Here is a 72,089-nt window from a genome sequence, read left to right as displayed (position 1 = left end):
TGATTATGAGGGTCTTTCTTATGTTTCTTATGTTCCATTTGTCATAATCGATCTGATAAATCTTCATTCAATCAATGTTGATGTAGAAAATGGAACTGCATGGGTTGAAGCCGGTGCCATTATCGGTGAAGTATACTATAGGATTGCCGAGAAAAGTAGAAACTTTGGCTTTCCGGCGGGAGTTTGCCCGACAGTGGGTGTTGGTGGACACTTCAGTGGGGGAGGGTACGGCACCATGTTGCGCAAATATGGCCTTGCTGCAGATAATATTGTTGACGCCCAAATGATTGATGTTAAGGGCAGAATCCTTGACAGAGAATCCATGGGAGAAGATCTATTTTGGGCCATTCGAGGAAGTGGAGGGGCCAGCTTTGGAGTCATTGTTGCGTGGAAAATCAAGCTGGTTCATGTTCCATCAACTGTGACTGTATTCACAGTTAATAGGAACTTGGAACAAAATGCAACCAAGCTTGTTCATCGGTGGCAATATGTTGCAGACAAGCTTGATGAAGACCTATTCATTCGTGTCATCTTAAGTGCTGCCAATTCTAGCCAAGAAGGGAGGAGAACAATACAAGCTTCATTTAATTCCTTGTATCTGGGAGGGATAGATAATCTCCTTTCATTGATGCAAGAGAGCTTCCCTGAATTGGGTTTGGTAAGAGAAGATTGCACTGAAAAGAGCTGGATTGAATCTACCCTCTACTTCGCCGGGTTTCCAAGTGGGGAATCCTTGGATGTATTGCTAAGCAGGACTCCTCTAACAAGACCAACTTTTTTCAAAGCAAAATCTGACTATGTGATGGAACCTATTCCAGAAGTTGGTTTGAAAGGGATTTGGGAGAGATTTTACCAAAAAGAGGCCGAGGAAGCATAATTGATCCTGAGTCCGTATGGGGGAATAATGAGTGAAATCTCAGAATTTGCAATTCCTTTCCCACATAGAGCTGGTAACATCTACAAAATCCAACACTTGGTGTATTGGGAAGAAGAAGGAATTGCGGCATCTGAGAGACATATAAGTTGGATCAGAAGGCTTTACAGTTACATGGCTGCCTATGTTTCAAAATCTCCAAGAGCTGCATACATAAATTATAGGGACCTTGACATAGGAGCAAATAGTAAGGAAGGCCACACAAGCTATAGACGGGCAAGTATATGGGGTACTAAATATTTCAAGAGCAACTTTAACAGGTTCGTTCGTGTGAAGACCATGGTCGATCCCAATGATTTCTTCAGGAATGAACAAAGCATCCTGGCTCTTTCATCCTGGTGAGAGGTGATTTTAATTACAGAAGATATTGCACTGAACAATAAATCCTCTCTCTATCATGTTTTACCTATTATTCCAATTAATAAGCACATATCATAAAGGCCATATATATCGATATTTTATGTGCATTGTAAAATAAAAGGGTTTCCACAAATTGAGGCATATAGTCTGCTGATGATGCATATATATATATATATATATATATAGAAAGAAAAATATATATTGTATTTTGTGACATGTTTATGTCCATTAATAATATATATATAGTTTTCATTTACGTCAATTATATATTTTGATATGTTTGTTTGGTAGTTATGAATTAATGATACTCAATTACATCACCAACCAGCTCTTAGCCTCGTTTGGATACGGAAACCTCTCATCTCATCTCCTCTCATCCTTATAATTTTTTTAAATTTCTACATAAATATAATAAACAATTCAATTTTTTTAAATTCTAAAATAATAATAATATTAAAAAATAACATTATAATAATATTTTATTTGACTTGTATAAAATCATCTTATCTCATCTCATTTTATATCATTATCAACGAGACCTTAGCCTCGATTATATATAATACTCAGAACTACAGAGAAAGTCTCTAACAATTGCCAATCACAGGAAGCGCGCCGCTAAAAAATGCTTTCTTTTTCAACAAAAATTTGACATATGGGCAGCAGAAGGTGGAAAAAATCCACGATCATTGTCCAATATATTTCTATGGATAAATTAATTGCGATTAAAATAAATGATTAGGTAGCTTATAATTTGATATATACAAAAATAATTTTAGATAAAAATACGAGCTCTATATATCTATATATACTTGAGGGTATTTTACTATCTAGAATACTAAATTAAAGCATTGTCAATTAAAATATATTAATTAAGCAGCTGCTTCTTCTTAAAGAAAATGCCATACGAGAACTACTTTAAAAATAATAAAGTCTTTAAGTAGAATTAAAACGAGCATTTATAACGGATTATTTGCGACGAGAATGATTATTTGCAATGAAAACAAATTAACTCATTTTAGCAAGAAATAATCATTTTCGCAGGAAATAACAGACCATAAATAAGCAGTTTTCTAGATTCTCAACACCTGCCACCCCGAAACCTCTAGTCATTGTTACGCCATCGCATGTCTCCCAAATTCAAGCAGCCATTAATTGTTCCCAAAAGAATGGCCTGCAAATCAGAGTTAGAAGCGGTGGTCATGATTATGATGGCCTTTCTTATGTATCTGATATTCCATTTCTCATAATCGATATATATGATAAATCTTCGATCAATCAGTTTTGATGCAGAAGATGGCACGGCTTGGGTTGAATCCGGCGCCATTATTGGTGAAGTTTATTATAGGATTGCCGAGAAAAGTATAAATTTTGGCTTTCCGGCGGGACTTTGCCCGACTGTGGGTGTTGGTGGACACTTCAGTGGGGGAGGATATGGCACCTTGATGCGCAAATATGGCCTTGCTACAGATAATATTATTGACGCACAAATGATTGACGTCAAGGGTAGAATCCTTGATAGAAAACCCTTGGGGGATGATTTGTTTTCGGCCATTAATTCGAGGAGGTGGAGGGTCCAGTTTTGGAATCATTGTTGCAAGGAAAATCAAGCTGGTTCATGTTCCATCAACTGTGACTGTATTCACAGTTAATAGGAACTTGGAACAAAATGCAGCCAAGCTTGTTTATCGGTGGGAACATGTTGCAAACAAAGTTCATGAAGATCTATTCATTCACGTTGTGTTAACTGGTGCCAACTCTGTTGGGGAAATCAATACAGCGGAATGAATAAAAACGAAAATAAAAGAGCATACCGACGTATTCAGTGACACCAAGAATTTAAATGGTTTGACAACTACCTACATCCACAGAAAAAAGCTTCACTAATAAATAGTAGAACACAAGAAAATATTACAGAAGTAGAGGATCATACTCCACTCAACTCAACTCTCTTCTTTTCTCTTAGAGCTGTCCTAACTCTCTCTTTCCTCTTCTTCCTTGGTGTGTCTGAGGCTCTTAGTGGGAGCCTCAATTTATAGGCAAATATTAGTATGAATGCATTTAATTTGCATTCAATTGGTAAGAGAGAGTTACCTGCTGAGCGCGGAGCAGCCATTGTGGACTGCTCAGGCTTGGGCATGGACTTCAACAATTCTCCCCCTCCAAGCCCATCTACCTAGATGCTATCCATTCCAATTATGTCTCTGGATAACTCAAACTTCTCACTTGTAACCACCTTCGTTAGCATGTCTGCTGGATTCTCTTTCGTATGGATCTTCACAAGCTTCAATAGCTGTTGTTCCATCGCTTCACATATCCAATGATAGCGGATATCAATATGCTTGGTGCGGGAATGGTACATTGAATTCTTGCTCAAGTCTAGAGCACTTTGACTATCACAATGTATCTTGTAGTTTTCTTAACTAACCCCTAGTTCTTGGAGAAAATGCTTCATCCATAAAATCTGTGATACCCCTCCTATATTTTGGTGTATTTTAATTGAATGGTTATTTTAACTAATTTAAATATTGGTTCTCTTGTTTAAAATTTATCGAATTTTTCGTTGGTTTATTTTTATGATTTTTAAGTTGTGAAATTTATTTTGATATGTTTTCTTAATATTAATTATTGTTATGCATTTAAATTGCTCTTTATTTTAAATTAGTTTATTGTTGGATTTAATTATTTTATTTTTATTTAGTCAATAGGTTTAAATTATTTTATTTAATTCGCCGTTTTGAAATTCTTTTCGTTGGATCATTTTGTGACTCAAGATGTAAGGATTTGACCTCATTTAATTTCCTAACTTTTTCTTTTTTTCTTTTTCCCTCTTTTTCTTTTTCCTTCTTCTCTTTCTTTTTCGTCTTCTTTTCCCTCTGCTTCTCCCTCCCGCGCATGACGTCTTCCTTCCCCTTCCCCGTTCATTTTTTTCTTCCCTCCCAACGCACCTCTGAGCACCGTCGTGGCTGTCACTGCCCCTCCCAACCTCTTCCCCACTGGCCGGCAACCACCCCCCTCTGTATTCAGCCCCTCTCGCGCCGCCAATCTTCTCCACGCACGGCTTCAAGCAGCACGACCTTTGTGCTCTAGCGCCGCCATCGCGCTACCATATTTTCACCACAACACTGGTGGCCTCCTAGCCACCTACCCCACCCAAGTTCAGCCCCGATCTGCCACCTTTGAGGCTCCTCTAACTCATTTTCTGATTTGAGCTTTGTGGACTCCAACCGCCACCCACGTCACCATCCACGGCCAACCACCACTTCCATTAGCCTCACCAACACCCCTAAGCCTTTCCCTAGCCATCCCAAGTCTTCGCTTGTCCTCGTTCAAAAGTTGGGCTTTTGAGACCCATGACCATAGTCTAAAATACACTGTTTCATTGTTGCGCTGCCACTTCTAGCATATTTGTGATCCTTCGAAAAGTATATTATAGCACTGTAAGTATTTTTTCAAAAAATTTGAGATTTAAATGCATTTTTGCACTAACTCATATTTACTATGAACTGGTTGGTTGTGCCGAATTGAGTCCAAGGAGTAAGGGGGTTGGTTGGATTGGAGGATGGAGTTGTTGTGTGATTAGATTATGCTCGATTTTGTTAGCTATTGGATATTTGTGTTGTGTCATAATGCATGTTCATGTCTATAAATGAAAACTAGGTTTACGCATAATTGCACACATCTTGTATACTTGAAATACTGGGTTTTCAAGGGAGAAATGATTTTGGGTATGTTTGAAATGATTGGATTGATCGGTTTGAGAGAAAGGAAAAGAGATTATAGGGATGGTGGTATAGTCCGGCCTGTGATTCCCGCCTACGGTGCATGCAGTAGGGATGGTGGTAAGCAGGGATGGTGGTATAGTCCCGTGGTGATATAATCCCGCCTGTGATTCTCGCCTACGGTGCATGCGGTAGGGATGGTAGTAAACTAGGATGGTGGTAGAGTCCCGCCTGTAATTCCCGCCTATAGTGCTCTGATAGGTACCTCTTGTGTGAAAAAGAACTGTAAGGATGGTGGTAAGCAGGGATGGTGGTATAATCCCGCCTGTGATTCCCGCCTACGGTGCACGCAGTAGGGATGTTGGTATAGTCCCACCTACAGTGCATGCAGTAGGGATGGTGGTAAGCAGGGATGGTGGTAGAGTTCCACCTGTGATTCCCACCTACAGTGCCCGATAAATGATTATGTTGGGTCATTTTCTGGGAAAATGACAAATATTATTCATGGCTTGTTTTTGGTCAAACGGGATTTTTGGCTTGTGTTGAAAAATAATCATTTTTGTGAAAAATGAGGTTTTTGGGTTACATTTGCGTTGCATCAGGTACACATGTTTGTTGGCTGCATTAATGCACTTTTATCTCTTGGGTTGCTTGGTTGATTACTTGTTGAGATTCATAATGTCACGATATTCGATGCCCTGCGGTACCATTTTACGGTATCAAAGATTTTGATACAGATGAGGACGAAGAGCCTGAGGATTCGGCTCTGCAGGAAAAGTGATTTGGGATCACTTACTCCTATATTGGGATTTGTCTCCCACTTTTTGGCTATGTATTTAGTTTGTATTATATTTATATTAGATAACTGTATAACGTTTTAAAGACAATTTATTTTGGATATCTGTATTTAAATATCTAGTATTTAGTTGGCTAACTCATAATGCTGCGACTTTTGTTGTGCACTTCTTGCATGTTGCACACACTTGAGCACTTATCGTTGGGATGCGTGATCCGTGTTGTCATCATCCCGACATCACGATTCCTGTGTTTCTGTACGCGGGGGTCGGGGGTGTAACACCCCGTATTTTAGTGTATTTTTACTGAAGGAATTATTTTTATGTAATTAAAATAATTTCTCTTATTTTAAATTGGTTGGATTTTTGTGAGTTTATTTCTATGATTTTTATTTGGTGAAAATTAATTTTTATGTGCTTTCTTAATATTTATTTATTGTTGTGCATTTAAATTGCTTTTAATATTTAAATTAATTACCGTGGGATTTAATTATTTCAATTTGACTTTACCATTACGTTTAAATTATTTTATTTAACTTGTGGTTTTAAAATCGTTTCCGTTGGATCATTTTTGTGACCCAAGTTATGAGGATTGGACCTCATTTCTTTTTCCCTCTTTTTCTTTCCTCTCCTTTTTCTTTTCCTCTTTTTTTTCTTTTTTTTCTTTTCTCCTTATTCCTTCCTCTCCCGCGCGATTCCTCTCTCTCCTCCCCTCTCCTCCGCCCGTTTCCCTTGTCTACTCCCAGCGCCGCCGTCCGCCGGCGGTGGTCGTCACCGCCCAGCCCATTAGACTCCCCAGCCGCCGGCCGTCCTACCCCACCAGTATCACCGCCGTTCGTGCCGCCGTTAGCCTCCACGAAGCCCACGAAACCCACGACGCCGCGGCACGTTTTCCTCCATTGCGCCGCCGTCGCGCCACCTCCGGCCACCATCTTCCTACCACTTCATCCCCGGCCTCTTGGCAACCCATTGGACCCAACCCCAGCTCCGATCCGTCACCGGTGAAGCCCCACCAAGTCCATCTCCGATTTGCACTTTTCGGGCCTAAAACCGCCCCTTGCGCCGCCACCCACGGCAAACCACCACCACCACTAGCTTCACCGACCTCCCTAGGCCCTACCCTATCAATCTTGGGTCTTCGTTTGTCCTCGTTGGAAAGTTGGTAATTGTGACCCACGGCCACAGTGTATTTTACACTGTGGTGTTGCTCAAACGTCGCTTTTTTCAACTTCGCAATTCTCGGAAAATTATTATATTGCACTGTAAGTATTTCTCCAAAGAACTTTCGTAATTTAAATGTATTTTTGCACTAACCCATTTCACTGTGTTTTTGGCATGCCGGACTGAGTCCGAGGAGTTCGTGGGTCGGATGGATTTGTGATTGGAGTTGTTTGGTTGGTTTTGATTGGATTGGTATTTGTTGGTTTGGATGTTGTGTTGGTACATGTGCATTTCATCATTTCATGCATGATCATGTTTGTAAAAGAAAACTGGGTTTTCGTGTATTGCATTCATGTTCATGTGCTTTGAAAAGCTATGATTTTATGTGATGATATTTTTGGTGCGTGTGTATCACGACCCCAAGCCGAGATGGGGCATTAACTCGGTGGAGCTCCTCTGGTTACTCGGGAGCGGAATATACTGAGTAACGTCCCCTGGGTTGTCGCCGGGCGACAATGGGATCGGACGAGATGGTCTCGTGCCGACTCCGTGGTCCTTCTGCTGGCGGGGACTAGAGGATGTCTGGCCACGTACGCGCTGGGCGCGGAACTGGGCATCGCTCGTTGCGTAGTGTGAGTGCTTGGTCACGTACGCGCTGGGCGCGGAACTGAGCACCGCTGCGAAGCCAGGACGTGCGGATGGTCCATAGGGGAGACCATGGTGCATATGGAAATAATGCATGGTGCATTTGGGATTAATGCACTATTTTCTGGGAAAATAGTGCGAGTTGATTTTTGGGTAAATCATTTTCTGGGAAAATGATTTATGGATAATTTGGACCAAAATGGGATTTTGGTGTGTGTTGGAAATTTATCATTTTCGGGAAAATGATGTTTTGTGGAAAATGCATGTTTTCATGTGCATACATGTTAGTTGCATTTAATACATTTTGTATTATATTGTTGTTTGGGTTATACTTACCTGCGAGACCATTTTGTGGTGTCGCAGATTTTGATGCTGAGGAGGAGGAGGGCGAGCCGGAGGAGACGGCTCCGCCTGAGGAGTGATCTAGGATCACTCGTTTGTACATTTAGAACTAATGTAAAATATTTTCAGGGATGACTGTATAACTGCTATTTAAATCTTTACTGATGTTTGATTGTAATTAAATTCTGGTACTTAGTTGACTATCCGCTGCGTTATTTTATTTGAACACTGTTGCATTTACACACACTGGCACTTCGTTGGGATGTGTGACCGTGTTGTCACCATCCTGGCGTCTCGATCCCTGTGTATTTTTATAAGGGGGATTGGGGGCGCCACAGGTGGTATCAGAGCAGTTCGGCTCTGGCTAAAACCACATGTCCCTTAGGATAGTACCAGAAAATTATTTTTATTATTTTAAAATAATAAAATTTTTGTTTAAGTGGTGCAAGTTAAGTTATTTATTTTATATTATGAGTTTATTACTATTTTATTTTATGTTAATTGATGTTAATTGACGTTATTTGATTTTATTGTTTTAATTAGTGTTTACCTTTGGTTGAGTATGGTTTTATCGGCTTTATTTATTTTATTGTATAATAATTCTGTTGTTTATTTATTTTAATGTATAATAATTTTGGTGTTTATTTATTTTATTGTATAATAATTTTGTTATTTATTTATTTATTTGTATGTCATTTTAATTTAATTGTTTTATTTTATGGCGGATTATTTTATTGTTATATTTATTTTATGGTGAACTACTTAATTGGTTTTATGCATTTTGTCGTACGTTATTTTATTTATGGAATTTTATTTTATTTTGTTTTGTTCGAAATTGAAAGGTGGGTTAAGGGTTATGTTATGACAGGAAGATGGTACGACTGAGAAGGCCATTGTTAGGCTTAAACATTGGTATAGTAGGCCTGAACTCTTGGTGATTGGTTGTTTTAATATCAAGGCTCGAATATCAGGATCTGGGAGAACTCTTTGGATTAGGTATTCAAGTTGTTGCTAAGGAGGGGAATAGTTTTTAATTGCTTAGGATAATTGAGGATTTAGGTTCCGTAGAATTTAGGTAATGAGTCTTTGAGGTAGGGGGTTGTAAGTTCAACGAATGTCAATGTTAGATTTATGAGATGTTCATCTAAGGTTTGTGGCCCCATAGTTTTTTTTTTTTTAGAAAATAAGTTAATGGGATTTAAGCTGGTAGGTTCAACAAGCAATTAAGAGATTACTTAGACTAGAAGTTTTTGATCTTGCCGACCTCGATAAGCAATTTGATAACATTTGGGGTTTTTAGAATTTACAAGTTTTATAAGGCGAATGTTTTAGATTTGAGTTCATCGATCTTGAGGATTTCAGGAAATGATTTATATTTGGGTTAAGGTTTTAGAATTGCAGAGTTGAATGGCTGAATTAAAATAGGATGGATCTGAGTTGAGTTATTGATATGAAAAATTTTTTTTTTTTGGGGAAAATTTCTTTGGAAATGGAGGATGTTGATCTAGTTCAGTTAATAATTGTTTTTAGCTTGAGGTTACAGTGTCAGGTTGAGGATTTAATCCATATCAATTTTAAGGATAATAGATGGTGACGATTAAAGAAATGATTCTTATTGATTTCGAGGATATAGGTTTAGTGATGGAAATGGTAATGATGACCACCTGCACGTTTGGAGGATTATTGGTTTTGGCTAAGGGTGCGTAAGATTGATGTATAGTAGTGGTGAGTGGTTATGGATTTCGGAGAGTATAGGTCCTAGTCTCATTTGGTTTGAAAGAAGTGGTTTTGGTTGGTGTGGAAGAGGAGTCAACCCAATAGTAGTAATTCAAGAGACTTTGGCTTGGAGTTTTTGGGGAGTTGATCGAAGTGTGCAATTGAAGTGGGTTACTCACTGAATCATGGTTGGGAATAGTTGTTGTGATTATCTTCAGGAATTAATTGTGACTCGAGGTTACCTAGGAATTTAAATTTTAAGGTTATACTTTCTTTTGGAGTTTGAGCATCTAGTTGGTTGAATGAAGGACATTGTTATTTAACTTGAAGTGAGATTGATGGGATGTCACGTATGGTATATGAAAAGATATTTGAAGCTTAGGCATCAACAGTGGATAATATGATCAAGTATGTGGGGGTAATAAAGCATTAGGATCCTTGGGTGCTTTGCAATGGCTTTGGGTAGATTGAAGATTTGATCAGTATGGTTTGCCCTGAGGTTTAATAGTGATGTGCTATTGAAGGAACTAGTTGTGTTAATACTAGCTTATTGGAGTAGAAATAGGTGGGCGAGTTACCAAGGAAGTTTTGTTAATGTTTTGGTGAAGTCAATGGTGGTTCGCTGTGAGTTTAGTCACCGTTAGATTAGAGGATGTTTAGAATGTAGTTGGTGAGCTTTCGGGTTTAGGTTGTTAGGTAGAAGTCTCTAGGCACTCTTTTTGATTCGCTAGGTTGGAATTGAGTCTTTTAAAGTATGTTTCTTATCTTAGAAGAGATGAGTGTATTTTGGGTTGAGGTTGGTTATTTTCAATTTGGGATGCTGAGGTTGTTTGATATTGGGTTTCTGTCTTTGATCATGGTTGTATTTTTTTTGAATTTGATTTTGATCAAGGCAGCAGAAGTTAATTGAGGAATTTGAGTTATAACTCGTGGTTTTGGGAGAGAGAGTGTTTTTCTACCAAATTGTGATAAGGGTTTTGGTTAGTAGGGTGGAGCCACCTTGTACTCGATGGTGTTAGTTTCATGAGAACGTAATGTTTTATGCATGTGGCGAATCAGAGTGCGCAGCAGAAGCGTGGTATTTTTGTTGTAGTCAGGAATTCAAGTTGTGCTGATTTGAAGAATTAACGGTGACTTGAATTTTGAGAAGATATTTGTAATTGGAGATTAATCATTTGGTTGTGCAATTTGTTATTGATGGTTAACATTGGAAGTGGCTATTAGGTTTCCAATAGTAGAATTCAATAAAGGTTTAGAAGTTGGAGCATAGGAGTTGATTGCAGTTGGCACATATTATTGTAAGGGCTTTTGATCATTGGAATTTATTGGATGTTGTATTAAGGTTCTCGAGGAAATGAGATTTTTGGATAGCAGTCACTCTAGGAATACTGGTCGTGATGTGTCATTGGGGGACTAAAATGAGTATGATGGATAGTGCCATGCTCATTGAGGAATGTGCCACGTGCCGTCTAGTTAAGGTTGAGCATCAAGGTAGACTTCAACCTCTCCCTATTCCAGAGTGGAAGTGGGATGATATTTCTATGGATTTTGTGGTAGGGTTGCCGAGGACTCCTAGTGGGAAGAACTCAATTTGGGCGATTGTTGATGTCCAAGATGTGTTGGCCATTTTCTGATCGTAGAGAAGGTTGCGCTTGTTGCTTATAGAGTGGCCTTGCCAGACTATTTTGGCGGTATGTTCTTAGTCTGCTCTTAGTTGAATCTTATTCCTGTCTTAGTCTTAATGTGGACCTTGCCAATTTCGTGGACGAAATTTTTTTTAAGGGGGGGAGGATGTAACACCCCGTATTTTAGTGTATTTTTACTGAAGGAATTATTTTTATGTAATTAAAATAATTTCTCTTATTTTAAATTGGTTGGATTTTTGTGAGTTTATTTCTATGATTTTTATTTGGTGAAAATTAATTTTTATGTGCTTTCTTAATATTTATTTATTGTTGTGCATTTAAATTACTTTTAATATTTAAATTAATTACCGTGGGATTTAATTATTTCAATTTGACTTTACCATTACGTTTAAATTATTTTATTTAACTTGTGGTTTTAAAATCGTTTCCGTTGGATCATTTTTGTGACCCAAGTTATGAGGATTGGACCTCATTTCTTTTTCCCTCTTTTTCTTTCCTCTCCTTTTTCTTTTCCTCTTTTTTTTCTTTTTTTTCTTTTCTCCTTATTCCTTCCTCTCCCGCGCGATTCCTCTCTCTCCTCCCCTCTCCTCCGCCCGTTTCCCTTGTCTACTCCCAGCGCCGCCGTCCGCCGGCGGTGGTCGTCACCGCCCAGCCCATTAGACTCCCCAGCCGCCGGCCGTCCTACCCCACCAGTATCACCGCCGTTCGTGCCGCCGTTAGCCTCCACGAAGCCCACGAAACCCACGACGCCGCGGCACGTTTTCCTCCATTGCGCCGCCGTCGCGCCACCTCCGGCCACCATCTTCCTACCACTTCATCCCCGGCCTCTTGGCAACCCATTGGACCCAACCCCAGCTCCGATCCGTCACCGGTGAAGCCCCACCAAGTCCATCTCCGATTTGCACTTTTCGGGCCTAAAACCGCCCCTTGCGCCGCCACCCACGGCAAACCACCACCACCACTAGCTTCACCGACCTCCCTAGGCCCTACCCTATCAATCTTGGGTCTTCGTTTGTCCTCGTTGGAAAGTTGGTAATTGTGACCCACGGCCACAGTGTATTTTACACTGTGGTGTTGCTCAAACGTCGCTTTTTTCAACTTCGCAATTCTCGGAAAATTATTATATTGCACTGTAAGTATTTCTCCAAAGAACTTTCGTAATTTAAATGTATTTTTGCACTAACCCATTTCACTGTGTTTTTGGCATGCCGGACTGAGTCCGAGGAGTTCGTGGGTCGGATGGATTTGTGATTGGAGTTGTTTGGTTGGTTTTGATTGGATTGGTATTTGTTGGTTTGGATGTTGTGTTGGTACATGTGCATTTCATCATTTCATGCATGATCATGTTTGTAAAAGAAAACTGGGTTTTCGTGTATTGCATTCATGTTCATGTGCTTTGAAAAGCTATGATTTTATGTGATGATATTTTTGGTGCGTGTGTATCACGACCCCAAGCCGAGATGGGGCATTAACTCGGTGGAGCTCCTCTGGTTACTCGGGAGCGGAATATACTGAGTAACGTCCCCTGGGTTGTCGCCGGGCGACAATGGGATCGGACGAGATGGTCTCGTGCCGACTCCGTGGTCCTTCTGCTGGCGGGGACTAGAGGATGTCTGGCCACGTACGCGCTGGGCGCGGAACTGGGCATCGCTCGTTGCGTAGTGTGAGTGCTTGGCCACGTACGCGCTGGGCGCGGAACTGAGCACCGCTGCGAAGCCAGGACGTGCGGATGGTCCATAGGGGAGACCATGGTGCATATGGAAATAATGCATGGTGCATTTGGGATTAATGCACTATTTTCTGGGAAAATAGTGCGAGTTGATTTTTGGGTAAATCATTTTCTGGGAAAATGATTTACGGATAATTTGGACCAAAATGGGATTTTGGTGTGTGTTGGAAATTTATCATTTTCGGGAAAATGATGTTTTGTGGAAAATGCATGTTTTCATGTGCATGCATGTTAGTTGCATTTAATACATTTTGTATTATATTGTTGTTTGGGTTATACTTACCTGCGAGACCATTTTGTGGTGTCGCAGATTTTGATGCTGAGGAGGAGGAGGGCGAGCCGGAGGAGACGGCTCCACCTGAGGAGTGATCTAGGATCACTCGTTTGTACATTTAGAACTAATGTAAAATATTTTCAGGGATGACTGTATAACTGCTATTTAAATCTTTACTGATGTTTGATTGTAATTAAATTCTGGTACTTAGTTGACTATCCGCTGCGTTATTTTATTTGAACACTGTTGCATTTACACACACTGGCACTTCGTTGGGATGTGTGACCGTGTTGTCACCATCCTGGCGTCTCGATCCCTGTGTATTTTTATAAGGGGGATTGGGGGCGCCACAGGGGGCGCCACATGTGGTATCAAAGCGGTTCGGCTCTGCGTAAAATCATATGTCCTGTAGGTGCAGTACCAAAAAATTTTAAAATATTGATTTGAAGTGATTTTGTTTGAAGTATTTTATTTTAATTGTTTTATTTGTTTTATTGTACGCTACTTTATTTGTTTTATTTATTTTATTGTACATTCATTTTAATTTATTTGTTTTAATTTATTGTATGTTAATTTATTTTGTTGGTTTTATTCTACTTTATTTATGTTATTTTGTTGTATTTTAATTTATTTTACTATAATTATATTTTAAGTTGTTTTAAGTTGAAAGTGGGGTTAAGGGTTACGCTATGACAGGAAGATGGTACGACCAAGAAGGTCGACTTGGGAACCTGCAGGTGAATTGCCGAGAGGCGATGGGAATTACGCCATGGCAAGGGCGTTAAATTGGATGACAGAGTTCCTTCAACAAAATTTTCGTCCACCGCAAGGAGAGCAGAATAAGGTGGTGCAAGCGGGGTGCACTTATGAACGCTTCTTGGCGCATAGAACCCCTGCCTTCACCAGCGAAGTGGATCCACTTCAGGCCGGGAGGTGGATTGAAGATCTCGAAAGGACATTCGAAGTCTGTGGTTGCATGGAGGCCTAGAAGGTATTGTATGGGAGTTACCAGCTGCAAGGTGAAACAACTAATTGGTGGTAGGGGTGCTACCCGCCCCCTACGAGGTGGGGGCACCCCTTCTCCGCATCCCACCCCACATGGGGCGGGGGGTGGGATTTTCACCCCCGTCCCCTGCCCTCGGGATACAGGGGCAGGGTACCCCACCCAAGTGGGCGGGGTGCGGGGCAGATTCCCAATCCGCCCCACCTCTTCTCACTTAAAAAAAATATTACATTTATTTGATTTAAAAATTATTTATAAGTGCAAAAGTAATTAAAAATATATTTTTAGATCCAAATTATAAATTTAAATTTTATAAATATGACTATAATTTAAAAACTATGTAATTTTTAAATTTGTTACTGCATATTTTATGTAAATTGTAGTGTATTAACTTTTAAACTATGTAATTTTTAAATTTATCAATGCATATTTTGTGAACAAGTCTAACAAATTGTAAAATATAAATATATATTTATATTTATATATATGTTATAATATATATATATATATATATAAATGTAAGCGAGGCGAGGTTGGGCCCTCCCCGCCACCCGCTCCCACTAGGGGTCCTAGATGCGGGGTGGGGGGCCCCGCCCCCGCATGGGCAGAGCGGGGTTGCCCGCCCCGCCATGTGGGGTGGAGCGGAAGCAGGGCAGGGCCCCGCTGCCCACCCCTAATTGGTGTAAGACTAAGCTGGAACTCCTAGAGATGGAGTTTGGATCTTTTGCGGCTGTGTCTTAGTAGAGCTTCAAGAAAGAGTTCGACGACATTTTCTTTCCTGTTTTTATGAGATGGCAGAAGGCACAGGAATTCAATAACTTGGTCCAAAGGGATATGATTGTTGAGCAGTATACCCGAAAATTTATAGAGCTCGGGAAATTTGCGACTCATCTGATAGCCACCGAAGAGTTGTGGGCCGAACATTTCCAGGAAGGGTTGCGCTCTCAGATCTGCAGACAGGTTGTGTGCCTGCAAATCTAGAACTTTCAGAGGTTGGTCGAGGTGGCCTATATTGCTAAGCGCGAGCGAGGTGTTGTGGTAGGCTCCCCTTCGAGTAAGAAGCGGCTGAATGTTGATGGTGAAGGGAGGAGTTCTGGGTTGCCACAAAAGTTTGTGAAGAGGATTGGGGCCCGATCGTAGGCAGCCTCTGGTGTACGTAGGGGGGCCGAGCTCCAGTTTGAGGCAAATGTAATAGGGCCCACGAGGGCAAGTGCCATCAGGGTAGGAACCAGTGCTTTGAGTGCAGTCAGAGGGGGCACTTTGCTCGTCAGTGCCCTAATCGGATCCAAGGGAATTAGGGCGATCATTGCGGTGGTAGAACTAATCAGAGGCTAGTAGTTCTGGCTCGGGTGTACGCGTTGACTCCTGGTAGTGCTAGTGACGAGGTTCTAGAGACTCAGGACGCTGGAGTTATGATAGGTATGGGTCTAATCTGATCTTTTGTAATGGATGCCTTGTGTGATTTATTCTCGGGTTTCGGAAAAGTTATGCAAGCTGTACCCATACCCGTTGGGTGTTGAAGGTCGTGTGATTTTCTTAAGTGTGTTCTGGTTGTATCTTGTAACTGCCTTAGCGTTGATATTTGACCTTGTAAATTTCGAGGAAGAAATTTTATTTAAGGGGGGAGGATGTGATGCCCCGTATTTTAATGTATTTTAATTGAAGGGTTATTTTCACTAATTTAAATATTGGTTCTCTTGTTTTAAGTTTATCGGATTTTTCGTTGGTTTATTTTTATGATTTTTAAGTTGTAAAATTTATTTTGATATGCTTTCTTAATATTAATTATTGTTATGCATTTAAATTACTCTTTATTTTAAATTAGGTTATTGTTGGGTTTAATTATTTTATTTTTATTTAGTCACTACATTTAAATTATTTTATTTAACTTGCCGTTTTGAAATTTTTTTCCTTGGATCATTTTGTGACCCAAGATGTAAGAATTGAACCTTATTTCTTTTTCTCACTTTTTTTTTCCTTTTTTTTTTCTTTTTTTTTCCCTCTTTTTTTTTTCCTTCTTCTCTTTTTCTTTCTTTTCCTTCTTCTTTTCCCCCTGCTTCTCCCTCCCGCGCACGACGTCTTCCTTCCCCTTCCCCGTTCATTTTTTCTTCCCTCCCAGCGCATCGCCAAGAACCGTCGTGGCCGTCACCACCCCTCCCAACCTCTTCCTCACTGGCCGGCGACCACCCCCACTATGTTTTCAGCCCTTCCCGCGCCGCCAATCTCCTCCACGCATGGCTTCAAGCCGCACGGCCTTTGTGCTCTAACTCCGCCATTGCGCCACTATTGGCCACCATATTTTCACCACAACACCGGTGGCCTCCTAGCTACCTAACCCACCCAAGCTCAGCCCCGATCTGCCACCTTTGAGGGTCCTCTAACTCATTTTCTAATTTGAGCTTTGTGGACTCCAACGGCTGCCCACGCTGCCACCCATGGCCAACCACCACCACCATTAGCTTCACCAACACCCTTAAACCCTTCTCTAGCCATCACAAGTTTTCGTTTGTTCCCGTTCAATAGTTGAGTTTTTGAGACCCACGACCATAGTCCAAAATACAATGTTTCATTGTTACGCTGCCACTTCTAGCATCTCTGTGAACTTTTGAAAAGTATATTATACCAATGTAAGTATTTTCCCAAAGAACTTTTGAGATTTAAATACATTTTTACACTAACTCATATTTACTATGAACTGGTTGGTTGTGTCGAACTGAGTCCAAGGAGTAAGGGGATCAATTGGATTAGAGGATAGAGTTTTTGTGTGATTGGATTATGTTGGGTTTTGTTAGCTATTAGATATTTGTGTTGTGTCATATACAATGCATTTACACGTATGTTCATGTCTGTAAATGAAAATTGGATTTTTGCATAATTGTATACATGCTAATATGTATACTTGAAATATTGGATTTTCATGTGAGAAATGATTTTGGATATGTTTGAAATGATTGGATTGATCGGTTTGAGAGAAAGGAAAAGAGACTGTAGGGATGTTGGTATAGTCCCGCCTGTGATTCCTACCTATGGTGCATGCGGTAGGGATGGTGGTAGAGTCCTGCCTATGATTCCCACCTACAATGCTCTGATAGGTACCTCTTGTGTGAAAATGAATTGTAGGGATAGTGGTATAGTCCCGCCTGTGATTCTCGCCTATAGTGCATGCGGTAGTAATGGTGGTAAACATAGATGGTGGTATAGTCTTGCCAGTGATTCTCACTTGCGGTGCATGCAGTAGGGATGGTGATAAGCAGAGATGGTGGTAGAGTCCCACCTGTGACTCCCGCCTATAGTATTCGATAAATGATTATGTTGGGTCATTTTCTGGAAAAATGGCAGATATTATTCATTGCGTATTTTTGGTCAAATGAGATTTTTGGCGTGCGTTGAAAAATAATCATTTTGGGAGAAAATGAGGTTTTTGGGTTACATTTGTGTTTCATCAGGTACACATGTTTGTTGGCTGCATTAAATGCATTTTTATCTCTTGGGTTGCTTGGTTGATTACTTGCTGAGATTCATAATCTCACGGTATTTGATGCCCTGAGGTATCGTTTTATGGTATAGTAGATTTTGATGTAGATGAGGACGAAGAGCCTGAGAATTCGGCTCTGCCAGAGAAGTGATTTGGGATCACTTGCTCGTGTATTGGGATTTGTCTCCCACTTTTTGGCTATGTATTTGGTTTGTATTATATTTATATTAGATAACTGTATAACTTTTTAAAGGCAATTTGTTTTGGATATCTGTATTTAAATATCTGGTACTTAGTTGGCTAACTCTTAATTAACCGCTGGGACTTTTGTTGTGCACTTCTTACATGTTGCACATACTTGAGCACTTATAGTCGGGATGCGTGACACGTGTTGTCATCATCTCGGCGTCACGATTCTCGTGTTTCTGTACGAAGGGGTCGGAGGCACCACAACATCTATTTTCTAGTCTCTGCTACGGAAATGTATTCTGCCTCTGCTGTAGATAAAGTAACACACTTTTGTAATTTGGACTGCCAAGAGATAGCTCCTCCTGCAAAGGTGAAGAGAAATCTCAAAGTAGATTTCCAGCTATCCAGATCTCCTGCCATATCTGAATCAGTATAGTCTTCCAAAACTGATTTAGCTCCCTTAAAATACAAGCACATCTTTAATGTACCTTTTAGATACATGAGAATCCACTTGATTGCTTCCCAATGATAATTTCCTGGATTTGAAAGGAATTTGCTCACCATGCCTACAACATGTGCAATATCTGGTCTAGTACAAACCATTACATACATCAGGCTTCCTACTGCTGAAAAGTAAGGGACTGCTTCCATCTCTTCAATCTCTTTCTTTGAATAAGGACATGAGCTCTTGCTCAATTTGAAGTGGTTAGCAAGTGGAGTATTGACTGGCTTAGCATCTCCCATGTTGAAACGTCTTATAACCCGTTCAACATATTTTTGTTGTGATAGCCATAACATTTTGGCTTTCCTATCACGAACAATTTTCATGCCTACAATTTGCTGTACTAGGCCTAAGTCCTTCATGTCAAAGGACTTGGATAGTTCCTTCTTTAGTTTGAAACGTAAAGAAGGAGCATGACAAACTTTTAATCTTGGAATCTTCGAACATAGATACACTGATCTGCAACAAGTCTTTTGTAAGCATGACTCATCATGAATGAGTCGAACTTCTTATACCATTGCCTCGGCGGTTGCTTAAGGCCATATAGACTCTTTTTTAGCTTGCAGACGAAGTGATCTTTCCCTAAAAATTCAAACCCGTCTGGTTGCTCCATATAGATTTCCTCCTCCAGATCTCAATGGAGAAAGGCTGTTTTCACATCCATCTATTCGAGTTTCAAATTCAAGCTAGCTACCAATCCGGATTGACATCATCTTCATCACCAAAGAAAATATCTCGTCAAAGTCGATTCCATTCTTCTGTTGGAATTCTTTGACAACCAATCAGGCCTTGTGTTTTATCAGCTTTCCTAGGCCATCTTTCTTCAACATGAACACCCATTTGTTTTTTAGGGCTTTCTTTCATTTAGGATTTTCACCAACTCATATGTCTGATTTTTCTGCAAAGAACTCATCTCTTCTTGCATTGCCTGCACCCATAAGTTTTATCAGCATGAGTTTGAACTTCCTGGAAGCTCTCTGGCTCCCCCTCATCAGTAAGTAGAATATAGTTTGATTCTGGATATCTCTTCGACGAAATCAGTAGGCGGCCTCTTGTCGATCTTCTTGGTTGAGCTTCATCAACCAAAAGAGGTTCATCACCATCTAACCCTTGTGGTGGTATACCAGCTTCTGGTGGAGAGGGTTCTTGCTCCCCCTGCTCCACACTCTGAGCTTATTCTTCTGCTTCTGAATCTAGATCCTGCACATCCTCATTATCTATGGCAAACTGTAATGGTGCAGGATTTGGAGTATAGGAACTAAGTTCTCTTGATGTTGAGGAAGCTTCAGTTCCTATGTGCTGGTTTTCATAGAACACAACGTCCTTACCTCTGACAATTCTCTTTGTCATTGGATCCCATAACTTGTATTTGAATTCTTCATCTCCATACCTTAACAAAGATACATGGAGTTGACTTGACATCGAGCTTCTGTCTCACCTTCTTGGATACGTGTGCAAAGGCTTTGCACCCAAACACTCTCAAGTGAGAGTAAGAGACATCTTTTCAAGACCAAACCTTCTCAGGAACTTCAAATAACAATGGTGCAGAAGGTGATTTGTTGATCAGGTACCAGGTAGCATGAATAGCTTCACCCCAGAATGGCTTTGGTAATTTGGTCACATTGAGCATGCATCTTGTTCTTTCCATGATGGTTCGATTCATTCTTTTGGCTACACCATTGTGTTGAGGGGTATATGAGACCCTCTTCTCATGTCGAATATCGTGATTAGCGCAATATGCAACGAACCTTTTGGAAATATATTCTCCTCCATTGTCCGTTCTCAGGCACTTCAACTTCTTTCCCGTAACTCTTTCCACTTGGGTATGGAAACTCTTGAAGTACTCGAAGACTTGATCTTTTGATTTCAAAACATATATCCAAACCTTTCATGAAGCATCATCAGTGAATGTCATGAAATATATGTTACCTCCCAATGAATCTTCTTCCATGGGACCACATACATCAAAGTGTACCAGACTTAACAATTTTGATCCTCTCTTTATAGAGAAATTAAACGAGACTTTGCGCTGTTTGCCAAACAAACAGTACTCACAAGGGTTTAAAGCTATTCCTTTGGAAACTTTGATGAGTGCCTTCTCCATAAGCATATCCAACCCCTTTTTCACCCATGTGTCCGGGTTTCTTGTGCCATAGATTCTATGATGTCACGTCTTCCACTGCATTGAGGCTATCATAACCAATTTTCACATGGGTCTCGTACAACGTACAATAAATACGTCCTCAGGCAACAACCATGGCACCTTGTGATAGTTTCCAAGTGCCTTTAATGAAATAGTTGTCATAGCCCTGTCAATCAAGGATTGTTCTAGAAATCAGGTTAAGCAAAAGGTCAGGAATGTGTCGAACATCCTTCAACATTATGGTGCAACCAATGTTGGTTTTTATCTACACTTTGCCAACTCCCACGATTTTTGAGGAACTAGCGTTCCCCATCCTTACCGTACCAAAGTTTCATGCTTTGTACGAGTGAAAAATTCACTATGGGAAGTGGCGTGGTATGATGCTGCTATGTCTACCACCCACTCAACAACGTGGCTTGCAACATGTAGACACGTCTCGTCACTGGTGGAGAGTATTGTCACATCTTCTGAAAGAGTGACAAGAGTTTCACCATCTTCTTTCTTCATCTTACTGCTTTGACCTTGCTCCCTTAAAAACTTGCGACAGTTTTTCCTCATGTGGTCTTTTTTGTCAAATGGTAACACTTCATGTTGCCCGTCTGCTAGTTCCTGCTACTGTTGAACTTTCCACATAGTTGAAACTTCTCTCTGTTTCTGCCTCCACTTCTCCCTCTATCATTACCTTGAGATCATTCTCTACTTTCAGTGACAAGGACATGAGATTGATTCATGCTCATCTCCTTTTGTCTAGTCTCTTCATTGAACAAGGTATCCTTAACCATCGTCATGGTAAGTTTACCATCTAGAGTAGAGTTACTTAGGGAGACCACGAACGTCTTCCAACTGTCTGGTAATGAATTGAGAAGTTGTAGGGCTTGTTCTTCATCTCCAAGATTCAACTTGACGAACTCGAGCTAGTTAACTAGGTTTTGAAACTCCCTAGTGTCCTCGGCAATAGAGGTGTCATTCTTCAACTTCAAGTGAACAAGTCATCTCATCAAGAGGGCCTTGTCTTGAGCAGTCTTAGCTTGATACATATCCTCCAACTTTTTTCAGAGGTTATATGCATCTGTCTCTTGGGCCATGTGGTGAAGGACACTATGGTCGATCCATTGCTTGATTTGACCGATAGTCTTCTTGTGCATCTTATTCCACACTTGATCCCATATATTCATTTGGCTTTTTCTCTTCATTTTCAAGGGGTCGGACAGATCTTTATAGTTCAAGAGATCCTCTATCCAAGGTCTCCAAAGATTGTAGTTTGAGGCAATCAGCTTTATCATGGCCCCTGATATTGAATCTTCTATGGATTTAGACTGATTCTAAATATAAAATGCAAGAATAGGATCTTTGAGGTAGAATATTGCAAAACAAACAGTGCTGTTGTGTCTGGAATGCTTGATTTTGTTGGAAACGAGTCTTGTTTTGTCAAAATCGGACTCAAATAGCACAAGTATGAGCAAAAAAACATGGACTTTGTCACGCGTGCAGTGTGTGGCGATTGAAAAATGCGTAGGCGCATGGAAGTCACGCACCTTTTAGTGGTCAGTAGTGCGTGAAGCGCATGGACGTCACGCGCAAATACTTCTCTATAGCGTGTGGCGCCTGGTGCACTTGTTGGGAAAAACAACACAACAGAATGAATAAAAGTGGAAATAAAAAAGCACACCCACGCAGTCAGTGACACCAAAAATTTAACGTGGTTTGACAATTGCCTACATTCACAGAAAAGAGTTTCACTAATAAATAGTGGGACACAAAAAAATACTAAAGAGGAAGAAGATCACACTCCACTCAACTCAACTGTCTTCTTTTCTCTCATAGCTTTCCTCGCTCTCTTTCTTTTATCCTCTTCCTTGGTGTGTCTGAGGCTCTCGCTGGGAGTCTCAATTTATAGACAAATATTAGTATGAATGCATTTAATTTGCATTCAATTGGTAATTGCAAATGCAGTTACCTGCTAAGCGCTGAGCAGCCATTATGGACTGCTCAGGCATGGGCATGGACTTCAACAAATTCTAGCCAATAAATCTGAACCCCTAAACTAATTTAGGCTTTCGGATTGAAACTCTATTGGGTTGTTTGGAAATAATTTTCATCTCATCCTATCTCATCTTCTTCCCAAATATCATTAAAAGACAAACACTTTCAAACTAATTATTATAACTTTTTCAAATTAATCATTACACATTTACCAAACTTCCAAACAAAACACAAAAAATATAATTCAACTTTTTCAAATCTCAAAATAAAAATAATATTTAAATAATTTTTTAACTTTATAATATTTTTTAACTTTTTCTATCTCATTTTTCAAAACTTAATAAATACTTAACTCAAACTATATCACTATTATTTACAAATCATCTTAATATTATATATAAAATTTTCATCTCATCTCTCTTCTCATGCATTTTTTGAGAGGCAGGAAAAAGAGACAGATGCAGAGCAGAGAATGATTAAACCTAAAATGAAATAACGCCGTATAAACTCTTTAAAAAGACGTCGTTTCATTACAAAACTTATTTCTTTTTAATATATATATATATATTTATATATATGGGCCAGGTGATCTAGGAAAGAATTGCGGACCACGAAAGGATTAGGCATGCATACGTGTCAGATGCTTCTACAATGGGCAGGACTTTTTCCATTTATATGAAAATGAAAATTTCAGAACCTCTGGCCTATGAAAAGTCCTTATAGAGATTAATGATCAGTGCATTTTGCAAAATTCAAATCCTCATTACGGTCGTGATGATCACGCAGGTCGATCATGGCAATTATATTTATGGCCTTGTTTTGAGAAAATAAAATAATATACGCACAATATTTTTTACAATATTTTTATTAAACATTTTATAAAAATAATATTATTTTGTAAAAATATTTTTATGTTATAATATTCTTGTATAATATTATAATATGTTGTGTAATATGGCCTGAACTGGTGAACCTGAACTGGTTTTGCTGTTGGTTTTGTTTTGTTGGCAAGTTTTGAGAAACGTTTGTCAAAGACAGGGCGGCTCTCCTTTTAGTCAAGTTAGGCAATTGGCTAAGGTCCTATTAGAAGATATATATATATATATATATATATATATATATATATATATATATATATAAAGTAGATTTTTTTTTAATTTAATTTTCCAATTTTTATAAAAAGTTTTTGTATAATTTTTTGAACAGGTAAGGGCTTTTTTTTTTTTTTCAAATGTGTAAATTATTTATAGAACTTTATTTACAATAATGATTATAATTGTATCTAAGAGTCTAAAATATTTGTAAAACTAGATTTAATAAAATTTTCTCTAAACAAAAATTTCCTAATAAAAACTAAAATCAGTTATTAATTGAAAATGTGGTATAAAATCTTAATCAATAATTTACTTTACAAAATGATAACAAATATTTTTAAATAAAAATATAATATGAAAATAAAAATAAATAAAAATATAATATAATATAAGGCCTCACTCAGAATTGTAGCCTTAGACTTGAATGTGTTGAGCCGGCCCTGGTCAAAGTTCTATGTAATTGTCAAATCGCCATGTAATTTGGACTTTAATTACCACGTTCACGAAATTTCTCTTTTTCTATGTACGAAATTTCTTGCCGGAATTCGTGATTTTTCCCTGGCCAATCAGCTGGATGCATGATGGAATGGTTTACTGCAGAGTTAAAAAATATGTTAAGTTATATGCAACAGCTGTTATAAGCACCATTGTACGTACAGTTTTCACATTAATTTCCAAGTATTCAACAAATTACGTATATATCTCCTCATAACACTATAAATAAGGAAGCTCGCATCCTGTTTTTAGCACAGAAACACAAACAAAAATGAAGCCCGCTAGCTCTTCAGTGCTTATTCCATTTGTTATTACACTTCTTTTCTCATTTTTATGGGCAACTTCGGCTCACACTCATGAAGACTTCCTTCAATGCCTGACCCTTCATGCTGGAAACTCCACCTCCTCAATTTCTCAAGTCATTTACACCCCCGCCAATTCCTCATATTCATCTGTATTGGCATTCTCCATACAAAATCCTAGATTCTCAACACCTGCCACTCCGAAACCTCTAGTCATTATTACGCCATTGCATGTCTCCCAAATTCAAGCAACCATTAAGTGTTCCAAAAAACATGGCATGCAAATAAGAGTTAGAAGCGGTGGTCATGATTTTGAGGGCCTTTCTTATGTTTCTTATGTTCCATTTGTCATAATCGATCTGATAAATCTTCATTCAATCAATGTTGATGTAGAAAATGGCACTGCATGGGTCGAAGCCGGTGCCACTATCGGTGAAGTATACTATAGGATTGCCGAGAAAAGTAGAAACTTTGGCTTTCCGGCGGGAATGTGCCCGACTGTGGGTGTTGGTGGACACTTCAGTGGGGGAGGGTACGGCACCTTACTGCGTAAATATGGCCTTGCTGCAGATAATATTGTTGACGCCCAAATGATCGATGTTAAGGGCAAAATCCTTGACAGAGAATCCATGGGAGAAGATCTATTTTGGGCCATTCGAGGAGGTGGAGGGGCCAGCTTTGGAGTCATTGTTGCATGGAAAATCAAGCTGGTTCATGTTCCATCAACTGTGACTGTATTCACAGTTAATAGGAACTTGGAACAAAATGCAACCCAGCTTGTTCATCGGTGGCAATATGTTGCACACAAGCTTGATGAAGACCTATTCATTCTCGTCACCTCAAGTGTTGCCAATTCTAGCCAAGAAGGGAGGAGAACAATACAAGCTTCATTTAGGTCCTTGTATCTGGGAGGGATAGATAATCTCCTTTCATTGATGCAAGAGAGCTTCCCTGAACTGGGTTTGGTAAGAGAAGATTGCACTGAAATGAGTTGGATTGAATCTACCCTCTACATCGCCGGGTTTCCAAGTGGGGAATCCTTGGATGTACTGCTAAGTAGGACTCCTCTAACAAGACCAACTTTTTTCAAAGCAAAATCTGACTACGTGATGGAACCTATTCCAGAAGTTGGCTTGGAAGGAATTTGGGAGAGATTTTACCAAAAAGAGGCCGAGGAAGCAATTTTGATGATGATTCCGTATGGGGGAAGAATGAGTCAAATCTCGGAATCTGCAATTCCTTTCCCACATAGAGTTGGTAACATCTACAAAATCCTAGACGTGGTGTATTGGGAAGAAGAAGGAATTGCGGCATCCGAGAGGCATATAAGTTGGATCAGAAGGCTTTACAGTTACATGGCTGCCTACGTTTCAAAATCTCCAAGAGCTGCATACATCAATTATAGGGACCTTGACATAGGAACAAATAGTAAGGAAGGCAACACAAGCTATAGACGGGCAAGTATATGGGGTACTAAATATTTCAAGAGGAACTTTAACAGGTTGGTTCATGTGAAGACCATGGTCGATCCCACTAATTTCTTTAGGAATGAACAAAGCATCCCAGCTCTTTCATCCTAGTGAGAGGCGATTTTAATTACAGAAGATATTGTACTCAACAATAAATCCTCTCTCTTTCTTGTTTTACCTATTATTCCATGTAATAAGCACATATCATAAAGGCCATATATATCGATATTTTATGTGCATTGTAAAATAAAAGTGTTTCCACAAATTGAGGCATATAGTCTGCTGATGATGCATATATATATATATTTTTAAATAATAATAATATTAAAAAATAATATTTTATTCAACTAATCTAAAATCATCTTATCTCATTTTATTTTATATCATTATCAATGAGGCCTTAGCTCAATTATATATAATATTTACAACTACAGAGAAAGTCTCTGATAATTGCTAGTCACAGGAAGCCCGCCGCTAAAAAATGCTTTCCTTTTCAACAAAAAATTTACATATGGGCAGCAGAAGGTGGAAAAATAAATGATTAGGTGGCTTATTTGATATATACAAAAATAATTTTAGATAAAAATATAACGAGCTCTATATATCTATAATTGAGGGTATTTTACTATCTAGAATTCTAAAAGCATTGTCAATTAAAATATATTAATTAAGCAGCTTTTCTTAAAGAAAAGATCGTATGCATGAGAACTACTTTAAAATTAATAAACTCCTTGAGTAGAATAAAAAAGAGCATTTATAACATATTATTTACACAAAAATGATTATTTGGGATGAAAATAAATTCATTTTAACAGAAAATAGTCAGTTTTGTAAAAAATAACAGATCATAAATAAGCAGTTTTCTAGTAATAATTATTATATATTGATATTATATTCACACGCATATATATAAATATATATATATATATGTATATATATAATGTATGTATGTATGAATGTGGAAAGAGTCCAAAATTTACACCAAAGAAATTTGGTGAAGAAGAGTGACAATTAGTTGCATGGTCAAAGTTCAATATTGTCAAGTTGCCATGCAATTTGGACCTTGACTAGTTGCTGTTCCGGCCTATTTAATTTCTTGTGGCGATTCATCTCTCCAATCTGGATGTTGGAATGGTCTGCAAATTAACCATAGAAAATACAAGATGCAGATGCAAAAGATAATACCGCGGTAACGTTCGCGTACATCCAAGTCTTAAAACAAGCAGTGGATCCTCCTCATAACACAATAAATAATGAAGCTCGCATCCAATTTCTAGCGCAGAAACACAGACAAGAATGAAGTTTCTTAGGACATCAGCGCTTGCATATGTTTTTACTTTTTTCTCATTTCTATGGGCAACTTCGGCTTACACTAATGAAGACTTCCTTCAATGCCTGACCCTTCATGCTGGAAACTCCACCTCCTCAATTTCTCAAGTCATTTACACCCCCGCCAATTCCTCATATTCATCTGTATTGGAATTCTCCATACAAAATCCTAGATTCTCAACACCTGCCACCCCGAAACCTCTAGTCATTGTTACACTATCGCATGTCTCCCATATTCAAGCAGCCATTAATTGTTCCCAAAAGCATGGCCTGCAAATCAGAGTTAGAAGCGGTGGTCATGATTATGAGGGCCTTTCTTATGTATCTGATGTTCCATTTCTCATAATCAATATGATAAATCTTTGATCAATCAATGTTGATGCAGAAAATGGCTCGGTTTGGGTTGAATCCGACGCCATTATTGGTGAAGTTTATTATAGGATTGCCGAGAAAAGTATAAATTTTGGCTTTCTGGCGGGACTTTGCCTGACTGTGGGTGTTGGCTGACACTTCAGTGGGGGAGGGTATGGCACCTTGATGCGCAAATACGGCCTTGCTGCAGATAATATTATTGACGCACAAATGATTGATGTCAAGGGTAGAATCCTTGACAAAAAATCCATGGGGGAAGATTTGTTTTGGGCCATTCGAGGAGGTGGAGGGTCCAGTTTTGGAATCATTGTTGCATGGAAAATCAAGCTGGTTCATGTTCCATCAACTATGACTGTATTCATAGTTAATAGGAACTTGGAACAAAATGCGACCAAGCTTGTTTATCGGTGGCAACATGTTGCATGCAAAGTTCATGAAGATCTATTCATTCGCATTGTGTTAACTGGTGCCAATTCTAGCCAAGAAGGGAGGAGGACAATACAAGCTTCATTTAGTTCCTTGTATCTCGGAGGGATAGATAATCTCCTTTCATTGATGCAAGAGAGCTTCCCTGAACTGGGTTTGGTAAGAGAAGATTGCACTGAAATGAGCTGGATTGAATCAGTCCTATACTTTGGAGGATTTCCAAGTGGCGAATCCCTTGATGTTCTGCTAAACAGGACTCCTCCAGTAAGACCCTTTTTCAAAGCAAAATCTGACTATGTATGTGATGGAACCTATTCCCGAAGTTGGCTTGGAAGGGATTTGGGAGAGATTTTATGAGAAAGAGGCAGAAACATCATTATTGATCTTCACTCCCTATGGGCAGAAAATGAGTGAAATTTCGGAGTCTGCAATTCCTTTCCCCCATAGAGCTGGTAATATCTACAAAATCCAATACTCGGTGTATTCGGAAGATGAAGGAATTGCTACATCTGAGCGGCATATAAGTTGGATAAGGAGGCTGTACAGTTACATGGCTGCCTATGTTTTGATATCTCCCAGAGCTGCATATATGAATTGTAGGGGCCTTGACATAGGAAAAAATAATAACAAGGGCAAGACAAGCTACAGACGGGCAAGTATATGGGGTGCTAAATATTTCAAGAGGAACTCTAACAGGTTGGTTCATGTGAAGACTATGATCGATCCTACTAATTTCTTCAGGAATGAACAAAGCATTCCGGCTCTTTCGTCTTGGCGATTAGTGGTGATATTTAGAGATCTATATGATCTCTAAATTAAAGATTGCATGTACTCGGCGATAACGCCTTGTTCTCTACCTATTTTCACCTATTGATCTTCCATTTAATATCCACAGCTAACGGCTATATATGGATATACACATACGCACGCACACACTAGATTGTAAATTTTTCTGGTTATTTTTCATAGATATATATATATATATATATATATATTTATATATTAAGAAAAAAGCTAGTTTGCCCACTAAATGTTACCGCTCAACTTGACCGCTCGGGAAAAAAAAATTTATTTTTTTATTTTTTACGTAATGATTAAAGAAGTGATTTTAAGTATATAGGTGTATTTTTTTTATTTTTTAACATTAAATTTAACCGTCTGAACGTTAAAACATTACATTCGAATGGTTTCATTATTAGGGACAAAATATTTCATCCCTAATTATACCGTTCGAACACGTTCAAACGGTTTTATTCTTCCGTCGTTTTTTTGAGACGAAATCTGAAATTCGTCCCAAAATCTCACTTTTTGGGATGATTTTTATTTCGTTCGAAAAGAAAATCGTCCCAAAAAGTCATTCATGAGCTAGCCATCTATAGGTGATCCACTTTGGGCGACATTCCTTTTGACCACTGTGACACGAAGAGGCCCCATTTAACCCTATCTCCTAACGCAGCATGCCATTGAGTGAAGCGCTTCACTCACATATTCTAGCTGATGGCAGCACAGTCATATTCTTGCGAGAATTAATGTTACAAGAATGCTTTACACTACACACATCCACCTAACCAGTAGGTGATTTATCATTTTTAATTTTTTATCTAAAGACACACATATTTAATTAACATTAAAATAGAATGATAAAAAATTACAAATCATATATTGATTAAGTGGAGGTGTACTGTGGTGTAAGATTTCCATGTAAAATTTCTCTATTCCTATAAGTTAATTATGTCCACATTAATTAATTTCTGATATCTCTTGCCTGTAAGTATTTATTGCTACTCATTTAATTAGACATGATCTATCTTGCATCACCTTTAGTGCCTCTAATGTTACATGTCTTAAGGCCCTTGCGCCTTTGGGTGATTGGAAAACATGCAGTACTACTATTCGATCTGTGGTTGTAGTTGTTATTGTGGGTCATACATAGTTTTGATTTAAATGGATTGGGTCAAAATGAGTTGGCTCAATAAGATATAATTAATAAATGAATCAATTGAGGGTCAATCCACAAAACTCACAATTAGTATATATAACTTGAATACTAAAGAAGGATTACCCTTTACTTCTACTTTCAACAAAATGAAGGATTACCCTTTACTTCTACTTTCAAATTCTATATATTTTTGGATTTATGCCGTTGTTGTTGTTGGGATGTAATATTGATCTTGTTATTTGACAATATAATAACTAAAAAGTATCAACCCTTTTTTTAGTTAATATTTAAACTTATTTTTGGAGATATTAGTTTTTTTTTATTATTAGTTTGAATATTGATTATAAAATACTTTATTATGAATGTAGTTGGAATTGTGAATGATTTGTATAAATATCCTTGTATTCTATAGGAAATTATATTAATTTGGTAAAAATAAATATATAGGTCTGCTAAACTCATTTGCAAGAAACAGGTTAAATTGGATGGAATGCATGTGTGGTATTCAAGTGAAAAAACAAGAGTTAATTATCATGGGCTATGCAGGTCATGTTATATTACTCATTATTTATATATGTCATGTTAGGGTTTAATCCATTTAATTAAACGGGTTCAATTTGATGATCCAACCCAATAAGGATTCATTACGGTTTTTTGGTACGTGGAGTTTTTATGAGGCTTGGGCCATGGAGCACAGGCTTGGGCGAATAGGCTCAAGCTGAAAATTCGCTCGACATTCACGCTACAAGTCACTCGAGCGAAACTCATGCAGAGAATTTGCTCGACACTCGCTCGAGTGAACATTAGAAGAGAGTTTGGACGAAACTCGCTCGACACTTTGCTCAAGCGAATAACACAATGATTGTAATTTTGCCCCGAGTAATACTAGTTACAAATGTAGAGTGCGTAAATGCCGCACAATCCTTTTAAAAAAGAGTAGGGTCCACTATTAAAAAATGAGTTTTTTTGTCAATGTGAGTCCCATATTTATTTACTTTTTCCAAAGAGATTGAACAATTTTTGCGCACTCTACGACTATAAATATCATTTCTCTTTTTTCCCACAATGTACTTTGACATTTCTCAAGAAAATAAAATCATATGCAACTTTGTGAACATAGGTACATTGGTGAACTACGTAGATTTTTATGTCGCGTGATTGATTTATGTTTTTACTTTATTCTTTTCCAGAATACTCACAATCAAAGTAACAATAAAAGACGACTAACTATGCATTCATAGATTATAACAATAATATTGACAGCAAATATTATATGAAGCCTCTTCCCAAGAAATGGGCAAATTAAGATCAATTATATTATATAAAATAAAAGTCATAAAAGGGCCGCGCGCATGTGACCCTCGATCTCTATAAGATCATTTGGGAGAAAATTACATAGTTAGAACACTCACATGCATGTGCCATCATGTGAATATTCTATATATGCCATGATGTGATCGAATGTGCGCATCCAATCGATCGGCATTCAACCTAACTTGGTTTTAATGTGTTTAAACTCTCAAGATTAAAACTGGCTATACTATAAGTACTGTTCAATATTAATATTCAATCTCCGTATAAATCATTCACTACAACACAATTTGTCTTTTGTGACAGAGGAAATCGTCACCAGAAATTGCCAAAATGTCACTAAAAATATTTGGTGACGGTTTGAAACCGTCACCACGACTATCACCTAATGTGCGTCACAGAAAACAATTGGCAATGATTTACTGTTGAATCGTCACTAAAAATATTTTTAGTGATGGGTTGAAGGTGTTCCGTTTGGTTGAACGTTCGAACGTTACTTTTTTTGTGACGGTTGAGAACTGTCACAGAAAGTAACATTCGGGCGTTAAATTGAACGTTCGAACGGCAACCCGACCGATTGGCATTCAAATGAGAGAATTTGACGTTCGTTGATTATAGTTCAAACGTATCATATTTACGTTCGAACGTTTATGCGTCTGAACGTTCATTATAATAAACGTTCGAAATTCAGTTTGAACGTTAACAAACAAATGTTCAAACGTAACAGGTTTAACGTTCGGACGTTATTTTGAATGTAAACGAAGGAGCGTTCGAATGCAAGTGCTACATTCGGGGTTTTGTTCGAACGTTAATCGTTTAATTGTTCGAACGTAGAGGCCTACGTTTGAATGTTATTGTCCAATTTTATGTATTCACGTTTGAATGTTGGTTTAAATGTGAACCAACGTTCGAACATTTTTAATTTACATTCGAACGTATAGAGTAGAAATACTAATTTCATAAAATTTAAAAACATACCAATTGTATCATATTACATACCATCAATTAACAAGTAACAATGTCTTATAAATTTTAAAATTAGATATTAAAACTAGCCGCTAGTATTGATAAAATTTATTTTGTCTTTTTCCCTCGCCCATCGCGATTCTATTGCAACGACATAACAAGCTCCATTTGCACTATTATCTCTCGTTGCACTTGCTCTTGGATTTTACTGCGTATTCTTTCCTCCTGGTCTCTCTGTTGGTCCTGCAAACGCATCTCTAAATGAGATTGTCGTTCTAAGAGAGACTCTAACTCCTGCTGTCTCGACCTCATATACTCATTCTCATGTTGTGCAACTTCTAAATCTTTGGTAAGACTATTAATTTGTGAAGTCGATGAGATTGAGGAGGATGAACATCTATGCTTAATAGATCGTCCCAAACCTCTTGCCATACTAGACTGCGGCCTGAGCACTTACGTGAATATGTTTATATCACTAGGGGAGGATTCCCCAGAAGCTGACTGCATCTCCATCATTTTTCCCTACAATTTTAAAGGTAATGATCGTTAATAAGTAACGTATTAAAAGAAATAGAAATAAAAAATAAATTATTCACATGTTACATCAATTATTTAACAAAATTAACACTGCTTACATAATTATCTGGAGTGACAGAATCCATCCACTCACTATGTTCATTAGTGTGAGCAGTAGCATAGACATGAATGAGAGAAAAGTTTCCAAGATCATCACGTTTCTAAAAAGCGACATAGACAATTTTAAAAAGATAATGTTAGTACTTAAATAAAAGAATATCAGTAAAATAAATTAATTCTATAATTTTTTAATTACCATTTTTTCAGCAAGATGGTGGAATGATCTTGAACCGGCACGATGGTGGACAGTCAGAACGGATCTATTATGTGCATTTGTAGAACTCAAGTGCTACAAAATATATTAAGAATGTTAATTGTAATATATATGCATATAATATATAGAACGAATATGAATGTAAATAATTAAAAGATATAAATGTAAAATACCTGATAATCTGGAGATGTGAAAAGATCACAACACTTTCTCCAATCATCTAACTTCATCTGTTGGAAAGGAGACTGCACAACCTCTTCCAACGTCTCAAACTTCTTGAAGTGCTCATGACATCGTCCCTTGTGACATCGGATTAGTGTAGCCATCAACTCATTCACGGTTCTCAAAGCCTCGCTACGGCCAAAGTCGAGGTCGAATTCATCCTAACAAGTGAATCAGGTCAAAAATATGGCATACTAATCTAGGTTTAAAAAATATACTATCAAAGTAAACTCACCAGCACACGACTTCGAATGTGCTCCTTAATCTCATTCGGAACATCTCGCCATGAGTGCACATAAAATGTAGCAAAAGCTCGTACTACTGTGCCAATATAAGAGGAAAGCGTTGTTGCACTATCATCCACTCCTCCAGTGGAATTATCAGGAATGGTGATCTTGAATTTTTCGTACCTTCTACTTTTCTCAAGAGAGATGCCACGTGTATAGCCATGACCGCGACGAGTAGATGCATCAACTACATGATAATAGATAGTATAATTATAGTTATATATTTATTGAGACAAAAATATTAACTATATAATTAATTATCAACGACAATATTTTCTTACTGTTAGGTGTTGACTGACTGTTATTCTCTTGCGTGTTAACTTGATCTTCAGGAGCGGATTCTTCGAGTGGGGAGTCCTCAATGGGTTCAGAACTTGGACTTAGCAGAGGCATATTTCTTCGTTGTCATTTTGGCGGCATTTTTGAAAATAATTAATAATATCAAAGAAAATTAATTAGAAAAAATTATGAAAATTCTAGACATTTTATAGTCACCTATATGAATAAAATATTTAGTATTTTTATTTTTCATCTTCAGATTTATTTTCCATGCTTGTTTCAGAATGTCCCTCAATAACATCTTCATCATCATCATGCACCTCTTCTTCATCCTCCTTATCCACCTCCTAGCCGGATTCTGATTCGTCTTCATCTTGTAACACTTATTCTTCTTCTTCTTCCTCCTCACTTACTTGAATTGAATGATCATTTAATACGGACGGGTCGAGATGGACGGGTGGGACATCACTCTACACAAGGGGAGCAACTCGAGTGCACCAAGGTCAACAAACAAGTTAATACCCTCTCCATCTTCCTGGTATGCCTCCACAATCGGAGTTTCATATTCATCTTCACTATTCTCATACTCTGCACTCGTTCTTGCTTCATATATATTTTGAAGGACAAATTTTTGTACGACTGGTCAAGTTATCTCTCCACTATCTTCATCAACACTTTTCATTAGATCAATCAAGTAATAGACTTACGTAGCTTGACAAGCCAATATGAATGGATCATCTTCGTACTATTTAGATGTAGTATTGACACTCGTAAAGTGATTATCCCTATATATCGAAAGCCGACCACTACCTAGATCCCACCAATCACATTTAAAAACATATATAACAAACCCACTCAAATATTTCAATCTGATAATATCATGTATGATATCATAATAGTCAATATCATCTGTTCCATGACTCCTTTCGACCAACACACCAGAGTTTTGAGTCTTTCTATTATGTTCACGGTCCAGAGTATGGAATCTATAACCTCGAACTGTGCATGCAGTGTATCGAAGTGCTCTATTTGAGGGACCACGAGCCAGTGCATATAACTTGTACTCATATTCCCATAAGGGTTGAATCCATCGGTTGTAAGTCTCAGGCGTATGTTCCGAGATTCTATCCCAAACTCTGGATATTGATTATCGAAAGATTGCCATGCAAGTAAATCAGCTGGGTGCCTCATATATGCGTCGTCCTTAACTCTTTTCTCCTCGTGCCACCTCATATCGCGAGCTGTTTTCTTACACATATATAGTCTTTGCAACCTAGGTAGAAAGGAAAAATACCGCAATACCTTGATCGGCACGTTTTTCTTATCCTTCCACCTCGACTCTTCGCATATAGGACATGCTTGTTTCTCCTCGTTCTCCTTCCAGAACAAAATACAATCATTCTTGCATGAATGTATGGACTTGTACTCAAATCCTAATCATTTTCTCAACTGTTTCGCTTCATAAAAGTTCATGGGCAGTGCAGACCCTTTGGGAAACACCTCGTTAAATAAGTCCAATACCATGTTTATTGCTTTCGTCGACATCCCGCACAATGACTTAATGTGAAGCAACCGAATAATAAACGACATTTTGGAATGTTTTGTACTGCCTGGATAAAGCTCGCGCTTTGCATCTTCCCACATTGAAGTGAAATTATCACAATCAGTCCCTTCGCCACTTGAGGCATTGCCGTCAATCTCATCCATAAACATCCCCGCTCCAATGTCACCCAACATCTCCTCCATCTCATCCTGCTCATAATCATCATTCATGTGCAGCAAATAATTGTTATGATCGACCAATACATCTGCTGACTGTTCATACAGTTCACCATGCAGTACTCATCGGGTATACCCCAGATCCATACCATTCACAAATATATGACTTTCTACTTCATCCAACCCTATCGCACATAAATTTTTACACCCTCGACATGAACACTTAATGTAACCACGACTATCAGCAGAGGCCCGTGCAAAATCAATGAAGGTTCTTACTCCACGCCCATAGGATACGTAATCCTTTCCAAGTCTATCGCCTAGACGCATCTAATATTTATCCATTTCTAAAAGCATCTATCTATTAATAACATGTACATAGAAAATTCATATGCATGTCATGCTCCAATATGAAGTTGCTGTTTTGATAAGGTAGTTGGTCCTATCCCATTTGAGATTATATTATCCATATTGTACAAATCTCGTCACTCTACTACTTTCTACATTAGTAGAAATTTCGGCAACACCTCACCATAGTTCTCCAAGTATACATGTTCAAATAGAGGGATTGTGACCCTACGAATAGTATACATGAAGAACAGTAGAGGAAGACACCGAAACTTCATATTAAACGTGGAAATTAGGAGTAACAAACTGTCCACATTGGACAATTCAGGAATTAGTGGATACATAAATGTACACTAATTCTCAAACAGGTCTAAGGTTATTTATGCAATGTCACACGCATCTATCAAAAAATACTACAAACAATATCTTCATGTTCTGTGTCTAGATTGTCAAACAAATAGTATTGCATGTTATATCGTTAAACTAGAGAGAGATGGAAGAATATATTCACAAGATTCGTATCATGAGTAGATACGAGGGAGAATGATCTAGAAGAAATGTCTATATTTTAGTCTAATTGCTTAACTGTCATAGATTCTCCAGTCCTAACAATTGTTATTATAATTGTTATATATAATTTTAAAGGTTATTATATAATTTTAATTATTATCATTCATAAATTATCATTTTAATTGTTATACTTAATTGTTATGAGTTATTTATTTATATAGACAATAAGTATATAATTTTTATATAAGCATTTATTTGATCCTTATTTACTTACTCTCTAGTTTATTTTAAATAAATATATTTATTTATTCCAACTCTACTTATTTGGTAGGTTCAAGACTCTTTTATTGAAGAGTATTTGACTTTCTTTCTTTATATATATATATTTAATAATATAATGGTTAGGAACTTCACAATGGTAAGGATATTTAATGGATGGTTTATTAATAATAGTTATTATATGTATATTATACTTTATATATTGTTAAGTTATATACTTTTTTTAATTGTTATTTTTTTAAAAAAATTAAGTTTTATACTCATCTTATTCCTAAAGTATCATTAATTTTAATTGTTATACTTAATAACTATAATTAATAATTACTAATTATTATTATTATTATTCCTAAAGTTGTATCATTTTAATTTTTATACTTAACTGAGTGAGTTATTTATATTTAATAAGTAATTATTAAATATAGTTATTGTATGAATATATTATAATTTATATATAGTTAAGTTATAGTAATTTGTTTATTTTTTAAAATTAAGTTTTATCCTATAGTTATAATTTGAAAAATAATGATTATTCTAACGTGACAGTCTAACTAAATGGTAAGAATATTAACATATTCTTAAACTTGAGTAAGCAATAAACATGTATTAACAAAACCTAAAGACAATATATTTCTAACCATGTAAACATATTCAAACAAAATTCACAAACAATAATAATAATATTTCAAATCCATATGACAACATATTCATAATATTCTCACAACAATATTTATACACATATTAATTCATCAATGAATACTATGCATAAACTCACAAACTATTCACAAACTATACAAACATTAATCGCAATATTTATGCAATGTCACACCATATCTATCAAATTCACAGTACAAACAATATGTTCATGTTGTTTGAATTAACAATGTCACTTTCTAGTAGTGTTATATTGTCAAACTAGAGAGAGATGAAAGATTATATGAAACAATTTCCTATCAGTACACAACGAGAGAGAATGATCTTAAATAAATATCTAAATTCTAGTCTAATTACTTAATGGTCACAAACTGTCCGACCTTGACAACTCTCAAGGTCGGAGAGACTTTAAAAGTCAAGCAATTTGACCGATATTTCTTCAAGATCATTCTTCCACGGGGTGTACAAGACACAAAACTTGTTCACATATTCTTTCATCTCTCTCTAGTTTAACAATATAATACAATACGAATGTGACGTTGTTAATTTATAAAAGAAATAAAAATGAATAGTTATGGAATCAAAAGTTCAGATTTCTCAACAGCCAATAAAGTTTTTTATAGTGATTTTAGATTGGTTAGGGCTATCATATGCGAAATAATTTAATTGTTATTTTAGTTGTTATTATAATTGTTATTATAATTGTTATACTTAATTTGAAATGCTATTATACAATTTTAATTATTATCATTCCTAAAGTATCATTTTAATTGTTATACTTAATTTCAACAGTTATTATATTATTTTAATTATTATTATTCCTAAAGTATCATTTTAATTGTTACACTTAATTTGCAAGATTATTATATAATTTTAATTATTATCATTCCTAAAGTATCATTTTAATTGTTATACTTAATTTTAAAGGTTATTATATTATTTTAATTATTGTCATTTCTAAAGTATCATTTTAATTGTTATACTTAATTTGATAGCTTATTATATAATTTTAATTATTATCATTCCTAAAGTATCATTTTAATTGTTATACTTAATTTCAAAGTTTATTATATTATTTTAATTATTATCATTCCTAAAGTATCATTTTAATTGTTATACTTAATTTGAAAGGTTATTATACAATTTTTATTATTATCATTTCTAAAGTATCATTTTAATTGTTATACTTAATTTGAAAGCTTATTTTTTATGATTAATTATTATCATTCCTAAATATTAAGTCTCATATTAAATGTATATTAAATTCCCAATCTTTACATAAATCTAAGCATATAAACATATTCAAACAAAATTCACAAACAATAATCACAATATTTTCCATATCACAACAACAACAACAACATTCCCACAACAATATTTCTACACATATTAATTCAAAAATGAATATCATAAACTCACAAACTATACAAACAATAATCATAATATTTCAAGAGTAAGCATAAAATGACAATATGTATAAACATATTCCTCAACTTGAAAAAGATAACTAGCACTTACAAATTCTTCAAAGTCAAAAAATATTACATCAAAATTTTCACATAATTCCTAAACTTAAACACAATATATTTTTACCCATGTAAACATATTCAAACAAAATTCACAAACAAAAATCACAATATTTCAAATCCATATCACAACATATTCACAATATTCCCACAACAATATTTCTACACATATTAATTCATCAATAATACTATAAACTCACAAAGTATTCATAAACTATACAAACAATAATCAGAATATTTCAAAAGTAAGCATAAAATGTATAAACATATTGTTAAAGTTTAGAAATATACCTATCACTCACAATATCCTCTTACAAATCAAAAGCTTCCAACTTGTCAAAATAATCAATCCTTCAAAAAAATACAACACTAACTTATTAGAAATATATATAACAAAAACACAAGACAAATATAATAAAATTTAATAAAATAAAAAACAAAAATAATTTTTCCTTACCAAAACTCAACTCAACTCTCACTCTAACACTCTCTCAGTCTAACCCACGTGATCTCTCTCTCACTCTAACCCTTTGTCTCTCTAACCTTGATCTCTCTAGCGTCTCTCTCTTGCGCACACAGGAGAAGCAGCAGAAATGAGGCTGCTGCCTCCCATGCGTGTATTATTTGGAACCAAAAATATTTAGACGAAATGTACAAATGTTTAAGTTATACGTTCGAACGTTATGTCATTCCTCCCAATTTTTAGATGACGTTCGAAAGTCAAAAAATACGGAGAAATTTTCTAGAAAAAACGTTTGGACGTTTTCTATAAACGTTCGAACGTATCTTACTATAAAAATGCCAAAAATCTAGCGGGAAATTTCCCGCACTTTTATTTTCATGTTCGAACGACTGGAATTTTGGCATTCGAACGTTTGTAAATTCTCGATGATTTTCATCCACTAATGTTCGAACGGAAATATTTATCGTCTGAATGTTCATATCATCACAGAGGTACCTAAAACGAGCTGGAAATTTTCTGCACTTTTATTTCCATGTTCGAACGTTAATAAATTTGACGTTCAAACGTTTATAAATTTCCAGTTATTCTTATCAACGAACATTCGAACGTAACATTATAACGTCCGAACGTTCAAATCTCACTTGGACGAATAGTATATATACTATGATATATATATATACTATGATGTATATATATATATCATAATATATATATATATACATACTATGATAGCATAATACTTTAAATTAAAACATAATATGATAGTATATATATATATATATAGTATTATATATATAGTATAGTATATTATCCCTTATAATTATATATACACTATATATATATAATGCACTATATATATACTATATAATAATGATTTTCTTGAATCACATCATCTGAGGGTCATAATTTGTACGATTTTCAACTTCATCTAAATATATGACTTTCAATTAACACCTATATCGATGAACATCTATATCGATGTCTGAAGATATGTACGGCCCACTTCATAGCCACAAACGCAACAGCTGAAAGTACGCAACTACAACGTGATCATTGAGCTAGCTAGCTAGTCAGTCCTCTATATATTTATTACTTGTAATACAATGATGGAGGATGTTTGAACATTACTTTGAAAACAAAAGTGATCGATCCTCCCACTATACTTAATATATAGTTAAGTTATATAATTTTTTTTTCTTTTTTTTAAGATTAAGTTTTAAACTATACTTACAATTTGAATAATAATCATATTTTAACTAAATTAGTATGAATATATTATATATACTTACTCTATGTTAAATATTAAAACAAGAATATTAGATGTATATTACTTAAATTAAGATCCTAAACTTATAATTTTCTTGTTAAACATATTCAATAAAAATTCAAAAACAACAATCACAATATTTCAAATCCATATCACAACAACAACAATATCCCACAACAATATTTCTACACATATTAATTCATTGATGAACACCATAAACTCACCAACTATTCACAATATTCACAAACAATAATTACAATTATTTCAAGAGTAAGCATAAAATCACAACAACATGTATAAACATATTGCTAAACTTGAAGAAATATAACTAACACTTACAAATTCAAAAAACCAATTAATCTAATTGTCATTCATTAGAGAGAGTAATTTGATTCTAATAAATCTATTTAAGAATTTGTACACTAGAATTTTGGGTACTAGTTGTAATAAATAAAGTATATTGTTTTGGGCTAGTAATACGTGCTTGTGGTTCTAATGTTGTTTTCATTAGTTTATAATGGATCGTATATATATATAATATATTATATTATAATATATAATATAATATTAGATATATACTATACTATATATATAGTACAGTATATATATAATATACTATAGATTACATTATATATATTAATACACAGTATATATAGATACTATATTATACTATATATATTATATAATATATAGTATGCTATATGTTATAGTATACATTATAATATATAACATATATTAATAATATAATATATTATAGTCAATACTTTGGAAAATAAATCGAAAAATGTTCGAACGTACTAAGAATTACGTTCGAACGTAACGTGTATATAAGCGCAAAACAGAACAGCGAAATGTCATTTTCACCGTTACTAACTTCATTCCCGTGCGCCGCCACTCCTCCGTCGCCGCCGTCGCCAAACTCCACCACAACCTTTACTAAAAGATAGGCATTCATCTTTTAATCAAATAACATGTATTTTATTTGAGATTTGGGTTTGGTTTTGTTTAAAACGGGTCAAGTGGTGGTCGAATGTTTAACTCAATTTTCCGGCCACCACAGCTTGCCACTGGCCAAATAGTTGTCACTGTAGAAAAGTATCTTGAAGTGTATACTTCATTTCTACGGTGGCATTTCGGCATTTAGAACCTTGTAAATTGATTTTGGAGATTTCAATAATGGCTGAGTCGACTCAACCATTCTGTGTCGTAACATTTAAATGTTTCACCAAGACGTTCGAACATACAACATTTCAATTATATAGCCGTTAAGGCTTCTACGTTCAAACGTGTATTGTTTTATATTTGGACGTTAGTTTTTCGTAAAATTTACGTTCGGACTTTACATATAACGTCCGAACGTACTATTTTTTAAATTTATTTATGTCTCAACGTTCGGACGTGCATCCTTTACGTTCGAACGTAAAACCCATACGTTTGAACGTATAACATAAACGTCCGAACGTACGTTAGTTAAATTTATTTACTACTTACGTTCAAACGTGTATGTTATACGTTCGCACGTATGTGTTTAATGTGCCAACGTATAGGATGAACGTATGAACGTAAATTTATTAACATTGTTTTATGTGCCAACGTAAATGACACACATCTAAACATTTTATTTGAACGTCCGAACATTATTTTGATATGTTCGAACGTTAATGCAGACCAGTTTAAAATTAACACAAAAAATGCTTCAATGTAAATAATTTTTTTCCTTGTCTATTTTCAGGATATGGCTCATCCTCTGCATACTAGGAAATGAGAGAGGGAATGAGCCACTCAACACACTGCTCGTATCGGGGCTCGTACTGTTATGGTAGAGCGAGAGGTCCTGATTAATGAGTTCGACGAACTCATATTGGAGCAGACGAATCTGAAGATGTTTTCATCAGTAGAGGCTGGAGAAATATCTGCACATTGAGGGGGAAGGTATACCCCTCAATGGTTCAGGAGTTCTATATGGGGATGTGTGCCATGCCTTAGGACACATCCTCTCACACCGTGACTGTACATGGTGTTTCCATTGAAATTTCACCAGATGTTATCGTCGAGCACCTTGGGATTCATCGAAGAGTTGAGACATCTGCACACGCTACATCCCGTGAGGATGTAGCCACTTCTGCATCATCTACTGGCTGCCCATTTGAGCCAGCATCAGCCAGAGATGCAGACCATCAGAGGCCGAGGATACTGGCCTTGAGGCTCGAGATGATGACTGAGACGAGAATTTCTACATCCTCACCGGGAGGGACCGCATGCAGATCGAGAGGAAGAACGCATTCAACCAGAACCATCTGCTATCTGTCTTCCTCATGTTGCAACAAACGTGGATCCTGTGGCACATAAAACCATATTTAGTCTGCTTCGGGCACAGTTTTTGATACAAGTGGCACGTGGAGATCCCATAGATTTGCCACTTCACATCTTTGAAAGGATCCGTTACTTAGGCGAGCATCGTCTCCACGGATAATCTCCCATACGGTGTCCTGATCAGCCGGCTATTACTTGCACGAGGAGTGCCAACTCAGACAGAGGAACGGGTGAAAGATCAGATGAGCCCCCTCGGCATGACCACGTATCGACGTAGCATTGGATAGACTAGGGGACGTCAGCCACCCCTGTAGAGGATCTAGTTCCTCCGACACAGCCTGAGCCAAGTCATGTGGGGAGTAGTAGTCAGCAGCCGCCGAGTACATCTGCGGGAGATGCGCCCTGCTTGGGTTGATGCGGTGATCTCAGAGCTGACTTAGCATATCGATCGATCGCTCGCGGCTATAGAGGCGTCTGTATCTGAGATCGCTCATCGTGTAGGTATCCTCAACGACAAGGTTGATACCTTCACTGAGGAGATACAAAGTTCGATTTTTGCGAACAACGCTATCATCTGAGTGTTGTTTAAGAAATTCGATCATATTTTGTATTTTGCTTTTATTATTTGTAAAAAAAATATTATTTAATATTTGTATAGGTTTTCACCATTCAATTCTCAATCTTATATGATGTTATATTTTCCATCTTTAATTCTTAATCTCTACACTTCAAATATATATAAACATAAATAAATATATTACAAATTGTGTATGTATAAATATATACAAGTCAATTATATAGACTTGTTCACAAATTATGCACTATAAAAATTAAATAATTTTTAAATTTGAGTAATATTTAATTAAAATTGGCGCCAACGTTCGAACGTTAGTAATTAACGTTTGCATGTTGGCGCAAAACATTTTACGTTCGAACGTTAATTACTAACGTTCAAACGTTGGCGCTGAAACATTTCACGTTCATACGTAAGTAGCCACAATGTTCGAATATATATGTGACGTTTGAATGTAAAATTTCCATACATTGGAACGTAAAAAAAATTTCATCTGTCTTTAGTGACGGTTTGGAGACTGTTACAATTTTCCAACCGTCACTAAAAAGCAATTGTGTCGTAGTGATTCTACATTGTTGATTGGATGTCTTCTCTCACTGTTCCAAATTATTACCATTCGATGATGTCGATCTCATGCATGTTATTGTTTGAACCGTACACTAATTAAATTTGGCTTTATATATTAACGTCTACGGCCGGCCAGTCATATAGTTATTTAGGATGATGAGATTGGCTATTTTAGATTTAGAAAATGTGATATAGTACTACATGACTCTACTACAATATTCTCAATGTCTCATGATGGATCTTACTCTATCTTATTATGTTCATGTAATATTATTTATAATCTTTTAATGAATTTATTTCTTTTATAAGAAAAATATTCAAAGATTAATAATAGACAACATAATACACCACTTAGCTTAACGAGATATATAAGAGTGCGTTTATAGATATTGTTTTAAATGAGTGCACGCATTAAAGGGATAAACTCGTGAGAATAATAAAGAGAGTGTACGTGGATCACACTTTTAAGTGGCACAAGATTACTCAAAATTAAAGAGCTACAACTGTATAAATATATATACAAATCTATACCTATAAATACAATATACAAAGGCAAGATAATTTATCCTTGCGAGCCTCTATTTCAATATTTCTTTCTTGTATGTCTTCATGATGAAGTTGTCGGCGACGACAATATTAATGATCTCTCAATACATTAAAGTCAAATTCATAGTTGGATGACCAAATTATTATCTCTTTTATAAGGGAGGAGGGGGGTTTCGAATCTGATTCCCTCCCAGGCCCATGGCCTGGTTGTGCTCTGGAGACTTCAATGAGATCCTTCACCAAAAGGAGAAAATGGGAGGAGCAAGCAGACCCTATAAACAAATTGAGGAGTTTAGGCAAGCAGTTGACTTTTGTGGCCTTAATGACATTCACTCTCAGGGACTAAGCTTTACATGGTCTAATAATAGGGCTGGCAGGGAATTCACAAAGGAAAAGATTGATAGAGCATTGGGAAATAAGGAATGGAATGATATTTTCAAGCATAGCTCGTGCACTGCTCTTGCAGCAGTTAAATCTGACCATTCACCTCTCCTCATTGAAACATGCAGAACAAGCCACAAGAGAAGGAAAAGAAGAGTGTGCTTCAGATATGAGATGGCATGGGAGTTAAAGGAAGAATGCCAAAAGGTAGTCAGTGAGGCATGGAGGAGGGACACTAGATCAAGTTGTGAGGCTAGTGACCTGAGAAAACAATTAGATGCTTGCCAACAGGAGCTGCTGGCTTGGAAGCAGAAAACAAAGAAGCAACAGAACATGAACATCACACAGGGGCTACAAAGCATTGGGGAATTACAAGAATCTGGCTCAGGCAGTCATCTTGCTTGCATGAAAAAGGCCCAAGAGGATGTGGTGTCTGCTATGACTGGAAATGATTTAAAGTGGCGCCAAAGGGCAAAGCAACACTGGCTCAAACACGGAGACAGAAACACTCATTACTTTCATATGCAGGCAAGTCAAAGAAGAAAGACCAATTATATTAAAAGAGTTGAGGCCTCACAAGGGAGGATTGTAACTGAGCAGGCAGAGATTGGAGGTGTATTCACAGGTTTTTTCTCTTCTCTATTTGCCTCTACACACCCCACTAATTTTGAAAACTGCCTATTTGCTTTGGGAACAAAACTGGACTTAGAGATGCAGGCCTGGTTAATGAACCCTTTCAATAAAGAACATATAAAAGAAGCTATCTTTCAGATGAATCCACTAGGGTCTCCTGGCCCTGATGGATTCCCAGCTCAGTTTTACCAAAAGCATTGGGAGGTGGTGGGTGAGCAAGTGTGTAATTTTGCACTCAAAGTACTAAACCAGGGTGGTTCTCTGAAGGAGGTTAATGACACCTTCATTACCCTCATTCCTAAGGTTAAAAACCCCAAGAGAGTTACTGATTTCAGGCCCATTAGTTTGTGTAATGTTGTCTACAAAGTTGTTTCCAAAACCATTGCCAACAGGCTGAAGGCTATTCTGCCTAAGCTCATCTCCCTTAACCAAAGTGCCTTTGTTCCCGAGAGACTCATTTCTGATAACACATTGGTAGCTTATGAGATCCTACATACCATGAACTCAAGAATGAAAGGTAAAAGAGGATTTATGGCTATGAAACTAGATATGAGTAAGGCATATGATAGGGTGGAATGGCAGTTTGTGGAAGCTATTATGATCAAGATGGGGTTCCCTCCTCAGTGGATTACATTAATTCAGACCTGCCTCCAATCTGTATCCTATTCTATACTTGTAAATGGGGAGCCTCAAGAGTCCTTTTTGCCTTCAAGGGGCCTTAGGCAAGGGGACCCTTTGTCCCCTTACCTTTTCATCTTATGTGCAGAAGCTTTCACTGCACTTTTAAACCAAGCTGAAGCCTGTGGTGGTTTGACTCCTGTCCCTATTGGAAGAGGTCCAATATCAGTGAACCATCTCTTTTTTGCAGATGACAGTCTGTTCTTCTGCCAAGCTAAAGCTGAGGAACTCAGAAATGTGCTCAACATACTTGACATATATGAGAAGGCCTCGGGACAGGTGATTAACAAAGACAAGTCCTCTATTTTCTTTGGTAGAAACACTGGCCAGGCAGCTCAACAACAAATTTTGGAGCTTACAGGGGTTAAATCATCTGGCACTCTTGAAAGATACTTGGGACTTCCTGCATTGGTGGGCAGAGCAAAGGTGGCATCCTTTCATACTCTTATTGATAGAACATGGAGTCGAGTTTCCAACTGGAAAAACAAATTTCTCTCTGCAGCAGGTAAGGAAGTCCTTCTCAAAGCAGTTCTTCAAGCCATTCCCACTTATGCTATGGGTATGTTCATGATACCAATCTCCATCGCCAGTAAGCTAAATCAATTACTCAGGAAATTCTGGTGGGGCTTCAATGAAGATAGTTCCAAAATTCAATGGGTCAATTGGAAGCAACTCAGCCATAGCAAAGAAATGGGAGGGCTTGGTTTTCGAGATTTGAGGAGTTTCAACCTTGCTTTACTTTCTAAGCAAGGTTGGAGAATTTTACAAAACCCAAACTCTCTGGTGGGCAGGATCCTTAAGCAAAAGTACTGTAGTAAGGTGGGGTTGTTAGAAGCCAAAGTGGGGACAGGGCCATCTTTTGCCTGGAGGGGCATTCATGCAGGGCTAAGTTTGTTAAAGGAAGGTCTCATATGGAGGGTGGGGAATGGCCAACAAGTTAACATATGGTCAGCTAAATGGCTACCTTTTTCACCTCCATATAAGATTCAGTCTATCCGAGAGGTGGACTGTTGGTGTGAAAAGGTTTGTGATCTGATTGACCCCCAAATGCAGCAATGGAAGGAACCCCTCTTACAAGAGCTGTTCACCCAGCAAGAAATAACTGACATTAAATCAATACCGATTAGCATGAGGGGGAGAGAAGACAAATTAGTGTGGCAATTCACTACAAATGGGCTTTACACTGTCAAGAGTGGGTACCATCTTAGTAAAGTGTTGGAGTGTGATCAGGAAGGGGAGACCTCAGGCAAAGAAAAAGAAAAACAGGCTTGGAAAACTATTTGGAAGCTAAGAGTAACCCCTGCTACCAAGATGTTCTTATGGAGAGCATGCAATGAGGCTTTACCAACTCTAGCAAATCTAAGAAGGAGGAAAGTGGTAGAACACAGCTCATGCTTGACCTGCAAGCAGGAGGCAGAAACCTCTGGACATGTTCTGTGGGGATGTATTGCTGCTAAGGATGTGTGGGGTCAGGGAGTGAAAAAGGTGCAAAAGCTATCCGTGCAAAGTGATCTGATTTTTGATATCTGGTCCAGACTCGTTGAGATACTCAGTTTAGAGGAACTAGAAGAAGTGGCAGCAACTATGAGGGGCATATGGACTAGAAGGAACAATACTCTTCTTGGTAAAGATTTCAAACACCCAAATGCTCTCCACCAACTGCCCAAAGCAGAACTGGTATCTTACAGGGAAACTCTGACAGAGAACATAGGGGCCAAGCTCACAACTAATGCAGGGGTTCCAAGATGGTCAAAGCCTGAGGAGGGGTTATTTAAGGTCAACTGGGATGTTGCTATAAATCAAAAGGACGGGAAAATTGGAATTGGAGTTCTCATCAGAGATCACCATGGTTTCTTTATTGGAGGTTTACAGGCACACAGAAATCTCAAAGGATCCTCTTTTGATGCTGAAGCATACGGTATGCTCCTAGCTGCAGTTTTTTGCAAAGAGGTTGGCATAACACATTTCTGTCTGGAGGGTGATTCAAAGCAAGTGGTGGATTTATTGAAGAATTACACAAAGAATTGGAGCTTGGGTGGCTGCCTGGTAAAAGATGCAAGAGAGATTCTGAATTCCTTTGCCTGTTGGTCAGTTACACATACCTTCCGAGAAGCTAATATGGCAGCACATCATCTAGCAAAAACTGCTTTTGGTTGCTCCGAGGATATCTATGATCTTGAAACATGCCCCTCATGTATCTTAACTATAGTCACAAAAGAAATGATGTAGCTGTTTTTACTCGATTCTATTCCTGGAGTTTGATGTATTTGACACTTATGATTAATGAGATCAGTTCTTTCATCAAAAAAAAAAAAAAAGAACCTTAGCATGACCAAACCATCTATAAATGACTGGCTAGTATATGTAAAAGTGGCTAGATCTACCCAAATTAGTACTATATACCGTTCTAATTTTTTTTTATTATATTAAAATTAGTATTAATATTATTCCGTGTTGTATCGGGTACAAAAACATCTAAGCGTATATAGAATTAATTACTGAAAAATATTTTGTCTATAAAGAAATTTTGCAAAAACAAACTTATAAACTATTTTAGTTTAATTTAATGCTAAATTATAAAATTTTTTTATTGTAAAGTAATTTTCATCCGAACATTTCAGTTTATAAATTTATGTTTAAGAAATCTCTTTAAACATTATGTAACATTTCACCCCAATTATTATAAGGATGATATTAAAATATTTCAGTATTATCAGTACTACATATCCATCTACACTGTCACATGTTAATTATTATATAGTATTATTATTATTATTATATGTATCAATAATTGAATATATTCGGATAAAGTGTACTCTCTAAGTAATATTATTAAATCGGTACAACATAATAGACAATAACTTGACAATGCCAAGAGACATGACAATAATAGAGATCAATATTAATGATAACAAATAAAATAAAAAGGGCAATGCTACACTCACCAACAAATCCATTGAGAGCGAGTAACGAACATCTCATTTTTTTTTTTAGTTTTTTTAAATACTTTTTAAATCCCCTTAAATATTTTAAAAAAATATTAAAATCATAAACTCATTAAATATTATATACATACATATATATATATATACACACACACATACATATATATTTAAGAACACACACATATTTAAGAATGTGAGGCCCGGAAAAATCGTCAAAATCGAGCAATTTGTGAAAAAGAAGCTCGTTTGTGAAAGCAGATATCCGCTCGATTTGTAAACAACCTACTCGTTAAGACCCGCTCGTTTATGCTCAAGTCGACTGCTCGAGTCGATTAAAACTCATTCATATATTGAAAATATATACATATACCTATGTATATACATATATATATATATTAGCTAATAATATAAACATACTACTTTTATAATTAAATAAATAATATGTAATCTAATTACTTATGTCTATATGGTGAATATACTTCATAGGTATATTTTATAATTTGTATAATAATTAGTTGATAAAATTTAATAATTTCATTTATTAGTATGTGAGAACCATATATGAAATAGATATATGATATCATATTAGGTTTATGTATTAATAATATATGTAGGCATATAATATATTGTTATTTTGGATAAATATCAATTAGTTAAATATTAATTATTTATAAATTTTTTAAAATTTTATAATTCAATGGAGGTTCTACTTTTTAGTTGTATAAATTCAATGTTTAATTTATTAATTATTAAATCTTATTCAAAAAATTAAAAAATAAACAATTCAAACTCGAGCTCAAGCTTGGCCTCGGCTTGACTTGACTCGAACTCGTTTATGGGGGGAACTCGAGTTCGAGCTCGAGTTGAGAGTTTAGCTTATTGAGTTGAGTTCGAATAAAAAATAAAAGAAAAATCTCGAGCTCCGGCTTGAGCTCGAGTATTTTGAGTCGAGCTGAGAGACCAGCTCGGCTCGGCTCGGCTCGATTACAACCCTAATTCTAAAAGTCAAGTCGAGATCGAGACCGATTAGTATCTATTATATACTCTATCCAAGACATGGATCTAAATACTTTCAAATGGGCACAAAAAAAAAAAAAAGGAGCCGATAATAACCAAATTAGATCAGAATGCACACTCTCCAAAGCCCGCTTCCTCACCGCCCACGTCTCCACCCTCGCTAGGGTCAACCTGCATTTTCAAAGTTTTCCAAGCTAGGCCGGTTGTCGCAGCTTGTGTCTTCAGTACATCTCCTCCACGTAGCTGCCTCCAATCACTGCCTAAGGCCTAACCAACTGCACCTCCACGAGCTGGCAGCCCACGTTACCAATGACTCATACTCCTCTGCCACAACAACCCACGTTAAGCGGCTTCTCCGCGGCTCCTTGTACAGGCGCGGCCAAGCAGTGCCACTTTGCTTATGCACCACCGTGGGATAAACCATAGCCAAAACTCCTCCACAAAGTTGCCCTCACAGCACCAGCCCACATCCAACACAACAGCCTCGAACGCAAACCCAACTGGTCGAGATATTCCCCTCACGACTGAAGCCACCAGGCCCACAGCTTAAACCTCCACCCTACACCACCACACAGACACTGTGAGACCCTCCTTGCACACCTTTACCCATCTTCTATAATACCACCGAAAGCCCCTATTTCCCCTACACCAAAACAAAACACCCCAAGCCATCCACTGCCCTTCCACACAGACATCTCAGCCACCAGCCACAGCACGATGAAGCCCAGCGACGTCACCACCCCCTCCACGTCGCCTCCACTTGCACAGGAAGTGCCGCCGGTCACTGCACGCCTCTCCAGATCTGTCCTTTTTCCTCTCGATAAGTGATCCACTGCCTCTTCTCCGTTTCTCCCTCTCACGTCTCTCTCTCTCTCTCTCTCTCTCTCTCTTCGTCGTGAGTGACTGTTCTCTCTCCCCACCCCAGTGCTTTTCCGCCTCGCCTAGTCACCTGATCGCCGCTCGTTGCTTTCCTCATGGTGAGCCCATCGCACGGTCCCTTCTCTGGCGAGTCTCTGTCTCACGATCTGTCTCATTTCACAAGTGATAGTGGTGTAGCCTTCGTAAAGCAAACATTTACAGATCCAAAATATGTATTTGCCCTTAACATGAAAATCAATGACAGGACTAATTTTATTTTGGGCTACACCTTATGTTGCAGGCTGTGTTTTATAGTTGGTATTTAAGTTGAGCTTAGTCTTATTTTTATTAGCCCAAAAACTCATATTTTTACAGTAAATACTTACGAATTTAACTATTAAATTTTACAACAAAAGTTTAGTAGCTATTAGTAAGATTTTAATTTTAATTTTAATTTTAAGCACTTTAAATCTGATTTAAGTCTATCTTACTAAATGAGTTACGCTGGTTACGTTAAATTGATATAATTATTTGAGAAATAATAGTTACAGTCGTGATTGTGCAAGCGTTGCGTAATCACTTTGAAAAAAGTGAATAAATACGATACTCATATGAAAAGAAAATTAATTTTTTAATAGTAGACCCCACACTTTTTCAAAACGAGTGCATGGAATTTGCTCATTCTATGACTGTATGTATTATTATTCTTAAATTTTGTATAAAACAAAATAAATATTAAAGTTATTTACGTAGTATGTATCTAAGTAAATGAAAAATTTTAGCAAGTATTTTTAGAAATTTAGTAATATTTAGTATTTCGTATAGCTAACGATTGATATTGCTTTGACATGGTCGTGTAAAAAATTTAGAAAAATTAAAATTGGAGATAAGCAGGATTCCTATGCTAGACTTTATATAAAAAGAAAAGGGCTGAAAATAAAAATTTGAAAACAACCTCGGTCATTTTATCTACATTACTCATGAAATTCGTTTAAGAAGAGGAAAAATATTTTCTGTCATTATTGGTGTAGACGTGGACTATTTTTAGCATTCTGTTTCTAAACTATGCAAATGGAGCGTATATGAAAATTTGTGCATAATTATATGATGATGATCTGATTCTTTTGTGTTCTAAAAATGTTATATACTCTGATATAATATGATGTGATATTTGAAAAACTCTGGTATGATATTCTGTTTGTGTTTTGTTCTGACCTTACCACGGGTGTAAAACTGTAGCATCTGTTCGGGTTGGTACTAACTTTTTTGTTTTTGATGCACCCATTTTGAAAGCAAAGTGGTTTTCTACGTGATCTTTCTTGTGTGCACACTCAAGGCCCAAATAATGAATAAGGGGAGGATTTCATATTCTATTTCTACTCGGTTAGCCGCCGGGGTTTGCACAACCCTACCATGGAGTTAAACATGAAATTCAATTCTGATTTGATGTTTCAGTTATGTTATACCAAAGGACTTTTGAATAAGAATAGTTTTGAATTTTCGCTCTGATATTTTTGGTAACATATTTTGAATCTACACTCTAAAGCTAAAAAATGTTTTGTTTTGTATTCTAAACTCTATAAATGCTTATGTTTACATATTAGTATGTGTTCTTTGCTTGCTGAATTGTTGATAACTTATCTCTATAATATTTTCAGATATTTTGATGGTTTAGTTAGAAGTCAAGAGTAAGTAGCATGAGTAAGACGAGATGATCGTAGAGGAATAAGTGCCAAATGGTACAAGTAATTAGTAGAGAGCCCTATTCAGTAGATTTATTTTTTTATGTTGATTTGAGCATTTTGAGACGTGGATAATTTTTAGTGGAATGCTCAAATCAACATAAAATAATAAATCTACTGAATAGGACTCTCCAATAATTACATGTACCATTTGGCACTTATTCCTCTACTATCATCAAATATTGCTCATACTTCTCACTTTTGATTTCTAGCTGAATTATCAAAATTATATGAAAATATTATGGAGATAATGGGTAAATTATTAACAACTTAGTAAACAGAGAACACATACTAGTGTGTAAACACGAGTCTTTTAACAAAGTTCAGAATGCAGAACAAAACTTTTAGTTTCAGAATGCAGATTGATCCCTAAAACATGTTATCAGAATATCAGAGCGACAGTTCAAAACATTCATACTCAAAAATTCTTTGGAATATAATAATTGAACATCATCATCATATCCAAACGTAGGCCATATTTAACCCTCGTGGTTGAGTTGTGCATGTCTATGGTTAATGAAGCAGAACCAATCACTCTTCGTCACCGAGGTGATGCACTCAGTATAGATACGACTAATATATCCTGTGGCAAGGCTAGAGACCACTATTGTATCCCGTGATAAGGCCAGATACCACTATTATTTCTTGTGACAGGGGCAGAGGTCACCATTATATCTCGTGATAGGGCCAAAGGTCACTATTATGTCATGTGACAAGGCTAGAGATGACTATTATATCTCGTGGTAGGGCATTAAATCAGAGCAAAATAGAAATGTCGATACCCACACAATATAAGAATCAGAGTCTTCGGATTAGAACCAGAAATGGAATCAGACGAAAAATCAGAATGTTATGTCAAAGATTTTCAGATGTCACATCATATCATAACAGAGTATAGAACAAATTCTAATCATTTTCACATGTTCAAAATAGATTCAGAGCATCCTCACATAACATGCATAAATTTTCTAATTTCATATTCACTCTTTTTGCACAGTTCAGAAATAGAATGTCAAAAGTAGTTCATGTCGACACCAGTCATGATAGAAATTATTTTTTCTCTTTTTATATGGATTTTATGAGTAATGGAGATAAAACGACCGAGGTTGTTTTCAGTTACCCCGGTTAGGATATCACCTCCAGTTACCCCGTGAAGTCTCATTGCGCATGGCGTGATAGGACTTAATTATTAGGCATCGTTTCTTTCTTTGTGGCATGTTAGTACATCGCTTCATTTCGTCTTCTCGGGCACGTCAATCGTATTTCAATTCCTATTTATTGTGCATTTTCCCTCTCCTTTTGGTCTTCTGTCACACTTCTTGCTTTCTACTTCTTCTCTGAGTTCTTGCATTTCTCTTCTCTGGGTTCTTGCATTCCTTTTCCCTCTTCGAATTCTTTGCCTTTTTGTGATTTCTTTCAATCCTTCCATGGCTTCCTCTTCTTCCAAGGGTAAGGCTGTTGCTGCTTTGGACTCCTCTTCACCCTGCGACTCTCTTCCTCGACTCGTTGTTGCTCTGCCGGCTTCCATTTTTGTGGGTTCTTGCTGGTATTCCGTCGTCACTGTGCATGAATTGGAGAATGCCTGGAATAATTTCAATATCCCTGATCCTTCAAGTTGAAAGCTCTAGCCCCCAACCAGAAACCTATCTCTATTGCCCTTTATCTCGCTATGTTCACCATGGGGCTTCGTCTGCCTTTTGTGTGCCCTGTTCGCGACATGCTAGACATCCTAGGGCTTGCTCTTGCTCAGTTGGTGCCCAACGCCTAGAGGATCTTGATGGCCTGCTATGTTTTGTGGCGACGATTGCTGGAACCCGTGGGCGATGAGTACCCAGACCTAACAGCCCGTGAGTTTTTGTCTCTTCATGGGTTTAGGCATCTAGATGGTAATCTATGCAGTTTTAGAGCCTGTCGAGCCTTGGTTGATTTAGAGCGCAAGTACTCTCATGTGAAGGAATGGAACAATAAAATTTTCTTTATTGCTGGCTCTAGCTGGGAGTTTCCCGCCAAGGAAGTTCCTAATCGGGAATTTTCCATTGGACCCAATTGGTCTCCTGTCCCTGACGAGGATGACTATGAGGTGATTCTTTCCCCTCGTGAAGAGGCCCGTGTTAGGTTGGTGGAGTCCTAGGCTCAAGCCCACCCCAAACTGTGCCTCTTGGATGTGCTTTTAACCCTAGTAACATTGAGAGGGTCGTGATGGTTCCTAGTCGGGCCCATATTTTGGGGCGTGAGTTTTTAGGTGCTCCCCCGCCAGCAGGAGATTTGAAAAACAAGAAATGTCCTAGCGAAGGCGGGAGGAAACAAAGAAATGTTAAAAAAGCTCGTGACTTGCCTCGCTCTAATGAGTCCATGTCATCCAAAGGTGGTGTTCTACTTCCCTCGATGGCAGGCAGAGATTCAAAATTGGTAGCTCCCAAAAAATAGAGTGGTACCAAGTTGAGTTCTTCTCTGGAGTTGCCGAGTAAAATTGTCCCCTAGAAGGGTAGGAGCACCAAGGTGGCCACTTCTCAGGAAGAACCAAGTATTATGGATCCACTACCTCTTTCTTTGGATGACGTTATGTTGTAGGCCGAGGAAGACATTGATAGTATACTCGCAGTAGAGACGGCTGCTAAAGCTACTACCCAGCCTTCGATGACTCCGACTGATGATTCCTAGCAGCAATGTGATGGTACTCCAATAGAAGAAGACATTATTGTTTTGAACCCTGTCCTCCTTACAACGCCACCTCCTGCTCCTGCTCCTGCTCGCTTCCCGCCCTTTGAAGCTCCCATGCCTCTACTGACTTCGCCCCAGCCAATTGTTTTTGTGCCTTCTGACACTCCTTCAGATCTACCTCGATTGGAGGGGCGAAGAGGGTAGTGCTCAAGGGTTAGTTGCGGCACTTAGTTCCCCCTTGCCTCAACCACTTCGGGTGGGGTTACTCCAGGTTTGCCATTTGTTTTTCCAACCCTCTCCCCTGCCAGTGGCAGCAGGGTTTCCATTCCTTCGCCGCCTTTTAGTGTGTCTCCTCGAGAAAGCGGTGAAGCATCTTTGACAACTCTTAATGAGGGTCTCGGGACCGATGAGGCTGTACACCACCAGGATGAAACTGGTGAGATAGGGAGGGCAAAAACTGCATGGTCCCTCCCGTTGAACCATCTATATGTGGCCCTTTGTTCACCGCCACTGAAGTCGCCTTTCCCCAGGGGGACCTTGCTAACGTCTCCTCACCGGCTGTCAACCCGAGAGGCTCTTCTAGCTTCAATCATGTGGCTTCCCTGGCCTCCCTACCTACTCATCGAGCAGAGGTTATCAATGCCTTCGTTCAACAACTTCGTAATGTTTTTGCACTGGTATTGTTATGTTCTCCTTAATGCTTTGGTAAATAATTCTGAAGAATATATTTTTAATCCTTTTTTTTTAGGGGATTGATCATCTTGCTGCCGACTTGGCAGATGATTAGATGCATTTGGAGGGTGAGAAGAATCAACTGGCCTACGAGTTGGCTCTTTTTGAGGCTCACTCCCATTCTTCTGATGACGAGTTGGCTGCTCTACGCACCCAAGTTGCTTCACTCTAGGAAGAGCTGGCAACTTCTTCTGAGGATGCAGACCACTACCGTCAGGAGGTGGTAGCAATTGGGGAGGAACATGATGACCTTGCTATTCGCCTAAATGAAGCAGAAGAAGCTATTTGAGAGAGGGACAACTTAGTTACCCAGGCAAAAACGTTTAAGAAAGAACAAGATGAGTTGGCTGCTCAGGTGGAGCGCATTTTGAAAGAATGAGATGGCTTCACCGCCAGCCTTGATTGTGCGAACTCAGAAATCGAAGGATTGGCTAAGTCTAAATCCGAACATGCTTCTTGCGTGGCCTCTCTTAGCGATGAAAAAAGAGAGTTGCTTATAAAGCTGGGGGCGACTGAAGGGATGAAAGCTGAAGCCGAGAAACACTTAGCTGAGGTGAAGGGCTTTCTTAAAGACAGCGATTGTTAATACCTCCAGCTTGATGAAATTGTTAAATCTGCCAAGAAAACTTTCTCTATCTTGGAACACAAGTTGTCTGAGATGGGATCCACTTTGGAGAATTCTCAGAATGACCTTAATTGGGTCCTTCCTCAGTTGGCTGCTGCCCCCAAGATTCGAACACGGGCCTGGTGTATAGGCTTCAAGTTGGGGGTAAAATAGCGTCGTGAGCTTCTTCTTCAGGAACCCACCACGAACCTGCATACTTTGGAATGGAAGTCTATTTGGGCTAGTGAGGTTGCCCTTCATTTTTGTGACTCCTTTGGTCAGGTTGAGATGCCTGATGCTTTTCACCGCCCATCTTGATGCCTGCTCAGTTTGGAGTTTTCTCATTCCCCTCGAGATTTGCTTTTGATTGATTTTTTTTTGTTAGCCCTGTAAATGACTGAATTTCTAAAGCTGTTTTTGAGGCTTTTGAACTTTGTTTATTGGTTGTAAAGTATTCATTGCTGCTTCTACATTATGATATCAACCCATGTTATTCATACCTTTTGTATTAGCTTTTATGTTGTTCTCGCTTGTGAGTGGTACATCGCCCATCGATAGGAGTTTCTATTGACTTCTTTTACCCCTTTAGGGCTAGTGAGAGAGTTCCTCGACCACGTTGCCTGCGGGCGAGAAGATGCTAAAATGAGAGTTCCTAAACCGTTTTAAACTTTGAGTTTTTTTTTTTTTTTTTTGATTCGTGGGAGAATTCCTCTACCACATCGCCTTTTGGTGTGAAGGTGTTTAATGGGAGAGTCCCTCAACCATTTTAACCTTTAAGCTTTTTGATTTGTGGGAGAGTTTCTAGACTACGTCGCCTTTTGGCGTGAAGGTGTTAACGGGAGAGTTCCTCGAACCTTTTAAGTTTTTAGGTACGTGGGAGAAATCCTCAACCACGTCGCCTTTTGGTGTTAATGGGAGACTCCTTCAGCCGTTTTAACCTTTAAGTTTTTGGACTCGGAGAGTTCCTCGACCACGTCGCTTTTTGGCGTGAAACTTTTAACAGGAGTTTCTTGACTGCTTTAACCTTTTAAGTATTTAGGCTCGTGATAGAGTTCCTCAACCGCGTCGCCTTTTAGTGTCAAGGTGTTAATAAGAGAGTTCCTCGACCATTTTAACCTTTTAATTTTTTGATTTTTGGGAGAGTTCCTCGACCACGTCGCCTTTTGGCGTGGAGGTGTTAACGAGAGAGTTCATTGACCATTTAGACCTTTTAAGTTTTTAGGCTCGTGAGAGAGTTCGTCAACCACGTCGCCTTTTGGCATGAAGGTGTTAACAGCAGAGTTCCTCAACCTTTTTAACCTTTTAGTTTTTTGATTCGTGGGAGAGTTCCTCAACCACGTCGTCTTTTGGCGTGGAGGTGTTAACGGGAGAGTTCCTCGACCGTTTTAACCTTTTAGTTTTTTGATTCATGGGAGAGTTCCTCGACCATGTCGCCTTTTGGCATGGAGGTGTTAACGGAGTTCCTTGACTGTTTTAACCTTTTAAGTTTTTAGGCTTGTGGGAGAGTTCCTCGACCACATCGCCTTTTGGTGTGAAGGTGTTAACGGGAGAGTTCCTCGACCGTTTTATCCTTTGAGTTTTTAACCTTGGATACTTATTGCAAAGCAAAAATGTACAAAACAAAAGAAAAAAGTGGACAAAACGTGCCGCCATTTATTGAAAATGATATTCCTACATAAATCAACAAAGGAAATGAAAGAAAACTACTTATCTTTCCTTTAAACGTAGTACTTTCATAAGTGCTCTGCATTCCATGGATGAGGTAGCTGGCGTCCTACGGCACCTTGACGTGGTAAGTCCCCGACCTGTGACTTGCCACTATAACGTAAGGTCCCTCCCACCGAGGACCTAACTTCTCTTCTTCCCTAGAGGTCTCAAAGGTTTCCTTCATTACTAAGTCACCCACTTTGAATGACCTTGGCCTCACTCGTTCGTTGAAATATTGCTTTGCTTTCCTCTTAGAAGCTACAACTCTGACTTCTGCATCTGCCCTTATCTCTCCTAATAAGTCTAGGTTTTCTTCTAACCCTGCTACATTTGCTTCTGGATCAAAATTCTTTCTTCTCTAGCTCGGTAACCCGACCTCTACTGGTGCCATCGCCCCACTCCCATAGGCTAAGGTGAAAGGTGTTTGGCCTGTTGAGGTCATTGCTATCGTTTTGTAAGCCAACAAAATTTTCGGGAGCTCGTCGGCCCATAGCCCTTTTTTGTCGCCTATCTTCTTTTTTAGTATTCCCATGATGGTTTTATTAGTTGCTTCCACTTGTCCATTTGCCTGGAGATGGCCTGGGGAAGAGTACTTGACCTTGATTCCTAACTCTGCACACCATTGACGATAATGTTCGGAGTTGAATTGTCTTCCATTATCAGAAATAATACATTAAGGTATCCCAAACCTGCATATTACTGCCTTCCATTGGAATTTTGTCACGCTTTGAGCAGTTATTGTAGCCATCGCCTCTGTTTCTGCCCACTTTGTAAAGTAGTTGACAGTTGTGATGATGAATCGCAACTCTTCAGGGTGCACATGGGATTGTGAATCTAACATTGAACACATTTTTTTGCGAATTCCTTTGCGTCATTGAATGCTTTTGGCGAATAGTACGACCTTACAATCTTTGTGTCTAGTGATCGTCATCCTGAGTGACTCCCGCAGATCCCCTCGGGTACCTCTTTACATGTCCAGCTTCTTCCTTTGTTACGCATCGCAGCAATGGGTTTGAGAAACCCCGCCTGTAAAGTACTCCGTCAATTTTGGTAAACCTGGTCGCCCTACTCTTTAACTTTTTTGCCTCTTCCCGAGATGAGGGAAGTTCACCTGTCTCCAAATATTTTTTATATCATTTGCTCATCCTGGCATGTTCTCCTGAATGTGCAAACTTTCTTCTCCTACAGCTGGTCTAGCGATTGCTTGTAAATCAACCTTCCATGGTAGTGTTTCTTCTTGCTTTGCTAAGGCCCCGCGCGCCAATCGGTTAGCCTTGAAATTGTCTCCACGAGGTATCTTTTCGATTTGAAAATACTTGAGATCTTTGCTTTGTTCCTGTACTTGGTGAAGGTATTTTATTAGCTTGGACCCCCTCGCCAAATATTCCCTCGTGATTTGCCCGGCTACCACTTGTGAATCGACTTTCATTTCAACTTCTTTGCCTCCTAATACCCTCATGATGACCAATCCAGCGAGTACTGCTTCATACTCAGTTTCATTGTTTGTTACTTTGAACTCCAATCGTACTGCATGGTACGATTCTTTCCCCTTACTTGTTACTATGTACACCCTGACTCCTCCACCTGCTCGGCAGGTTGACCCATCTACATACACTTGCCATGGATTCTTTTCAGGTGACTTTTGGACTTCTTCTTTGAAGTTGGAAAACTCTGCTACAAAATCGGCTAGTATTTACCATTTCATAACTCTTTTTGGTACGTAGTTGATGTCATACTCACTTAGTTCGATTGACCATTTGACCAACTGTCCAGAGGTGTTTGATTTTTGTAACACCTTTTGTAGGGGCGACCAAGCGATTACATTTATTGGATGGGCTTGGAAATAAGGCCATAACTGCCTTGCTGCTATTACCACTGCAAAGGCGACCAACTCCACCTTTGGGTACCTGGTCTCTACTCCTCCCAGCGCCCTACTTACGTAATAAATCGGTTTTTGCTCATTTCCTTCCTCTTGTACCAATGCAGCAGATATTGCGTCTAGAGTTACTGCTAAGTACAATGACAATGACTCTCCTGGCTAGGTGTGACTGAGCAATGGTGGTTTAGTTAGATACTCTTTCAACTGAGAAAACGCTTCTTCACACTTGGCGTCCCACGCTTGCACTTTCTTAAGCACCTGAAAGAAATGAAGACATTTATCCGTTGATCGGGATACAAACTTGTTTAGAGCTGCAATCTTTCTGTGACACCCCGTATTTTAGTGTATTTTAATTGAAGGAATATTTTAATTATTTTAAATATTGGTTCTCTTGTTTTAAATTTATCAGATTTCTCGTTGGTTTATTTTTATGATTTTTAAATTGTGAAATTTATTTTGATATGTTTTTTTAATATTAATTATTATTTTGCATTTAAGATGCTCTTTAATTGAAATTAGTTTGCTTGTGGGCTTTAAAATTATTGTGTTGTTGAATTTTTATTATTATTTTATTTTAACTAGTCACTACGTTTAAATTATTTTATTCAACTTATTGTTTTGAAATCCTTTTCGTTGGATCAATTTTGTGACCCAAGTTCTGAGGACTGGACCTCATTTCTTTCCCTCACTTTTTCTTTTCCCTCTTTTTCTTTTCCTTCTTCTCTTCTTTTTCCCCTGCTTTTTCTTCCTCCCGCGCGTGCGACACCTCTCCTTTCTCTCCTGTCTGTTTTCTTCTTCCACCCATAGTGCCGCCGTGCACCGCCCATTACCGTCACCGCCCCTCCAATTCTCTTCCCCTCCGGCCGGCGACCACCCCCTATATTTTTAGCTCCTCCCTTGCCGCCGTCAGCTCCCATGCGTAGCTTTAAGCTGCGGCACCCTTTATGCTCTGGCGCCGCCGTCGTGCCACCATCGGCCACCAAATTTTCACTACAACACCTGCGGCCTCCCAGCTACCTAACTCACCCATCTTCAGCTCTGATCTGCCATCAGTGAAGCCCCTCCATCTCCATTTCCGATTTGGGTATTTTAGCCTCCAACCGCCAACCACGCCAACCACGCCACCACCCACGGCCAACGACCATCAATACTAGCCTCACCAACACCTCTAAGCCATTCCCTAACCATCCCAAGTCTTAGTTTGTCCTCATTCAAAATTGGGTTTTTGAGACCTACGACCAAAGTCCAAAATAAACTGTTTCGTTGATGTGCTGCCACTTCTAACATCTCCATGATCATTCGAAAAAGTATATTATAGCGGTGTAAGTATATTTTCAAAGAACTTTTGAGATTTAAATGTATTGTTGCGCTAACTCATATTTATTGTGAATTACTTTGATCGTGCCGGACTGAGTCCGTGGAGTATGGGGGTTGGTTGGATTGTAGGATGGAGTTGTTGTGTGATTGGATTATGTGGGAATTTGTTGGCTGTTGGATAGTTGTATCGTGTCTTGTACATTGTATAATTGCACGCATGTTCATGTTTGTAAATGAAAACTGAGTTTTTGTATAATTGCATACATGTTCATGTATATATTTGAAAATTGGGTTTTCATATGAGAAATGGTTTTTTGGTGCGTGTGTATCATGTCCCCAAGCCGAGTATATGAGTGATGTCCCTTGGGTTGTTGCTAGACGACAACGGGATCAGATAGGATGATAATGCTCTCGTGCTGGTGGGGGCTAGAGGATGCTTGGCCATGAACGTGTTGGGCGCGAAACTGGGCATCGCTCGTTACGAAGTCACTTGCATGGTCGTTACGCGTAGTGTGACAAAGGGAGCCAGGGTGTGCGGATGATCACTACTAGGGGAGATCATGGTGCATACAGTTAAAATGGATATTGGGCCATTTTATAGGAAAATTGCAGTTTTTGATAAATGGATGTGGATCATTTTCAAGGAAAATGGTGGATTTCTACGTGGGCCGTTTTCTGGGAAAATGGCGAGTTTGGATAAAAGGATTTTATGTGAATAATTTTCTGGAAAAATGATGGATTATTGTTTTGGGCCATTTTCTAGGAAAATGGTGGGAAATGTTTTAATGGAATATTTTGGGCCAAAATGGGATTTTAGCATGCGTTGGAAACTATTCATTTTTGGGAAAAATGATGTTTTACGTCTAATGCATATTGCATCATATTCATGCATAATTGTTGGTTGCAATAATTGACTTTTATCTCATGTGTTGTTTGCATTATTACTTACCTGCTGTACCATTTTATAGTATCTCAGATTTTAATGCAGATGATGTTGATGTTGAGCCTGAGGATTTGTCTCCGCCGGAGGAGTGATATGGGATCACTCGCTCGTGTTTGGGATTTGTTTCTCGCTTGTTGAAATATGTATTTTGGTATTATAATGTTTATGGGATAACTGTTTTGCTTTTTGAAACGCTTTGGTTTAAGTAAATTTGTATTTAACAATTCTAGTACTTAGTTGACTTATTTAAATTATCCGCTGCTTTGTTTTTATTGTACACTATTGCAAGTATACACACTTAGCACTTATCTTCGTGATGCGTGACCGTGTTGTCATCATCTGGGCATCTTGACTCCCGAGTTTCTGTACATGGGGGTCGGGGGTGCCACACTTCCCCTCTAATTTTTGTACTTCGTTCAAGTTCGTGGGTGACTTCATCTCTATTATTGCTATGAGTTTATCAGGATTTGCTTCGATCCCTCTCTCTGGCACCATAAAACTGAGGAATTTTCCCAACTGTACTCCCAATGCACATTTTGGCACATTTTGTTGGGTTGAGATTCATTTGGTACTGACGTAAGACCTTAAAAGCCTCTCAAAAGTCTTCTATGTGTTGGTCAAACTCCCTACTCTTTACTAGTAGATCGTCGACATACACCTCTATGCTTATTCTAATCTGGTTTTTAAACATTTTGTTTACCAACCTCTGGTAGGTTACCCCAACGTTCTTCAAACCGAAAGGCATCACTTTATAGCAATACAGTCCTCGGTTAGTTATAAAGGCAGTGTTCTCCTGATCAGCATTCTTCATTCTTATTTGATTGTATCATGAGTAAGCATTTATGAAACTTAGCATTTTATGCCTTGCTGTTGCGTCCACTATCAGATTTATCATTGGTAATGGGAAGCTGTCCTTTGGGCAAGATTTGTTAAGGTCGGTAAAATCCACGCACATTCGTCACTTCTCGTTGGACTTTTTTACTAACACCACATTAGACAGCCACTCTGGATAACTTGCTTCTTTGATGAATCCATCTACTAATAACCGATCAACCTCTTCTGCGATTGCTTCGAACTTCTCGGTACTAAAGTTTCTCTTCTTTTGTTTTACTAGGTGTATCTTTGGGTCTACGTTCAGCTCATGTTAAACAATTTCCTCGCCTATCCCGAGCATATCTTTATGACTCCATGCGAATACATCTTTATGGTCTAGGAGGAAATCTATCAGTTGCTGTCTCTCTTCTTGCGCCAATTTTGCCCCAATCTTCATGTGGCTTTCGGGATGGTTCTGTTCAAGGGTGACCAACTCTAGAGGCTCATCTGCCTTTCCATGCTTTAGGGTATCTTCATCCCTCGTTTCTAACTCTGTTACCATTACTTGTGGTCCCAGCGGGAGGATCATGTGTTTTTAGAATCCACTATGTTGACCTCCCTTTGTTCTTGTCTAAGCTCCTGCACATAACATTCCTTGGCCAAGAGTTACTCGCCGCATACTTCGCCTATTCCTCTTGGTCCGTGTACCTCGCCTGCTGGGCACTTCATTTTTAGATGATGGGTTGAGGTAATGGCCTTTAATGCATTCAACGTGGGCCTTCCAATGATCGCATTATATGCCAACGGAGTTCTTACTACTAAAAACTCACTCATCCCCGTGGCGACATAAGGGTCTGTGCCTACAAATATTGGCAATGTAATGGACCCCTTGGTTGCACCGCGTCTCCGCGTAGTTGGTGTTGGTTTCAACTGCTATTCGCCGATTCCCATTTTGCTTAAAGCATCCCAGAACAAGAGATTCGCCGAACTCCCATTGTCAATCAGTATTCTCCTGGTGGTAAAATTTGCCACCAACGTTGTTACCACTAAAGCATCATCATGGGGTGCATGATCCTTGTACTTGAAGTTGTTTGACGGGCATCTCTACATTATAGATTTCTTCATATCTTGCCCACCTTGCATAGGTCTTTCTTCCTGAGGAAGTTGGGCCACCTCCTGCATATCCGCCGGTGATAGTGTGTATCTCGCCCAGAGGTTGGTTTCTTCAATTTTTATTTGCTCTCACTCTTCGATCCGTAGGTTCATTTGATCTCCTTTCCCATTTCGTTGATTCTCGTCGCCTGGGGCTCTTACTTCTTCTCCTCTTGTGCTCATTCTTCCTTTTGTTTGTTCGCCGTGGGGGGGTCATGTTCTGGGCGATCAATTGCTCTAACTCGCTGTTGTTCCTCATTTCTTCTACTTTTCGCTTCAGGTTGTAACAATCCTCGGTTCTATGTCCCCTTGACTTATGATAAGTGTAGTACTTCTCCCTTTGTCATTTTTTCTCAATTAGTTCTTCTTCCTTTGTTTTTTTTCTGAATAGTGTACATAATCGCCACTATGCCTTCTTACATTACCATCCCGCCTTAACACTTGCTGGTCTCTCTTTGCCCTTTGTCCTCCATCTCAGTCTTTCCTCTATCCCCATTTCATTTCCCGCTCACTTTTTCTTTCTAGTTGGGTAGTCAAGACGATGTCTTCAACATTAACAAAATCATCAGCTCTATCCATGAACTCTCGTAAGGTGGAAGGGGTTTTTTGGGCTAACTCGGCCATAAAAGGACTCCTTGGCCAAATGCCTCCCAATAGTATTGCTAGCATGATTTTCTCGTCTTGGTCATCGGTCGTCATCTTTTCTTTATTGAAACGTGTCAAATATGCTTTCAAGCTTTCATCCTCCCGTTGTTTGATGGTCAACAAGTAGGCAGCGAGTCTCCTGCATTTTCTACTCGCTATGAATTGGGTCAAGAACTGTCGGCCCAGCTCTTTGAAACTTTCTATGGAGTTTGGTTGGAGTGCACCAAGCCATCGTCTCGCTAATCCTTTTAGAGTCAAAGGGAAAGCTCTACAAGCAATCTCTCCTAGGATCCCGTGAAGTGTCATATGAGCTTTGAAAGTCTCACGGTGCTCCACGGGATTTTTCGAGCCGTCGTATAGGTCCATTGTCAAGACTTTAAATTTCACAGGCAGGGGCATTACCAAGATTTCCGTAGAAAACGGTAGATTTGTGCTCAACAACAATTGATCTATCAAAGAAGATGTTCCTATCTTCTTGGTCATCTCCTCATATTTGTCCATCAAGCTACGTACGTCATGGTGCAATTTCTTTGCTTCCTCATTCTCTTGATGGCCTTTTCCCGCACTATGCCTCCATCTCTACCCTGTCAGCCTGACTGGGTGTCAAATCCTCGCCTGACGGCCCATCTCGTGACTTAAGAGTCTCATTTTCCTTACGTAAGGAATCCATCTCCATGGTAAGCTTCTTTATCATTTCCTCCATCTTCGCAATCTTCTCCTCCATATTTTGTGAAGTTTCTCCCTGATCTTTAGTTGCCTGAGACTGAGTAGTGATGGGCATGTGAAAAGCACGTAAAATGTGAGACTTAAACAATCCCACAGATGACGCCAACTGTTTTGGACGTGTTTCATCGCCACCACTTATCACCTGCAACCAAAGTGTAGAGAGCACGGGGGTCCGAGGGAACGCCTTCGATGCCTCAGTCAGTAATTTGTGGATAATAATAATAATGACAATAAATCGATCCATCTACTTACCTAGATTCTTCCTTTATTTAGAGCTTTGTGAGCTATCCTTATTCCCTCATGGATAGTGAACCGGGTCAGCAATTAAAGCCTCACGAGGTAGGTGCACAGCCAAATGAACCATTACATCAAAGAATGAAGGCAGGTACAAACTCTCCAATTTGCACAATATTACTGCAATGTCAGCTTCTATTTTTAACAATGCATCAACTTTCAACGTTCTATTACAAATGTCTCTGAAAAATCCCCCTAATTCTGTGAGAGCTGTACGAACATCTCGAGTAAACTTTCCACCCACACCAACTGGAAATAGACATTGCAGAAATATATGACAGTCGTGACTTTTAAGACTAGTTATCTTCCAATCATGTGTTCGAACACATCTTGTCATGTTTGAAGCATAGCCATTGGGTACTTTGATTTTCATAAACTAATCACAAAATTTCTTTTTCTCATCATTGGAAAGTGTATATCATCCGATGGACATATAAGCTGACGGCCCATAATCTTACAAATACAACTTCGGCCTTATCTCCAGCTTTTCTAAGCCTTTACGAGAGTCAGTTATATCTTTTGTCTTCTCTTCTATTGACACCAGAGTGCTCAATATATTCTCACATATATTTTTCTCAATGTGTATAACACCTAATTTGAGGCGCAGTGTTAAGGTATACCCGTATGGCAATTAAAAAAAAATACTTTTTTCTTTTCAATTCAACTCTACTGCTTGTTGTTTTCTTTTTTAAACCTTTGTATCTTTCCCAAACCTGTTTTCTAAAACATCCCCCAACTGCGCGATAATATCATTTCCAGACAACTTTGGCGGTGATGCCTTGCGCTCAACCCTTCCATCAAACATCGCTCTATTTGAACGCCATCTATGATCATGTGGTAAATTACGACGATGTCCCATAAAACATAATTTCCTACCATGACTCAATCACTAAGACTGTATATCTTTATTGCAAACAGGACAAGCCATTTTACCTTTAGTGCTCCACCCAGATAGATTTTCATAAGCTGGAAAATCATTTATTGTCCACATCATTGCAGCATGCATCTTGAACTCCCCCGACGAGGCCGAATCATATGTACTAACACCTTGATCCCACAACTCTTTCAACTCTGCAATCAGTGGTTGCAGATATACATCTAATTCATTCCCTGGTGACCTTGGCCTTGGTATCAGTAGAGTTATCATAAAATATGGATCCTTCATACACTTCCAAGGTGGCAAATTATAGGGCATTAATATGACAGGTCAAGTACTATCATAAGTGCTCATGTTGCCAAATGGATTAAAACCATCCGTTGCTAAACCAAGACGAACATTATGAGGTTCTTCAGCAAACCATAAATACTCGATATCAAATTTCTTCCATTGTAAAGAATCTGCAAGATGCGAGAGGAAGTTTTCATTTTGGACTATTTCTGTTTGATGCCAAGACATATCTTTGGCAATCAACTGGGATGTAAGCAATCTTTGAAGTCGAAGATCAACGGAAAATGTCTTAACACTTGTTGGGGTACATTACGTTTATCGGATGTCCATCTTAACTCATGACACACTGGGCATGAGTCAAATTCTACATATTGCTGCCAATAGAGAACACAATTATTTTTACAAATGTGGATGATATTATAATCAACTCCTAGCCCTCGCTTCATAAAAATTACGGGGTACTACATTATCCTGAGGAATAGCCTCTTTAAATAATTCTAGCAACATGTCCATGGCCCTGGCAGAAATAAAACAAATAGACTTAATATGAAGCAATTTCACCGTGAAAGACAACTTGCTATGACGAGTGCACCTCTCGTACAACTCTCTTTGTGCATCCTCCCATAGTTTTGCAAAATTATCATTTCCCTTAAATGATTGTGCAGATGTTCCTTCTCCATCCCTCATCCCAAATATTACTACCCCCAGATTGCCTAACATCTCAGTCATATCCTCTCCATTATTATCACTGACATCAGGATCATCCACATTAATATCGTCTATGTCGATGTCGTTACCCTCCTCCATTTGATTGGTCTGACTCCTAAATCTAACTGTTTTGGGAAATAGTTCGCCATGTAAGACCCAAGGTGAGTATTTAGGATCAATTCTATTTACAAATAATTGATCCTCCATTATCATCAAATTATAAGAACTAAGATTTTTGTACGTCTTGCACGAACATCTTATAAATCCTCGACTGTCAACAATTATGCGAACAAACTCTATAAAAAACTTCATCCCTTGTGCATACTCCTTATAGTCTCACCCAAGTCTATCTCTCAGTAGCATCCAACTTTTATCCATTGTATTTCCGTTACTTGTCGGATGTCTATCAAGAAACACCTAATTCATGGAAAAAACACTATAAAAAAAATTCAATTTTTATAAGGTAGTTGATCCCATCTCGCTCGAGAGACTATCATCTATATCGCATATATACTCAGTCCTAAACTCTAATGTTAGTACAAATTTCGACAGCATTTCCCTACAATTCTCCAAGGGTGCTAGTCACAATAAGTCCTCAACCCTATTAATGGGCCGAGAAACTTACAAACCACATATCCAAAAAATGTAAGGAATCACTGAACCAAAATTTTAATTGACTAACACAAGAGTTTAAATTGAATATATCTGTCGTATAGAAGATAGAATATCAAACTGTTCACTTTAGACAATTCAAGAGCTGTACCCAAACATTATTTAAGAGAATCTTTGGCCACAATTCTCGAACGGGTTTAATGTTTAAGTACATATAAAAATAACCCTAAAATTCAAAACTATCCAACTCCTAATACAATTATACAATACAATCACATTCCAAATCACATTAATTTAACTATGAACAATTAGTAACTATGTTATATCTATATTTTAAGTTTCTAATTTAATTTTAGTGCATAATATTTTGTAATTATATTTAATTATATTTATTTTATAATTAAATTTTTTATAAGTATTAAACATTAATTTAATTATTAACAATTGCTATGTTATATCTGTATTTTAAGTTTCTAATTTAATTTTAGTGCATAATATTTTGTAATTATATTTAATTATTTTTATTTTATAATTAAATTTCTTATAAGTATTAAACATTAATTTAATTATTAACAATTTCTATGTTATATCTATATTTTAAGTTTCTAATTTAATTTTAGTGCATAATATTTTTTAATTATATTTAATTATTTTTATTTTATAATTAAATTTCTTATAAGTATTAAACATTAATTTAACTATTAAAAATTGCTATGTTATATCTATATTTTAAGTTTCTAGCTTAATTTTAGTGCATAATATTTTCTAATTATATTTAATTATTTTTATTTTATAATTAAATTTCTTATAAGTATTAAACATTAATTTAACTATTAGGAATTGCTATGTTATATCTATATTTTAAGTTTGTATTTTAATTAAATATATTATAAGTATATTTTATAATTATATTATATTATTTTTTAAGCAATTATTATATTATATTATAATTTAAGCAATTACAAGAATGCTGGTTGAACAAGATTCTTGTCGTACAGGGTCCCATTCAAACTAACATTACAGCGTTCGAACGGGACAAACCCAGATTCTAGACACGAAATTGAGACAAAACATTTGCCATAAAATAAAATTTTTACAATCACAATCTCATAAGATGTATATTGGCAAAGTGCCTATTTTAAATGAGATTGCACAAACATAAATATACCACAAATCTTAATATAATTAATTAAAAACTATAAATTATCAAAAATCTAAAAATTATAAATATTATCTCGAATTTAAACAATCCAAACAAAAGTATCAATCCACAATACCTATATAAGCATAAAACACATTATGAGAAAACTTAAATCATGTGCAATAAACTAACATTAATGAAACTCGAAATACAAAAAAAACATAGAACAAAAAAAATAATACATTTTATAAACCTCTCCTCTCTCTCTCAAGAATCATTTCTCTCACTAAGTCTGTTCCTCTCTCTCTCTCTCCACAACACAATCTCACACACAAAATCGCCTGCCGTGCTCTGCCTCCAAATAAATTTTCATCAATTGTGAAAATGAACTGGAGGTTGAGGTATTTGAATCTGTGAAGTCCCGTTCGAACTGGATATTTACACATTCGAACAAGAAAATTTCGAATAGGCGTCAAATCTGCCGCGATTTATTTCACGTTCGAACGTGTAACTTTATTGTTCGAACTAACAAATCAAAATATACCTTGGCATATTCTTCAAATGTAGACAAGCTCATATGGTATTTTTGTAACACTATTCGACCAGTGTGTTCGAATGATGAATTTTCATGTTCGAATAAACAAACAATCAGAGTATTTGGTACGAATGTTTCCTCCAAACACATTCCACGAGATAAAACTGTTCAAATAGGATGTTATTGGGTTCGAACCAATCACAAAATATTTTAATATTATATAGTATATAATAACTATATATTATAGCAACTATTTTATATTATAATTGATAATATTTAATGTACTACAAGTCTAATAGTTAATATAATACTTATATTATATACTAACTATTAATATATAGTACTTATTAATATATATATATATATATACACTTTTGGTCTTCTAATTTTGCACTATATATTATATAACTCACTACCTTGTAATATAAAATATAATAAGTATAGTTATAGTAACTTATAATAGTAACTAGTAACTATAGTAACTAGTTACTATACTTATGATAACTTGTATAGTTATCATAACTTATAATACTTACACTGTAGTACCTATATAACTAATAGCTACTACATATATATATATATATTAATTTATATTAAGTTGTATAGTTATCATAACTTATAATAGCTATAGCCATATAGTAGCTATATATATAATACTTACACTATAGTAGCTATATAACTAATAACTACTATATCTATATCTATATTGATATTAATTATATTAACTTGTATAGTTATCATAACTTATAATACTTACACTGTAGTAGCTAAATAACTAATAGCCACTATATATATATTAACTATTTTAAGTTGTATAGTTATCATAACTTATAATAGCTATAGCTATATAGTAACTACATATATAATACTTACATTATAGCAGCTATATAACTAATAACTACTATATCTATATTGATATTAATTATATTAACTTGTATAGTTATCATAACTTATATATAGTAGCTATATAATTAAGCCATTGTAATTATACTAAGTACTTAGTATGTACTTAGTATAATAGAATAAATATATTTACAAATAATATACTAAATATATTAAATAAAAGTGTTATAATACTATTATTAGTTTTATTTTTATACTTTTGTACTTTGTAATATTAGTATTATTATATACTACTATTAGTAATATAGTTACAAATATATTAATATAATAACCACTCAGATGGATATTTATCCAGTTCGAACGAGACACCACGGTCATTATAGACGTAGTTCGAATACAATTCTACAAAACTCTCTCATTCGAACCAGCAACCTCTGAGTTCGCCTCTTATCTCCGCTGCGAAAACCGCCACTCAACAGCCGTAGCAATCCCACATTTGAACTTCTAAGAGGTATAGGTCAACTCTCCACCTTTATTGTTTACTTTTTTGCACGGATAGACTGTGTTTGGGGGTATGGATTCCAAATCCGAAATCCACCCATTTTGGTGTATTCTATAGAAATAACATCAAAATAT

General features: G+C 37.4%; 2 protein-coding genes and 1 pseudogene across 2 annotated transcripts in view; all 3 read left to right on the top strand.

Annotated features, from left to right (window-relative positions):
• Positions 1 to 1,469, top strand: part of LOC121265004 (berberine bridge enzyme-like 18) — a 1,807-nt gene extending 338 nt beyond the window's left edge. Inside the window, 1 exon segment of the mRNA XM_041168417.1 lies at positions 1 to 1,469. This exon segment is cut by the window's left edge and continues 338 nt beyond it. Coding sequence (XP_041024351.1) covers positions 1 to 1,276 — 1,276 coding nt within the window. The 3' untranslated portion in view covers positions 1,277 to 1,469.
• Positions 1,470 to 24,416: 22,947 nt separating this feature from the next.
• On the top strand, positions 24,417 to 26,086 carry LOC121265003 (berberine bridge enzyme-like 18). Its single transcript, XM_041168416.1, has one exon. The coding sequence runs from the start codon at positions 24,476 to 24,478 to the stop codon at positions 26,084 to 26,086; it is 1,611 nt and encodes a 536-aa protein (XP_041024350.1). The 5' UTR covers positions 24,417 to 24,475.
• Positions 26,087 to 27,271: 1,185 nt separating this feature from the next.
• Positions 27,272 to 28,999, top strand: LOC121265002 (annotated as a pseudogene).
• The last annotated feature ends 43,090 nt before the right edge of the window (positions 29,000 to 72,089 follow it).

Source organism: Juglans microcarpa x Juglans regia, chromosome 5D, assembly GCF_004785595.1.
Source record: "Juglans microcarpa x Juglans regia isolate MS1-56 chromosome 5D, Jm3101_v1.0, whole genome shotgun sequence".
NCBI lineage: Eukaryota > Viridiplantae > Streptophyta > Magnoliopsida > Fagales > Juglandaceae > Juglans > Juglans microcarpa x Juglans regia.
The sequence above is the reverse complement of the archived record's forward strand: the minus strand, read 5'-3'. Positions and strand labels throughout refer to the sequence as shown.

Bases quoted from the DNA above. Each gene is read 5' to 3' on its own strand.
- LOC121265003 (XM_041168416.1), top strand. From the start codon at position 24,476: ATGAAGCCCGCTAGCTCTTCAGTGCTTATTCCATTTGTTATTACACTT.